Raw genomic sequence first — 72089 nt, forward strand, 5'->3', positions numbered from 1 at the left:
TATATATATATATATATATATACTATATACAGTATATTATCCTACAGAACCTTATATTTACTGAAGAACTGATTAGTGTGTCGGTGTTTAGTTTGGCTGCCTAGCTGTGCGTGCAACCAGTTTACATCATCGAAAAAGAATATGGCGGCCTCCTTAGGTTAAAATGAGTATTACATTTAGGGTTTTTTTAAGAACTAAAAATATTTGATGTGTTTCTAACGACAAATGCTAGTAGTGTAAGGCTATTACAACGCATTAAGCCATACATCTCTCTATACACCGGGTGCCCTTTAAAGATCTCTTTTAATCAATGCGCAAGCGTTATTTCTGAAACACACACAAGCACTGACAGAGAAGTTAACTTAACAGAAGCCAAGAGTCAAGAGCCCAACTAAAGCAAACACTGATCACCATAATGGTAGTTTAATCACTTGCTAATATTATTTTATTATTGAGTTCAACTAGCTTAAAATTAAAACACTTCTTTACTTAAAAATATTGATGTAATCGGTTACCTCAAAATGTTTAAGTACACTCAGCTTGTCCGGGTTTACAGTGTACCGACTTACAGAGGAAGCGATGTGATTGATATGTGAAGCAACCAACTAAAACTCATTTATTTTTAATTTTACATTAAAACGGGGTTTATCTAAAATAGATTATACCACAATAAAAATCAACACAGACAAACGAACATTGAAATAGTGAATGAAAAGTTGGAATGAGAAAATGTGTATAGACTGTGATTGGAGTGTTTGCCCATCAAGCATAGACTACACACCAAATCAGAAAATTGGGAAACCAAACAGTTATTATCTTACTGCTAATTGCCTCAAACAAAATTTTGTATATCTTTGGTAAATTCAGTGATTATTCAACCCAAAGGTGCTTGTTGGTTCAAATTTGATGAAAATACAATACTGTGCAAAACTCTTAGGCCACCTCCACCTTTGCTGTTTTCGTGAGCATCCGTATGTATTTTTTCTTCATGCAAACAGAAAATACAGGAAATGTGTGCAAAATTAAAGGGGTCATGTGACACGGCTAAAACAAATATTTTCGTTTGTTTTAAATGTAATGCAATGTGTATACAGTACATGTTTTAAGGTTCAAAAACGCTGTATTTTCCACATACCGTGCATGTTTGTATCTCCACTTTTCCCCGCCTCTCTGAAACGCGCAGATTTTTTACAAAGCTCATCGCTCTGAAAAGCGAGGTGTGCTATGATTGGCCAGTTAACCAGTGCGTAGTGATTGGTCGAATACTGCAAGTGAGTGACGGAAATGTAACGCCTCTTACCATATTTGGAACATCAGGTTCCAAAGCAATTGTACTGACAGGTACACCCACCTTACTTGCGTATACATTTGGGCGGTCTTTGTCAAATTATACCATGAACTGACGTGGATTTGTGGGGGTGTGGTTACACGAGGTGTTTCAGGCAGGTCTGGGTGAGCATCCGCTTTTAGATAGAATGCATCTTTTGTTCCGACACTTTAATTTTTGCAATTTTACGTGTCTAATACATGCATGGGCTGTCATGGTTCTGCCCTCTCTTGTCATGCTTTTTGAGTCTTGAGGCAGAATCATGACAGACCCACATGTTTTGTGTGGAGAGAAGCATATTATTGTCTGTCATGACATAATATGCATTCTCTCCGGTGTCTCGTCCCTTAGCTCCGTCCCGCTTGTTTTCCCAATAGTGTTGAGTCTCGTCACCTGCCCGTCTCTGTCCCTGTGCAATCTCCCCTCGTTAACGTTTCCCTATTTAGTGTACCTGTTTCCCTCACACCCTGTCAGTTCATTGTGTTTGTTAACGTCACTGTTACACTCGTTCGTGGCTCGTGTTTACTACTGTGTTCCTGTTTGGACTTACCTTAATTCGTATTTTGTTTTATTATTTAGAATTCCTGTTTTTGCCCCATTGTGGGTTTTGTTTTGTGTTTACCTTTAATAAAAGTTTTTTGTTAACCCCTTGTTGCCTGCGCCTGGGTTCTCTGTCCCAATCGTGACATGGGCAACTTATAACTCACCAAAGACACAGAAAAACACGTATTCGTGCCATATGACCCCTTTAAAGAAAATACTTCAGAACAAAATGGCCTCTTTAGGCAAAATTAAGTATTTAGTTTGACCTCCCTTGGTACTAAGCACAGCTTGAACTCTTTTGGGGAGACTGTCCTGAAGTCATTAGATTAGAATCATAATTGATGGTTTTATTCCATGTAGGTTTAAGAGAGCAAGATTCCTGTTATTGCTCAAGAGGAGGTCTAAATAGTGTCCACATTAGCCTAAAGAAGCTGTTTTCTTTTTTTTTAGATACATTGTATTTTCTGGTTGTACACTCTTAAAAGTTGCTATAAATGGGTCTTCAAAGAGATGCCATAGAAAAAAATGCTTGGTTCCTCAAAGGCCCATCCTCTCAAGGGTTTATTTATAAGAGCTCTTTCTTTCTTTTAACAGTCTAAAGAAATGTTTTCTATAACAAAGAACCTTTTGTAAAGCAGAAGGGTTCTTTATGGAATCATTCAGCCAAACAATGCTTCTACGGCATTGTGAAACAACGTTACTTTTTAAGAGACTGAAAAGTAATCACAAATAGGGCACAATGCACTATATTATTATAAAGGACATATTCCAGCATTGTTTTTGTTTTACCTGTATTTAGAATTTTGCACTTTTATTTAATTGTGTCTATGACATCAATGGATAATTTCCTGGCAGAAAACGCGGTGTGATGTTCTCCTTTTTCTAGGCGCATACTTCGCGGCGGCATCGCATCGAGATATATTTCAGCTTTTTAGAATGACTCAAGCACACCGCAGGTCATGTGACAAGAACCAACCAATCAGCTTCACCTTATAGAAAAACTAAAAAAGCTCAGTGATGATGGAGACACAGATGATCACAGCATTAATAAATCTAGTAGCAAGGGATTTTCAGTGCATATAATCCATAAATCCTTTGTTAATACCTCCTCGTCTTCATGGCAAGCGTGGCCCATGGTTGCTTATCAGCGGCAATTGCCAGGAGAGCACACAGGTTTTAGACGCGGAATGTAAACGGTTCCGGCCCCTAAACTGCTCATTTAGACTCCATTCTTGCTTCTCTCTTGCTTTAAATGCTGTTAACACATGTTGTTATTCCTTTCCATGCCTTGCTAAATTTGGAGTCGCACACAGTATGTACATCTGCAAATGTATATGTGTTTATGTCTGTGTGAGAGAGAAAGAGCATCTTTAACTGTAAGTTTAGTATTTGGGTTGGATGTATGAATGAAGGTTTGCACAGTTGTGTCCCACATCCACATGCTGCTAGATTTATAGAAAAAAAGGTCATTGAAGTTACATGATGCAGACTTTAAAACTGTCAACCCTGACCATCTGCTGCAAGCGACTGCATCCCCTCACACCTGTGCATTGATCTGTCTTGATCTGCCTGACATCATTTATTAAGGCAAAATACTCTGACAAAGGCTTTCATAAGAGCTTTGGATGCTGATTACAATTGGGTTTGTGAAGCATGTTGACCAATTTGGCTTTGTTTCATTATGGCTCATCCTCTGCCCTTAATTCCTTAGATGAAAAGTCTAAGATAATAAATCACTGCAAAAATGTTTTCCTTGTGCAATGCTTTTGAATGTAAAACATCTAATGAAAGGCAATCCAGTTTTTACTGTCCCCAGATGAGAGTCCTTTTCTGTTCCATCATTAGATACAGCTGAACCGAGAGCGATTTATTCCTGTGTTTGCATTTTATCAAAATACAGCCAAATTGTTATGATTTCAGATACATAATTATGAAGAATTCTGCAAATGCTAAAATAAAGATGTCTGTACCACATGCATTTATTGTTTACGATTTATGTGCAACTAAAACTAAAACAAGTGCCAAGATGACATTGGGATTTGCTAATAAACCTGAAAAAGAAGTAATTCTGTTGAACTCCAATAATGTATTCTTCAATATGATCGATTGTTTTGTAGTACAATGTGTTTTAGAATTAAAATGAATTGTTTTGTAGTACAATGTTTTAGAATTAAAATATCTTTTTATAGCATTTGCATGTTTAGATCTTTTACTTCTCCATGTTTTTGTCTTTATTTTTGTGAAAGTCTTTAGGATTCTTAAGAATGGATATAAACATGATATGGTTTGCTAAACAGCCGAGAATACAAAGCCCTTTCAATTATTTTTGTATGAGAACAGTAAATCCTGCATACTAGTTACAATGAGATTTGGACCCCCATTTCTAAGAACCGGCCCCCAATCACCCCCATTGTCTCCCCGCTGCTAGGACTTTTTGAAGACAACATATTCATAGATATATGGTGTAAAGTGAAGTAGATTTGATTGAACAAGGTGTATTTGAACTTTCCTATACAGTCTGTCACATACATACTCCATATGGCACTCTGATACAGGTGTGGACACACACTTACATGCTACACTGATATACACACTTTGATATAATCCAGACGCAAATTTGTTCAATAGTCTGCTTTAAAACTCCTTTGTTTAAACATTGGTTACATGGAGGTGGTGAGCATGTATATGGGGTTTATGACAGGATGTCATCGTGGGGACAAGTTGTTCTCTTATCTCCCCGACTGGGCACCTGTTGTATGTCTTGCTGAGTGTGTATCTTGCTCTTAAGACGTGTTTTAGAATAAATGCAGTTATTATTAACGTATTCTGACAGCGGGTATATATGTATGCTTACATGAGTTATGCTGTGCAATACTTTATAGGCTATTAGCCATTGCGTTTTTTTCATTGTGTCGCATATGTGTGAGGAATAAGTGACAACAGCCCGTTGATCTATTGAAAATTAATGCACACCAAGAGGTGGTAATGCAACCACACCACAAAACTCAGCTCTTGTGTTTAGATTGACTTTCTTACATAAACGATTTATCTTGTTGAATGGCCCAAGCTGCCTTTGCAAGTTTTAATGTCTACTTAAAGCCCCCATTCCTAATTTAAAAGTGTTGCTTTAGACCTAATAATGATGCAGTTATTGGATTTTTAATTTAATTTATTTATGCGGAATGGGACCATGTAAAATATTTCACATAAATGTTTACATTGATGCATTGTATTGGATTTAGCCTAATGCTAATTTTCATTAGCTGGGAGTTCTTTAGCATGGACGTGTACGGATGTGTACATGTGTGTGACACAAAGAAATAAAGATGAGTTGGTAACTGTAGCAAGGTTCAATAAAACAGAAGGAAGGAGGCGGGAACCGGCGAACATTCAAACACTTTAATCAAAATAAATAAACAATACAACCAGCAGTAAAAACAGGCCGGCAGCCCCTCACGGACGACTGCCGGCCACACGACATAAACAAAACTTAATGCCCGGTCCTCTCTCGCCGTATTCCCCTGCCGCTCGGCCTTTTATGCTTCCGCTCCTCCGTGAGAGATACAAGGCCAGAATGACGCCCAGCTGACACTCATTATCAATCGCGTCTCGGCCTCGCTTCCTCCTCCCACGGCTCTCGTCACGCCTCCCTCGTCACATACCCCCATCGCCCCTCACAGGCCGGGGGGTACCCAGGAGGGGACCAGTCTCAACGGCCCCAGCGCCTGGGGGTATGGACTGACGAGACGAGAGAATGGAGACGGAAGCACCAGGAACGACAGGGGAGAGAGAGGGGAGAGAGGAAAAAAAATAGTCCGGTTCCCCGACACGCGGTCGTTCGATCCTCAACCAGCCGAGAGGCTCTTCCTCGCGGTGCCATGCGGTGGTACTGGACGCTCCCTCACTCCTTCTCTGCCCCCTGGCGGCCGGCGATGGCTTCTCCGACCGAGGGAAGCCGGCAGGAAGTCCCCCGCTTCCTGCTCCTCCCCTACACGGCGGATGGCAGCAGGCTCCGGCCCATGGCAAGCGGGGCTGACCTCTCCGCTCCCTCGCGGACGGCAGCCACCCCACCTCAAACCCAGGACACGGCGCGAGGTCTTCGCACCGTCCTCTTCGGCACCGCGATCCCCCTCAGCGGCGAGGACTCTTTGACAGCATGTCCCTCCTTCCTCCTGGGTTTCGGCACCAATGTAGCAAGGTTCAATAAAATGGAAGGAAGGAGGCGGGAACCGGCGAACATTCAAACACTTTAATCAAAATAAATAAACAATACAACCAGCAGTAAAAACAGGCTGGCAGCCCCTCACAGACGACTGCCGGCCACACGAACATAAACAAAACTTAATGCCCGGTCCTCTCTCGCTGTATTCCCCTGCTGCTCGGCCTTTTATGCTTCCGCTCCTCTGTGAGAGATACGAGGCCGGAATGACGCCCAGCTGACACTCATTATCAATCGCGTCCCAGCCTCGCTTCCTCCTCCCATGGCTCTCGTCACGCCTCCCTCGTCACAGTAACATTTCTGTATTTGTAGTAATGTAGTCTGTAGCACTGTAGCTTTTTGGTTTCAAAACTACTTTTTTTATTTGTTTATTTTATATGTAAAGATTCTGTCCAAAAATAACAAAACTGAACACATCTCTGTGTCTAGTTAAAGACACTTTGTTCGGTACTCAAAATTTTGTTCAAACTTCATAACACATATTTTCTTTGAAAGTAGGTACAGTTCAAGTAATTTTCTTTTTCTCTGCTAACATTTGAATAGTACTTGTGACCTAGTCTGTGAAAACCCAGCTAAAGTTTTTTTTTTAAATAAAATAATTGTTCTTAATAAAAAACTTGATATCTTTAACTGATATCTAGTAAGGCCATGATTAAAATTGTAGTAAGATTAAAGAGATAGTTCACTTAAAATGAAAATGATTTCATTATTCTCTCACCAAATTGATCCAGACCTGTTTAAATCATTTCTTCTGCTGATTAAAATGAAAGATAGAATGTTTTCAACTGAACAGTTCTGGGGCACTATTGATTACAATAGTAGGAAGGAAAAATACTATGGTAGTCAATTGTGCCCCTGAACAATTTAGTTTCCCGCATTATTTAAACTATCTTCTTCTGTGTTAAACAAAACAAGGAAATTTTGAGTAAATAATGACAGAATTTTCATTTTTGGATGAACTGTCCCTTTATTGACTGAAACCAAATTTTGATACCCGTTCTATTATGGTTAGATATTGAAACTTAAGCATGGTTTTCACAGACAGGGTCACAATTTAATTGACCGAAACTGAAAAAATGTATTAAAACCATATTTTATTTAATGCAGGTGCATAAGGTATTAGCAAAATGTTCAAACGTACTGTATGTGTAAGCCTACATATGTTATGTTCTTATATTTAGCCATCCAACCTCCACTAAAACAGTCTGACGTTAAAGGCATTTGCTGTTAACCAAATGTGAATGTAGAGCAGACGACACTTGTTATGCATGTTATGTTGACATGCATGAATTTTTGTGCGTTTGCTCATGTGTGCGAGTGCAATTGGTTCTGTGTCTGGGCTGGGTGTGATTTTTTGCACGCTCAGGTTATGTTTTATGAAAACTCTGACCACACTCTCTTAGCTGGGCACAGGCACAGGCACAGGCTAAACATCCCAATAGGTGATGGTCAACAGAGGCCAATCATAACACAGCTGGTCCGCAGTCACAAAGCATATCGTGATTCACATGCAAGTTCACCGTGTTCACGTGCACTGTATGTATAAGTGTGTGCACTCAATATACAGTGGGGTCCATTTCTTCAAACTAAATAGGCCTACAAAGTATATTCTCATATAATGAGTTACAAGTAGAACTGAAGAAAACAATAATTTTATAGAATTTGTGGTTTTCTCAGTCAGTATGCCTCCCTTTTACATGCATTTCAACTGGCATCAAATCATGTTGTGTGTACCAATGAAAGCAAGGAAATAGTACAGAATCCTAAAAGTGTTTTCTTTATATTAACTACGTCATGCCTACTTAATATGTCACTTTGTCTTCAATCGTTTGCATCATTTGCTTGTCAGAATCCCAAATTTTCAATGTGGTTTCAGATTTTTGGACATGCATTCCTGCAGTACTTTGGCTGTACCTGTAACAAACCTTAGTGCTAAGCAGTGATATTTCTCTTCAAATGTCTGTGCTATTTTGGTAGCTAGTTTAAACATGTTAACTTTCATTACCTTGTTCAGCAAAATTCTCTTTAAACTGATGCACTGCCATGACCTAAATGAAAAAACCATAACATAAAAGACAATTTACGCAAAAGTACATAATAACACCACCTGTGGCAATGGAATTTGGCAACTATGTGAGAATGCATACTAGCATTGCATTATGAAGTGCATTCTGACACGTTTCATTGCATCTCGAAATTTCACAGAAATCGCTTGCATTCACATACTTGCATGCTCGCTTTCTGTGCTCTCAAGTGCCAGTATACAGTAGGCTACAAAAAACAAGGAAATAGTACAGAATCCTAAAAGTGTTTTCTTTATATTAACTACGTCATGGGCGTAGGCTACATTGTCTAACGCCCACATCGTATCCTCCTTCCTGTTTCCCTCATTTTTTCCATTAAACATTCTTTCTTTTTATCCCATCTGTATCTTTCTGCCCCCCATCTCCTTTCCTCTCTTTTGCTCTTTAAGATAAAAGGTTGTGAATATGTGCCTCATGCTGATTCTGAAATGGCCGAAACCTCATTTGAGTGGTTCGTGGAATTTCGTTCCAGATGTTTCCTTAAGAAACCTCTCACACACTAACCCACAGCATCCCTCATGGATCAACTCATGAAATAGATTTATTGACATGCATTGCTCCAGTTTGTTCCTAAAAAGCAGCTGCTTTCTAAGAATACAATACAACACAGTCAATACAATACAGCTGGTTTAGATACGTGATACACAAATCCTTCAAACTTTCAAACAGATGTTATAAAATCATATTATTATCTTCATTCAAGATGTTTACACAGAGAAAAGTAAGTCTGTTTTATTCTCCGCCAGGCAAAAATCAGCCCAATCACATTTAAAAGTAACATCACACTTTCCTTTAACTAGCAGCATAATTTGCAATCTCTTTCAATACAAACAATGCATAGTAACTTTACAAAGTTTTAAACATCCAATGTGTCATTTTTGGAGGGTCTATTGACATAAATGCAATATAATATACAAATATTGAAACAAATAACGATACTAGAGCACACCAAATTCACATAGCATAAACTGAGATTTTTGGTCCTACAGTACAGAGAGGTGATACACGCACGCATGCACACACACACACACACACACACACACACACACACACATGTTGGGTTTCCATGTTTTATGGGGACATTCCATAGACGCAATGGTTTTTATACTGTACAAACTGTATATCATATTCCCTACCCGTAACCCACCCCCTAAACCTAACAATCACACACAACTGTCTGCTCTTTTAGATTTTCAAAAAAGTTAATTCTGTATGATTTATAAGCTCATTTCCTCACGGGCACCAACAAATGTCCCCACAAGGACAAGGGTTTTGGATATTGCCATCTTTGTGGGGACATTTTGTCCCCATACCGTAGGGTTTACCCTTCCCACGCATACACACACACACACACACACACACACACACACACACACACACACACACAGTGTGTGACTTTAACCATAAATGGGAAACCCTGGTAAGGGCTAAAAACTCATCTAAGTCAAACACAATCATTCTGCATCCAAGAAAACAGCAACTAAAATACCAGGCTCGAATTGTGACTTGGACAAATATGTTTTATGACGTGGTAAGGAGGAAAAATAAAATAAAAGCAAACAGAAATCGGAGCGTTATAGAACAGAACGACTGGTTGTCATATATAGAGCTGAAGGAAAAGACTTTTGGGTAAAACATTACGATCCCAGGTTGCCTTCTGAATGACGACATGTAAGATGTCTTGTAGAAATCCTGGGGAGGGTATACTGGGGTTGTCCGAAAACGTCTTGGTTACGGATGTAACCTCAGTTCCCTGATGGAGGGAACGAGACGTTGTGTCGAGCCGACAGATGGGGTTCGCTCTTGAGAACCTATCAACTTCTGACTAGTTTAGAAAAGGCCAATGAAATTGGCAAATTATATTTGCATGCCGGACTCCGCCCCCGGATATCCGGGTATAAAAGGGAGATGGCGTGCTGCATTCATTCACCTTTTGGTCTGAGGAGCCTGAGCATCCCTCGACCACTGCGGCGGCCAGCGTTCTGGCAAGAAGGACACAACGTCTCGTTCCCTCCATCAGGGAAGTGAGGTTACATCCGTAACCAAGACGTTCCCTTTCTGTCAGTCTCTCGACGTTGTGTGCGAGTGATGCGACGCTGACTGGCCTGGGCGAGTCAGACGTGAGTGCTACCGCAAAATTGTAACCGTCCAGTGGAGAGGTAGGGGGTCCCAGAGCTTTTGAAGAAAAGGTGGGAAGCCCCTGCCACCAGCCGTCACGGGCGGAGGCCTTGATTCTCTAACAGCGAGAAGCCGCCCGGCACCGTAAGGGCCACTGGGTAAGCATTATTCCCCCCTGGGGGAAAAACGCTACAGTGACCACTACCTACCAAAGGGAGGAATTAGTGGAGACATCAACATGGTCTCACCATCGGGGGAGAACTCATGGGAAAACGTGCGGACTGAAGGAGTTAACCGCAAGGTGGGAGTCCACCTAGGGAGGTCATGGGTTGCTGAGGTGGGAACCATTCATGAGGATACATCAGACGGAATCGCCCACGGGGGGGGGGGGGTTACCACGGCTGGAGCACTATGTCCGGTTAGAGCTATGTGGCAGATAACTCAACTGTTACCCGGCCTAAGGGGGCAGTGCTGCTCTGCCCAGCCTGCCCCCAGGAGGTGCTTAGTGATGGATGGGATGCCTGTTCTTTACCCAGTGGGGAAAGAAAGGAGGCGTAAATTGCCGTTGATCCCCCTAGAGGAATGGGGAAAAGCTTTCGCAGGTGTACGCCCTACCGGCTGCCGGTCCTACATGTTGCCCTGCAGGACACGGGCTGACACCGGTTCCACGCGTAGGCTGTAGAACCTCGCGAAGGTGATGGGTGTAGCCCAACCCGCAGCTCTGCAGATGTCTGCCAGAGAGGCGCCCTGTGCCAGTGCCCATGAGGAGTGTGCCTCACTCCTAACGGGCAGGGGCGATCTTGAGATCGGTATGCCGTAGCGATGGCATCCACGATCCAGTGCGCCAGCCTCTGTTTGGAGACAGCCCTCCCCTTCTGCTGACCTCCAAAACAGACAAAGAGCTGCTCAGAGCTTCTGAAGCTCTGCATGCGGTCCAAGTAGAGGTGCAGTGCGCGTACTGGACACAACACGGATGGGGTTGGGTCTTCCTCCCCGGTGGGGGTGCACCTGCAGGTTCACCACCTAGTCTCTAGGGGGAGTGGTGGGAACTTTGAGCACGTAGCCGGGACAGGGTCTCAGGATAGCATGAGAATCACCGGGCCCGAGTTCTAGGCAATCTGTGGACACGGAGAGTGCTTGTAGGTCCCCTACCCTCTTGGAGGTGAGCACCATCAGGAGAGCCGTCTTTATCGTGAAGTGAGAAAGAGCGGCAGCTCCGAGGGGCTCGAAGGAGGGGGGCCTCTTGAGGCCTGCCACCTAGTTCGCAAGAGGGTACGGAGTGCGGATGAGGCGGTAGCCTTCTCGCGCCCCTTAGGAACCTAATAACCAGGTCATGCTGTTCCAGAGGCTTCCCAGCAACTGGGTCAGAATGAGCGGCCGTAGCGGCTACATACACTCCCAGTGTGGAGGGGGAGAGGTTACTCTCCAGTCTCTCTTGAGGAAGGGACAGCACGTTCCCAATCGAGCAACTCCGCGGGTCTTCTCGAGAAGAGCACCAGGAAGAGAAGAGGCGCCACTTATGGGCGTATAACCGCCTAGTCGCCGAGGCCCTAGCCTGAGTGATGTCCCAACCACCGGGGTTGGGCCACTCAGGATCTCCTCGTCCCGCCCAGACATTGAAGTTCCAGGTGTCTGCCTGGGATGCCGTAACGTGCCCCTTCCCCTGGGAAAGCAGGTCCTTCACCAAGGGGATCGGCCAGGGGGGAGTTGTTGTCAGAAGCACCAGCTCTGAGAATCAAGTCCGGTTGGGCCAGTAAGGCGCAACTTGTACCACTTGATGCTCCTCTTCCCTGACCTTGCACAGGGTCTGTGCAATGCGGCTCACTGGGGGGAAGGCATACTTCTGCTTGTCCCGCGGCCAGCTGTGCGCAAGGGCATCCGTGCCGAGGGGTGCCGAGGGGTGCCTCGGTCAGGGAGTACCAAAGCAGACAATGGGTGGAGTCCGGGGAGGCAAACAGGTTCACCTGTGCCTGGCCTAACTGCTCCCAAATGAGCCAGACTGCGCAGGGATGGAGTCGCCACTCTCTGCGAGGTGTCGACTGACGAGAGAGCGCATCGGCTGTCTGGTTCAGGAGGCCTGGGATGTGTGTGGCTCGCAGGGAGCTGATCACCTGCTGACTCCAGAAGAGGAGGCGCCGGGCGAGTCGTGTTAGCTGCCGTGAGCGAATGCCACCCTGACGATTGATATACGCCACGGCAGCTGTGCTGTCCGACTGGACCAGCACGTGCTTGTCCTGCATGAGAGGTTGTAGCCTCCTCAGTGCAAGTAGCACAGCCAACAACTCTAAGCAGTTGATATGCCAACGCAGGCGGGGGCCCGTCCACCACCCCGACACTGTGTGCCCATTGCACATGGCACCCCAACCCTGCAGGGAGGTATCCGTCATCACCACGATGTGCCTTGACCCCTGCCCTAGGGGGACCCCTGTCCGCAAGAAGGTCATGGGAGACCAGGGGGTTGGGGTGCGTCGGCAGAAAGGCGTGATGACCATACACCTGCTGCCGGTGTGCCACGCTCTCCAAGGAACCCGATTCTGTAGCCAGTGTTGAAGCGGTCGCATGTGCATCGACCCGAGGGGGACTATCCCCGCCGATGATGCCATGCATCCCAGGAGCCTCTGAAATTGTTTCAGGGGGACCGCTGACTGCCTGAAAAGCTTCAGGCAGTTCAACACTGACTGCTCTCTGTAGTCAGTCGCGCTGTCATGGAGATAGAGTCGAGTTCCATACTGAAAAAGAGGAGCACCAGGTCCCTGTGTGTACACAACAGATCTCGCGAGTGTGCCAAGATTAGCCAGTCATCGAGATAGTTCAGTACCCGCACACCTCTTTCCCTGAGGGGAAGGAGGGCGGCTTCCACGATCTTCATGAAGACACGTGGAGACAGGGACAGACCGAAGGGGAGGACCCTGTACTGATATGGACACGCAAATCTAGGATGGGGCGCAGCCCCCACCTTTCTTTGGGACAATCAAGTACGGGCTGTAGAACCCGTTGAACATCTCGGCTGGTGGGACGGGCTCGATCGCTCCCTTCGCCAGAAGGGTGGCGACCTCGGCCCGAAGCACGGGCGCCTCCTTGCCTCTGTTGAGGTAGAGAGGATGCCCCGAAACTTGGGCGGCCGTCTGGCAAACTGGATCGCGTAGCCAAGACGGATCGTCCTCCCTAGCCAACCTGACGGCCTGGGAAGCCGAAGCTAGGCTCCCAGGAACCGAGACAGGGAGACTAGGGGCTTGATCTGCTTCATCGTCCTCGCGGGGGGTGGCGATGGCCAGCAATATGGATCCCTTGCCGGGGAGGAGATCGGCTGTGCTGTTTTTCCTGACTGGCGTTTACGCAGCAGCTCAACGCACTGTCTGACTGAGGGTGCTGAGGGCTGGTGTTTATACTCAATGTTGCACTTCGCCATGGTGCAACATCGAGTTGCCGTCCACTGTCGTGCCAAGAGTGGGAGCGGCTGTAATGACCCAGAGAGAGAGGAAACTCTTTTTGTGAGTAAGAGGGGGCCAGCAGATGGTGAGACGGGGCAGGAACCGTCCCTATCCGATCCCCCAGCGATGGAATGGCTGGGGTCGGGCCCGATGGTAGCCTCGATCTCCCTGGGGTCTTCCCATGAGGGCCGCTTCTGCTTTCGCCGCGGCTGCTGATGGGGCGATGGTCTCCTCTTCGATGTCTCTTCAGGGGGGGCGCCTGAGTGGGGGGCGCCGAGCCGGAGGGCGTCGAAGAGGACCAGGGCTGCTGGGAAGCAGACGGTGCATGGGACTCGACGGCCGAGGGCGGTCGAGTCACGGCAGGGGAGGATATGCTTGATATCCACTGTCTGCTTCTTTACTGTCAAGAACTGCAGCTCGACAGTATCACCAAACAGCCCCCCCTTGCGAGATGGGTGCTTCGAGAAAGCGGACCTTCTCGGCGTTACTCATCTGTGCAAGGTTCAGCCAGAGGTGTCTCTCATGGACCACAAGTATGGACATCGCCCGACTCAGGGCCCGCATGGTCACCTTGGTCGCCCGTAGAACAAGGTCGGTGGCGGCGCGGAGTTCCTGCATAAGTGCTGGGTCGGACTTATCCTCGTGGAGCTCTCTCAACGCCTTGGCCTGGCAGGAGCCATAGTGTGGAGAGAGGAGGCAGCTTGGTCCGCTGCAATGTAAGATCTCGACACCAGAGATGCCGAGACCCCACATGCTTTGGACGGGAGTCTAGGTCGAGCCCCCCAGGTGGCCGCCTGGGGGACATCGACATATCCTCTAGCTGTCTCACCCTCGAGGGAAGAGAGGGTGACAGAACTTTGTTTGACGTGAAATGTGCCGGAAAGGGGGCGTTCCAGGTCTTACTAAGTTCCTCATGCACTTCCCGGGGAAAACACGGCACTGGGGGCGGGCGCAGCTTGGAGCCGCACTGAAACCCTAAGTGCCATTTAGCCAGCCGCGAGCGCTGGGGGAGGCAGTGCGGGCACTGCAACCCAACACTCACGGCGGCCCGGGAAAGCATGGCTGACATTTCGACGTCCGCTTCTTCCTGGGCTCGACCCCCCGAGGGAGGGAGCCTGAGGAATCGTCAGAGTCGGATGGCAGTACGTCACCCCCCGATGCTGCAAGAGACATCTCATCATCACGCATCATGTCCGAATACGTGGTTGAGGAACAAGACGGTGGGACCGTCTCCTGGGGAACGGTCAGACGAGCGAGACGAGGTGTGAACAGTCCGTGAGCCAGTGGCTGGCGCATTAACGCTCACAGTAACCCTCATATCACCCTTGCTGCTTGCCGTAGCGGATGGCAGGGCCGTAGTCCTGCCGTCACGGAACGGGGAGCAGACGAGCCACCCATGACGCAACGTCTGAATCGTCAACCACCACAACGTCTGCCCCAGCGTACTAGAAGCAGACATCGTGTCCGTCCCCCTCCTCGATGAGTGTGTTGCACCCATGAGAACAACGGGACATGCCACGCTGGAGAAAATTGCTCTTTTAGAGAAAAACACTTCTGGCACTGCCGAGACGCCCAGTGGAAGTCGCTGCAGGAAGGGACCGTCCGCTGCACCACGTCGTAAGATTCCAGCAGTAATTCGGCGTAGAGTTTGAAGTCTCAAATCGATCAGCGTGAAGGCTCCGAAGAACAAAAGGTGAATGAATGCAGCACGCCGTCTCCGGAGTCCAGCATGCAAATTTCATTCGCCAATTTCATTGGCCTTTTCTAAACTAGTCAGAAGTTGATAGGTTCTCAAGAGTGAACCCCATCTGTCGGCTCGACACAACATCGAGAGACCGACAGAAAGGGAACCAATGTTTATTCAATCGATAAACCAACCACAGGAGATTTTCAAAGTTCACCCAAAATGAAAATTTTGTCATAATTTACTCACCCTCTTGTCATTTCAAAGACGATTTCCTTCTTTTGCAGAACAGAAAATAATTTATTTTGAAAAATGTTGGTAAAAGAAAACCTTTGGTTATCTTCTGCCAACATTTTTCAAAATATCTTCCTTTGTGTTTTGCAGAATAAAGAAAGTCATACAGGTTCAAAATGACAAAAGGGTGAGTACATGATGACAGAATTTTTATTTTGGAGTGAACATTTTAATGATTTTTGAAATATTGTATTTTATAGCACAGCAAAATCATATATATACCGGTCCTTAATACCAGTCCTTATACCAGTCCTTAATTAAAAAATGTACCTTAATAAACATTAACAAATCAAAATAAAACATGGTATACTGTATGACTTTCAAGTAGGTCAATTACAATTTTTTTCTATTAATTGTATAATAATCAGTAAAAATAAATGAATGAATAAATAAATAAACAAAAAGAGATGTAAGAGATGTCATTAATTTTAATGCATATCTGGCTGCATTTACTGTAGGTCACATTTACACACTACACTTTATATTATTTTACTTATAATTTGGTACTAAAGTACAGTATTTATACATCAATAAGACTTACAGTAATTCCTTTAATACCAAGCAACCTGTGGCACACCTCCATACAAACTTGTTGAACTTGAATTCTTTCCCTAATAGAGCTGCTAAAGGCTCACAGACAAATCTCACCCCCTGAAGGATCTGGTACACCAAATTAATGGACATTACCGCTGCATAGACGTACTGTACATCATTCCTCTTGCACATTTCATAAATTTGCTGAGCTGGCTATTTCACTCGTCAGCTCAGCTTGAAGTCAAGAACACGTTGAAGATTGACATGCATCGACAGACTGCGCTGGCTAATCTACGATCCCAAACCCATCCCTTCCCTTTCTCTTTTCACATTCCTGACACGATTGGTTGGCTGTCAGCCCGTAAGTGAGAGAGTCTGTCGGGTCTGTCATCAGAAGAGTGAGTTAGGGAACTCAAGGCTTCGGTTCCTCCAAACGATCCTGTTGGGGGATAAAAGTGACTGGCGCTGGAGAGTTCTTTAAACGGTTCTAGCATAACAAACAATACTTAAACTAAGGGTGCAAATTTTAACAACTGTAGATCATAATTCAGTTATTGACTGTTAACTGAAAAGCCTTAAGCCAAACATGTGACCTCAGTGACATGATGTTCCTGTAGGCAGCATGTTTTCTAGGAGTTTGAAACATTGTCACAATGCTGGGATGTAGGTATATGTTCATAGCTGTTGAGGGTGGATGTTAGGTGTATGGTGCTTTATTGTGCTTTTGCGAAGTTAAAGGAACGGTTCACCAAAAAAAACCTCAACCATAAGTTGTTCAAAATCTGTATAAATGTCTTTCTTCTGATGAGCACAGTGAAATATATTTGGAAGAATGCTTGTAACCAAACAGTTCTGGGGCACTTTTGACTACCATTGTATATTTTCCTAGTATGGTAGTTCTTGGACACCATTGATTGTTTGGTTACAACAATTCTTCCAAATATATTTCTGTGTTCATCAGAACAAAGACATTTATACAGATTTGGAATAACTCGAGGGTGAGTAAATGACAGAATTTTTATTTTGGGTGAACCGTCCCTTTAATGTTGAACAGTTTACATGTGAATTGATCTCATGCATGCTTCATGATTTTTAATCACTTTTAAAGTTCACCCAAAAAACTAAAAAAATCTTTAATTTACTCTCCCTAATGTCATTGTAAACTAGGGATGCACCAATACCTGTATCAGCCTGATACCAAGCTCATGTACTCGCACTCGTAATGACATACCGATACCAAAGACCGATGCCTCACGTGACATACATGGAGCACTATGATTTCCGCAATGCGGAAAACGCGGACGGAATCCAGGCATTTCCTAACAAGGAATTAGGGCTAAACATTTAACGTAACAGAACATTAAACAGTAGTATTCAGATACTGTTTAAATATACTGCTTGTTTTGCGTTACCGTGTGTGAAAGAGTGGTGCGGTTGCGTGTAGTGTACTGAACGCATTGTGCTTGTGGAGCTTTAAGCGCCAGCGTTTCACTGCAGGAGGACACGAACACATGTGGGCAATTCCAGCGTTATGGATGTGACATTTTGCGTTATGGACGTGACATAAAAATGCTCAGAGAATGAATTTGTTACGATTATATTGAACCATCTGTTTATATTTTACTGAACCCTTGTTGATAGAGTCTAAACATCAAAAAATGTCAGTCTATGAAATAAACGGTAACACTTTCTATGAAGCCCATGCTTATAATGTGTTATAGCCCCATTTATAATTATTTATAGGTACTTATTACTGTTTTATAAATGTATTTATAAAGACACAACAAAACCTATACTGCATAATAAGAACATTTATAGTTACATTTATAATATTTTATTGCTTCTTATAAGTGATGCATTTGCTTTTTCAATGTGCATGCTCATAATCCATTATACACTGATTTATACGTATTAATTACGGTATGGTATGGTTCCATGAGTGTATTTATAAAGATGCAGCCTGCACTGTTATAATGTCATTATATTATAGTTACAATGACTTATTAGTAATGCAGATTTAGTTTTATGTCAAATAACTGAATTGTTTGTATTTAGGTTAATAGCTATGTTGTAAGTTACTTATTGTGAGTCATAATACAGTTACTACCCTCTATAAATGCATTATTGGTGGCTTTAAGTAAAGTGAAAGCATAGGATGCAGTTTTCCTATTGCAAATTAGGAAATCATGAAGATGTGCTCATTATCCATTTTAAATGGTTTATTTGCAAATCCTGAAATCTTATTAATACAAACAGTTGCGATTTGCATACTAGTAAAACACAGCAACATTATTTTTTAATATTACATCAAACCACAGTATATGCAACATTGCACATGGCTGACGAGGAATACATGTTAACAAGTCAAAATTTCCATTCATACAAGTGCTTGAAAAAGAAATTCCTGAGAAATAGAAATGCCAGAAATTAACAAGAACATTGAGAACAAGTCTCTAACACACTACATGTCTCAGAAAGTATTGGCCATTGGCAAAAGTTCTCCATCTATTTTCATTTTGGAAAAATTTTCTCTTTGATGTCACTGCTGATTGCGGCACGACATCTTACAATAAATGTTGAGAGTTTCTCCACGCGCTCATTCCATGGAGCGATGGTGTCAAAGGCCTCAGGAGCAGCTAATTTTAGTTCAGCAACTACTGCTGTACGGGCGATGGTAGCTCGGTCCAGTCCCAAGCTCTCAAAGGCAGCTTTCATTGAGCTCCCCTTTTTGAAAGCCTCTAGTGCCAGTTTGTACCTTGCCACAATGCCTTTGATGTTCTTCACTAAAAGAAATGGAACAGAGAAATCAAAACGCACACTGTAAATACCTTGACATTTTGAAATATTTCAGCTAATAGGCTCTATGCACGCGTGACTTCCGCATTTCACAGGAAGAACCGTAGGCAGTTTCCGTTTGGGGAAGCAGAGAGAAATTTGAAAATAGTTAGCAAATTCTAAACTGCGCAGCACAAGTGCACTTAGAACGCATAAATGGGTGCAAATGCATTTGCTATTTAAACAATGTGGTGCATGATGAGAAAATAATAACTGCGTCATAACGGCGGTGGTCATTAAACCAGCAAAAGTGGATTTGGACAAGTACACTTCCGCCATGCGCTTAGATCATTAAAATAGGGCCCTCAGTGATTTTATGTTGTCTCAAACCACAAAATACAATAGTTCTGTTTAACTGACACTGATTTTTCTGTTGCTGAAATTTTGGTCAATCCCTGAAACTTCATATTCTTTCTAACAGATATTCCATTACCTCTCACACGTGCATGGTCACTTTTGGGTACCAGTGTTTGCCTCATGTGTTTCCGCACTGTGGACTTGTTTGGCAGTTCAACAGAGGAGTCTGACAGTACAGAGGAGTCATCATCTGATTCATCAGACTTTTCAAGTTTCTGGGTTTTCTTTCTTTTATGTTGAGTATGGTTCATATCTGTTGGGTACAACAAAGATTTTTTTTGAATCCAAGAAGGCAAAAATATATTTATTACATTAACACAAATTAACTCTTAAACTCTAAAACTTAATCACCAACCTAGATATCTACTTGGACCAGGGATTTCTTCCTTCTTGTTAGAAATAAGTTCCCGGATAAATTCGTCCTTTCGAGCCAATTCAGACTGAAGATAGGCCTTGTCCTCCTTTAACAGGTTAATAGTGTCATCTTTCAAAGCACCTTTCTCCTTTTCTGCTTCTAACTGATGTCTTAAAAGGGCCATCTCATGTGTAGCCGTTGGTGCAACATTCTCTGTTTACATGGAAAGTGTGAAAATATAATTTTATCAACAGTATGTATATACAATGAAAATATATAACGACAAAAAAACACTTTTTTAATTATTTTCATTTAAAACACACAACAAATGACTACATTTAAAAGGACACTTGGCCTGCATTGTGATGTTCTGTACAATTAATTTAAAATGTGACATACTCCGTGTTGTAACTTTAAAATCAACTGTTTGTAATGTAATCACAATTCATATGATAGGAATAGCTATTAACTTATAAAAATAAGTAATTTTAGTAAGTTAAATGAGGTTATAGTATGGTAAATATAGTTTAGAGCCAGACAGGAATTTGGGAGGAGCAAGTTAATTTAATTAGCAATCACCATATGTAAGTGCTTGCTTGTTACATCTCCAGTGACAATTCTTCCTGTATTAATCTCCCATCTCATCTCTACCTTAACTTTATATTCATATAGTATACATTCACTTGCATTGTTTCTCTTTCAGTAGAACAGGGTGAAATGTTCGATATTGAGACAACTCCATTACGAACAGTAAACCAAATACACTAATAATTTACCATATTATATTGTGAATGTCAAATCAGTGCAGATATATGCACTAAAACACCACTGTATTTAATTTTTAACTGTAAAGTTACATATCACCATTATATTGTGTTTCCGTGACCAGTATATTGCTGCAGAAGTTTTATTTATTTATTTTTTAGGAATTAAAAGTCATAATGAATGCGCATAAAATATGTGTACAGATGTAAATAACTTGAAGCCTAACTTACCAGCATTTTGAGACACAGCTGCTCCCTTTTTCGTTCTTTTACTCGTCATTGCTGTGAAATGTTAATCTGGTCAGTTTACAGAATTAAGAATGGCTAACGATAATAATTAACAGCCATCATTTTTTAATAGTGGGTTACAAAATAAGAAAACGCATAGTCATCAAACTGCTACATAGATAATATGCAGTTTGAAGTTGTTATAATAATAAAGAAGTTCAAATTACTTACCTTGTAGGCTGACACGTTTTCTACAGGTTAATGGCGATAACGCACAAATTACTTTAGTTTAGGCACACCGCCGGACACCACATGGCAGGCCCCCAAATCCCGCGATCAGTTACCGGAAGTATGCTGTTAAAGTTATTTTTGCGCCAAAAATCAAAAGCGGGTTAAACATGACACATATGAGACAGGAGCTCATCAGATTGCTGAAGACAAAATGTACATTGAAAAACAAACGCAAAATTGTACTGTGGATGCAAGAAAGAGGACTCTTACGACGTCACATGCTATGCAGATGCAGTAATTTGATGCATCTGAGAAGGTTGTCTCGCCACGATGGATATCACTGGTAATATAAACCTATATTTTAATAACTATATTTAAAAACAATAATTGAATAACTATAATATCACTGGTTAACCTGTTTAACCCACTCAGCAATATATATATATATATATAATCGTAATATTCATAATTATTATCACTGCTAGCATTGGTCTATTATTAACTGAATATGTGCTTAAGTAGTTGAATATGTACTGAACACAGTTTTGAAGCCAGAGGCACCTTCAAAATAACCAAATCATTTTCTTATATCACAATAAGGATCTGCAGGAAACATCGAGACCGTGCAGCCTCTGTCCGTAAAGGCACAATATTCTATAGATCACGCAGAAGCCTTCAGAACCACCTGGAGTTCATTTACAGGTACCACATGATATTGTTCTTATAAAAATATACATAAATAGCATCACTTTATTATAAAGTTCCATATTTTTCCATAAATAAATGCAAATTTCCATATGTAGTATACTACTATATGATGATACAATTAAAAGTTGCATTAACAATAATTAATGCAATAGGAACATAAATGTATATAAAAACTGCTCAAAAATCCTAAATCACACTATATTAGATCTCAATGAACGGAATATCCAGGTTAAAACTCTTCACTTAAATACTTTGCATAATGTTGTGAGAACAATATAATGTGACAATGGTCAATGAAAGCCAAAATCATAAACACATTCAGGGCCGGAATTACAGTAGAATCACTGTAAAAAATTATAATCCTGGCTCATTCAACTTGTTTGAATTTCATCACAGTAACTCATAATATGCAATGCACAGTAATGTGCATTGCCCCACGTGGCCCATATGAACTCCCAACAATTTCTGGGCATACTCCAGATGACATGGCACATGGTGTCCCACGGAATCTCCTCCCAGACCTGGATCAGAGCATAAGTGAGCTCCTGGACAGTATGGTGCTACTTGACTGCTTCGGATACATGAGATCCCAGATGTTCTCAACTGAATTTAGGTCTGGGGAACGTGCACGTGGAGGTCTTTAAGACCCTCTGAGAGTGGTCATCCCCAGACCACCCTTGCTGTTTCCTCTCCAGTGTACCTGTTGTCACTTTTATTTGCACCAAAACAAGCGAAAATGGTTGACAATCACTTATGGTTCCTTAACAGGTTGATTGATATTCCTGATTCCCTTATTTTTTTTGAGCAGTGTACATATATATATACTGTATATATATATATACACACACACAAATACACACATATTAGGACTGATAAAAGTAATAGGTTTATTTCTGCTATTAATATGTGGACCGTTTAATGTGGCTTCAAAAATGTGCTTTGTTCCAAAAAGGTTTTCACAAGGATTGCGGATGAGACAGGTAGACCTCATGGAAGATGGTGTTGCATCAAGCAGTAAGACGTTGTCAAAAATGGCTTCAGTCATGAGACAGGTAAGATCAAATTGTTCTACCTTGTATTTTAGGGGGTTTTATATACTATACAGGTCTATGCACCAATATCAACTGAAGCCAAAAATCTTCATGATTCAAAATGGCATTGAAAGCATTAATTGATTATTATTTTATATTCAGCAGCAATAAAATAAGAAAAATAAAAATTATGAAACAAACATGTTCTGAATTACAGGTCTGCTGCCGTGCTATCAACAAACTTCGCAGCAGAGGAAAAATGCGTGTGGGTGGTCGTCATTCCTTTGTAATGCTTGATGAAAGCAAGTTTTCACATAAAAGAAAGGTAGTATCTTCCTAGTTTAAACCTAATGGATTAGATATTTCATAATCAACATTTAAAAATGTTTAACAGAAAGACTTGTATAACTGTATCATTTTACAGTATAATCGTGGAAGAATTGGACCAGCCTGGCGGAGAAGCAAGAAGTGGGTCCTGGGTATCCTGGAAATTAGCCAAACTACAAGAAGACCAGTCCTTAAGATTGTAGGAGGGCGCTCAAAAAATGACCTGATGCCCACAATAATCCGGCATGTCAGGAGAGGCACAAGCATTGTGACCGATGAATGGCGAGCCTACAGGAGATCTCTAGTAGAGGAAGGCTATGACCATCACACTGTGTGTCACAAAAGACATTTTGTACATCCCAACCACAAGAGCTCACACACAACATCTAAAGTGAGCATGGCAGACATTTAAAACATGTTTGGTCGCATCGAGGGAATCGTACCACAAAGCTGCTAAAAGAACACATTAGAGTTGTTGAATGGGAGTACTGGCTGGCAAGAAATCAGATATGACATTCTCGGACATCTCATACATTATATCAGGAAATTCAATGTGCATGAGTTTAATTAACTATCTGCTCTACCTTTTCTGTCCATAAATGAACAAATATAAAAATACTGTAGTTTCAGAGACTCTTGTTTGCAGTAGCATTAAGGCATTTATTTATCAGTTATGTATATAATGGCCAATGTTTGTATTACAGGTCATGAATGGAAATGTTGACTTGTTAACATGTATTCCTCGTCAGCCATATGCAATGTTTCATATACTGTGGTTTGATGTAATATTAAAAAATAATGTTGCTGTGTTTTACTAGTATGCAAATCGCAACTGTTTGTATTAATAGGATTTCAGGATTTGCAAATAAACCATTTAAAATGGATAATGAGCACATCTTCATGATTTCCTAATATTTGCAATAGGAAAACTGCATCCTATGCTTTCACTTTACTTAAAGCCACCAATAATGCATTTATAGAGGGTAGTAACTGTATTATGACTCACAATATGTAACTTACAACATAGCTATTAACCTAAATACAAACAATTCAGTTGTTTGACATAAAACTAAATCTGCATTACTAATAAGTCATTGTAACTATAATATAATGACATTATAACAGTGCAGGCTGCATCTTTATAAATACACTCATGGAACCATACCATACCGTAATTAATACTTATAAATCAGTGTATAATGGATTATGAGCATGCACATTGAAAAAGCAAATGCATCACTTATAAGAAGCAATAAAATATTATAAATGTAACTATAATGTTCTTATAATGCAGTATAGGTTTTGTTGTGTCTATAAATAAATTTATAAAACAGTAATAAGTACCTATAAATAATTATAAATGGGGCTATAATACATTATAAGCATGGGCTTCATAGAAAGTGTTACAAAAATAAATACTGGGTCTATTTAAAAAAGGGAAATAAACATGCGTTATGGATGTGACAAAAAAAGGACGCAGTTTTTGGGAGACGATAAACTTTGTAGGATTTCTGTAAAATAAAATGCACAATCCTGAAGCAATAATACCCAATGAATGGAGAAGGGATGCCTCTTTATAGAACATTAAATAGTTACTTTATATTCATTTTCATGTGTCCATTTATGAGGAATATGTAGCGTTATGGATGTGACAATCCTGAAAATGGCACTTACCTGACTATGAAAAATCATGCACTAAAAATAAAACAAATGCTTTACAAATTTGAAGAGAGATCTCACACGGGTATTTGAACCACCAAATGTTAAAATCTGTACTGTTACCATAGTAAAAACCGCTGGTAAAAACTTAATTTTTTCGTGGCTAGGTTGACATTTTTGCGGAATTGCCCATAAACAAACACCATTTGCGGCGATCCGTCAAAATAAAAGTCCGGTTAACTTAAACAAACTCTCTTTGCGGCGTCCTGTCAAAATAAAAGTCCGGTTGACTTGAACAAGTTATAATACACTCACATTTTACCATACCACCCCCCTTAAATTTTTTTTATAATTTGACCACAGAGTATATTGTTTACTTTAGTAAACTGAAGTAAATGTGCTAGTAAAATTTTGCTACTTATCATAAAAAATAGAACTTGATTAAAAAATAGTACTTAAATTTAAGTAGACCTAAAAACAAAAGAAAAAAAGAAAATGTACCAGTAAGATAGTGGTTTATTAACATAATTGTACATTATACAGGTATCGGTTACAGGTAAAAAAATATATATCGGTACTCGTACTCGGTCTTTAAAAAATGGTATCAGTGCATCCCTATTGTAAACCTATATGACTTTTTACTCTGCAGAACACAAAAAAAGATGTTTTGAAGAACGTCGGTAACCAAACAACATTGACCCCCATTGACTTCTATTGTATTGACAAAAAACACTTTCTCAAAATATCTTCTTTTGTGTTGCACCCAAGTCATATACTGTAGGTTTTGAATGACATGAGGGTGAATAAATGATTACAGTATATGTGTTTTGAGGTGAACTTTCCCTCTAATGGATTGTGAAAAAGTGATTTGTGCATTAGAGCGCCCTTGTGAGCAAATGTGTACCTTGGTGCACATGGCAATCAAATTAGCCATTATACCAATACCATTAACAAATAATATTACACACTAGAAAAATGCTGGGTTGTTTTAACCCATGGTTTTGGAAAATAGGAGCAAACAGTTGGGTTTATCTACTTCGGCAAAGAACCAAAAACGTGACGACATCTTTGTCCTGTGAGATCCCCGTAGTGCTTCGAAAGGGTTGGAGGGATGGGGTGTAGTGAGCTGTTGGTTGCAATTCGCAATCTCACTGCTAGATGCCGCTAAAATCTCTACATTGCTCCTTTAACCTATTCTGTGTAATCCATGGTTGCATCAAACTTTTCTAGGTTAGTAAGCCAACGTTGAAACAAGTTACCAACTCATTTTTAGATGTATTTTCAGTGCAGTTGAGGATTTTTTCACTGATACATCAACGATTAATCAATTAACCGATTACACACCTTACACAGAAACACACATTTTCAAATACTGTATCCTATCCACCACTACGGACGCCTCAGCGGGGGAAAACCACAAAAGGTTGTGAGAAGGGACACATACTGAATTTCGCTTGTGAAGGTGTGTGTGTGCATGTGGTGAATGGGGACAGTGTTGAGCTAAACCTTCATTGGGTCTCTTCCATCTGTTTTGGCTCACGCTCAAACCATGCAGTGCGAAGTCATGCTTGGATCTCACACATTCCTTCAGCTTTATACGCTCAACCGTGCGCTCACTATTTCCATCTTCAGAATTGCTCTCACGGAAAAGCTTTTCCAAAAATAGAGCGGGGCTCAGAGAGCTTATCGCGAAAACACAAAATGATTATGTTCAGTCCGCTCACAGTGACAAACCACCTGTTTGTCACGCCTGCTTTCTCTAAATCGGCCTGAGCTCCCTTGATTTCCATTCTGATCTCACTCTGTAACCTAGCAAAGACAAATCTTTTCTGCATATACCCCCCCCCAGACCCCCTACCCATTAGATTCCCTCTCCTTTTGCTGCTGTAATAGCCGAACAGCAAGTGATTATAACACCGTGGAATTTGATCTCTGTGCTGTTAAGTCACATGCTGTGACTGTAATTATTCACCCCTGAGGAGAGAGTGAGTTCCACACAACAGAAGAACAGAGCACAGAAACATTTGGGACATATTCAGCTCCAGCTTGCGAGCGCTTGGCACATTTGGTTTCCTTCCTGGTTGAGCTACAGTTGCTATCGCAATCTGGAGTGAGTTTGGGAAATTTGCCATGAAAAGATGATGTTGTCTTCACAGGCAATTGCTTTGTTAAGTTTGATCCGAAAATGTAGGCCTTCGGGGGTTTAGATTCAATGAGGCCATGTATCTGATAATGTTGTTTACATTTTTGCCTCCAAGTGAGCACAGAGGCCTCACATTGAACGGTTACTTTGCTAAGTGTGTGAGCTAAGGTGTGCATATGTTTAGAATACGCAGCCTGAGACACAGACACATGTTTAAAGGGATAGTTCACAAAAATGGCATTTATTCACTTTCATGTCATTCAAAAATGAGTAAGACAAAATAAGATATTTTGAGCAATCTCTCAGTGATTTTGTGTCCGTACAGTGGAAGTAATATATAACTTTATGATAATACAGTGAATGGTGACTACGGCTGTAAATAAGTGAAAAATGACCTATTTAATTCTTCACACAATACTATCATAAGGCTTAAGACAATTAGGACTATAGTGTGTGAGTCGACTCACACTCATACTTTTAAAGTGCTTTTCGGAACAGCCTCTAGTCCCCATCCACTTACATTATATGGAAAAGAGCAGTGTAAGCATTCTTCCCTATGTGTTCCACTGAGGATGAAATGTGGGTTTGAAATGACACAAAGGTGAATAAATGATGACAGAGTTTTCCGTTTTGGGTGAATTTTTTCCATAAATGTGACGGAAAGACTCCATGTCATAAATCATACAGTGTGTGTATGTTAAGTGTATTAATGCATCAATGTGGAGTGGCATTGCCACCAGGAATGTGCTGTTTTCACTACCAAATAGACCAATTCCTCCACCTCTCCTCCACCGCTCTCCAAAAATCGCTGATGAAACTCCATAACAAACGTGTGTCACAGCGAGGGCCCTCATAACTGACACAAAGCAGAACAGGAAGAACAATTAATGATTTACCATCCAACTCAGAGAACAGCCAGTGAAAACAGAGAGAAGAATTTAAATGAGAGACAGCGCGTTGAGGATGTGTTGAGTGTGATATTCAGATTGATTGTAGCTGAAATGAGGAGTAAAAGAACCCTTAGAAATGTAGGCCTGCAGTTTGGCTCTTTCCCCTTTGGATCGCAGCATTTTCAATAAACTTTTAGCCAGCTGCATAAATATTCACATAAATAAACACTTGCACAACCGAATAGAGCAGCAAACGGTGTCTTTTAAACACAATCAAAAGATTTTGAAAGTTGGGAGTTTAAGGATAAGACCTGAATTTTTTGAGGAACTGCTGATAAGATCATAAAATCTAAGTGAATAACTAATCCCTGTGATTGTTGTCATATGGAGCCAGAACGCTATCGGTATCTTATCAGATTTTACAATCAGGGTGCAGTTTGATTTTCGTTCAGGTCTCTCTGTCCCACATGCTGAGCGAGAGCTCTCTGTCTCTCTGCGCAGACAAACTCGGCACAGCTCCGTGCATTCCATTCCCAGAATGCTCCTGGAGACCAGAGCTGAGTGCTCACGTGCAGAGCAGCTAAATGCGAGGAATTCTCTGAGTCTAAAAAAAGGAAGAAACAGAAAGAGACGGACAATACGAACTCGAGCAGGAGACTAAAGCAAAAATATGCAGAGTCATAGGAAAACTAATCTTAGTAGCAGAGGTGGCTGTTAGTGGGGGAGTGCTGGGGGTATTTCCTTACCCCCTCTGCTTGTTTTCAGTGGGCCAGTCTCAACACTGGGGTCTGCAGGCAGGCCTGTAGGCCTTTATTTTCCCAACGCAGGAGCCACTGAGCTGTACAGCCTGTACAGATTTTGTGTTATTACAGAGCAGGGGCAGGAGGGGTGTTCTGCGCTGAAGCAGCACAATCCAACATCCAACCCACACTCTAATCATCTCTTACCACCCAGAGAGAAGAAGAGATAGACAGAAAGAAAAAGACAAGAGGGGTGGATGGAAGGATAGGATAGATGACAAGATGAACTGACCGAGCGGTGGATGGTTATATGAACTGTTGGGAATAAATGAAGATTCTGCATGGATGAATGGATTGATCTTTGTACTGCAGGTGTCATGAGACTGTGAAAGCCTGACCACCCATAGAGCATTTTCCACATTATTCTGCAGTGTTACCTCTAATATTCAGTGGTGAAGGTGGTTTAGACCACGTTTAGACCATTTCCATACTATAGACATTAGAACTTTGAATTATGTTGTACAGACTTAGCACAGGTAACTAAGATATATTTTCTACAGAAAAATGCCTATGGATGTGACATTTGCAGTCAAAACTTGAAATATGAAAAATGTATGTATAACCATTATATTGAACCATCTGTTTATATTTTTCTAAACCCTCTTGATCGAGTCCAGACATCAGAAAAGTCTGTACACCTTTTCTATTCAAGATTAGGGAAATAAACATGCTAGGGTGTGACAAAAAGGACACATATTTTTCAGAGATAATATAATTGTTTACAATTTCTGTGAATTAAAATGTGAAACCAGAAGTAATCATTTGGGTCTGTATAGAACATAATTATTATACATTTCATTTTCATGTGCCCATTTTAAGAAATATGGACCTTTAATAATGTGACAATTCTAAGTGGCACTTTATGGAAAATTATGCTTTAAAAATGTTTTAAAGAGAGACATCACACGGTTATTTTACAAAACACCAAATATTGACATCTGATGGTAAAAACCTTTAGACAATGTCTTTTTACATTTGGAATTGCCACTTCCGTTTTTAAAGAAACAATGTTTAATAATTCAATTTACCGCTAATTACGGTAGCACACTATGATCAGCCATCAGCGTTCTATATTTCGACAAGGGCAAAAAAACATAAACAAATAGGCTATTTTTCTCCCAAGAAAAACCCAAACACAGACTCCATGTTTCCACATTCCATAAATGCTTAGCCCACTTCTTCTTTGTTTATTCTTATAAAATTGCAATTTGTGTAGCTGTTGTGTATGTTGTTTTGAAACACAATCTTTTAAAATGGGTTGGTGTGCATCACTAGAGTTCAAAAAGTGAAAAGTTGAAGTAGAAAAACGGTTTGTAGGCTGTCTAATGTGTCATCCTTCCACACATCTCGCGCTTAAAACCGCTTGGTCGTCATTTTCATTCAATCAAGCAGCATTCGTTGTCCATAGTGTTTTGCACAGAGTAACTCTGACAGAGCACCCTATTATCCTAGGGGTCAATTTGACCCCATTCAATGTTTAACGTCTGTAAATACATGATTGAGATCTTTTTTTGCTTCAGAATTAATGACTTTTCCTTATTTTATGGGGACAACTCAGTAAACCCAAAATTAACATGATGTGATTTTTTCAATGTCCTATACACATTTTGTATCATCAGAGTTCTTTGGGGTCAATTTGACCCCAGGCTCTTTTACCTGTATAAAACATAAGAAATGTCAAAATTTCACACACATTTGTTTTGGGTGATATTGAGGTCACTATAGCATGCTATAATTTCATAATATTCCCTATAATTTTTTATTTTCAGTATAATATTAAAAAATCTAACCTAACATAGTATTGCAGGAACCACTGATAGTTCACATGACACGGGGGTAGGGGGAATCCGAATTCTCGTGAGAACTTTGATATTTCCCATGCCATGGGTGAGGGAAAAACAAAATTCTTGCGAGAACTTTGATATTTCCGTGCCATGGGTGAGGGAAAAACAAAATTCTTGCGAGAACTTTTATATTTCATGTACCATGGGGGAGGGGAATACATAATATTTGTGGTTTACAAGGGAGGAGCAAACATATAAAAGTTTGCACAGAAGCCTTCTAAACCATTTGTTTTTGTGCTCTGTGGACACTCTCTTTATGCTCTCAATTGAGAATGTGTCTGAGACAGATGATAATGTTGAGGAGGACCCTGATTACGAGGCATCCTCCTCATATGAGAATGAGACTCCTAGTGTTGACCCTCCTGTTGTCTCTCAACCACCTGTAGACACATTACCTTCCAAAAATGGAAAGTTATTATGGTCCCGCTCCCCACTTGAATGTCAGGGTAGACTGAGTGCTGCTAATGTCATCAAAATGGTTCCAGGGCCCACCAGATATGCTGTCAGCCATGTCCAAGATATAAAATCAGCATTTGAGCTTTTCATTACACCATCAATTGATACTTAAAATGACAAACTTAGAGAGAAGGAGGGTGTATGGGGACAACTGGAAAGACTTTGATGTGACTGACTTGCAAGTCTACATTGGGTTGCTCATTTTGGCAGGAGTGTACAAGTCAAAAGGAGAAGCAACAGCAAGCCTTTGGAATGCTGACACTGGAATGTCAATATTTCCAGCCACAATGTCTCTAAAGACATTCCATGTTTTCTCCTGTGTTATACGCTTTGATGACAAAGAAACAAGACAGGGCAGACGTGAGCATGACAAACTTGTAGCAATACGGGATGTATGGGGCAAGTGGGTCCAGCGATTACCCTTTCTTTATAATCCAGGCCCCCACATCACTGTGGATGAATGTCTGGTTCCATTTCGTGGGCGCTGTCCCTTCAGACAATACCTACCTGGGTGATGAACTGCTAAAAAGAAAGGTTACCATGTTGGGCACAGTGAGAAAAAATAAGCCAGAGCTTCCCTCTGAGCTGCTTGTGATGAAGAACAGAAAGGTTACATCTTCAATGTTTGCCTTCACTGAAAAAGCCACTGTTGTCTCCTATTGCCCCAAGAAAGGTAAAAATGTCCTGTTAATGAGCACCATGCACAAAGATGCTGCTCAGAGTGCCAGAGAAGACAGAAAACCACAAATGGTCCTGGACTACAATGAGACAAAGGGAGGGGTTGATAATTTAGGTCACAGCCACCTATAGCTGCCGACGCATGACTGCCCATTGGCCCCTTGTCATTTTCTTCAACATCATTGATGTGAGCGCCTACAATGCCTTTGTGTTATGGAGTGAAATAAACAAAGACTGGAACAGCAGAAAACTGAGTCGAAGGAGGATTTTCCTGGAGCAGCTGGGTTACGAGTTAGTGAAACCTCATATTGAGAGAAGACGGTGCCTTCCAAGAGCATCAACGGCTGCTGCAACTGTTGTGAAGGACATCCAAATGCAGACACACACTCCAGTGGTTCAAGCTGCAGGCAGAAAACGTGGCAGGTGCCAAGTCTGTCCTAACAGAAATGATTCCAAGACCAGCAACACTTGTGTGAAATGCAGAAAATTTGTCTGCAAGGATCATGCACACACTTTCTGCACATCATGTGCAAAGTGATAAAAGGCTGAAATGTACCTTCTGGTGGTCGTTCATATTGCTGTTCAAATGCTGTTCATATTCTATCTAAGCTGTTTGTATTCTGTGAAACTCATATATTCATACAAAAAAGCACGTTTGCATAAAACAATTCCAGACACAATGCTCAAATATTCTATTTATATGTGTTTTTATACGTGTTTTATATGTTCATTCTTTCTTTCTGGTTAATGAACTATTATGTGTTTCTTAATTATGTTATGATGTTAATGATGTTCTGTTTTAGAAATAATAAATTGTGACCCTGGATCACAAAACCAGTCTTAAGTAGCACGGGAACGTTTTTAGTAAAAGCCAAAAATACATTGTATGGGTCAAAATGATCGATTTTTCTTTTATGCCAAAAATCATTAGGATATTAAGTAAAGATCATGTTCCATGAAGATATTTTGTAAATTTCTTACCTTAAATATATAAAAACTTTATTTTTGTGAGTGGATGGCCTGCCACAGTGCCCCTGATTAACAACTTCAAAGGCCATTTTCTCAATATTTGGATTTTTTTGCGCTCTCAGATTCCTAAGTTTTAAATGGTTGTATCTCGCCCAGATATTGTCCTATTCTAACAACTCATATATCTATAGAAAGTTTATTTATCCATCTTTCAGATTATGTAAAAATCTCAATTTCGAAAAATTGACACGTAAGACTGGTTTTGTTGTCTAGGGTCACAATTGACCCCAAACATAATTCGTGTTATTATCCTTGATAAAAGAAAATTTTATCTTTTCCAAATGTTATAAATTACAAAATATATTCTTATAAATATTTTTAAAAATTAAACACCAAATATATATATACTTTATATATCCAATTTTAGGTCAATCAGCAAGATTTTATGATGATTAGCAATTTTGTCCATAGTTGTGTAATAGGTATTTTGGATGTACGGGGGGGGAGGAGTTGTGGGTTTATTTAAAGGTCTATTTAAGGACTCACCAAATATATAAATTACCTGACACAAACCTTTTACAAAAAAATCACATTCTGGAGGTTTAAATTGCTGGGGTCAAATTGACCCCAGTGGGTAAAAGATGTTATCAGATTTTAGGGTAACCTGAGGGTTAACTTGCATTAGGCCTTCCTGTGCAGCGTCAACAGGTGCTGCTAACCATGACACGCCTGCAGCATGACTTGTCTGACAATATCCGATTTCCCTCCAAACTGTGACACCCGAACTTTCCAAGTGCTCATAATGACCCACAAACGCTTTGGGTAAGATTGTGTTGTCAGAGATTTCATTAGATATGTGCTTTGTCCCTTAAGACCGAAGACCGGTGACTACATAATTCATACCGGGGGGAGTGACTTACTGTCCGTGCTTTTACTGCCTGTATAAAACCTGAAGTTCCCTTTAAACTCACTTACAGATGGAGAGACCCAACCGCTCGGTTTACAGTCTAGTCAAACCGACGTGACAGCACAACTCAGTCTCCACACTTAAAAGTCGAAGGCATATGTTAAAGAGCTTCAGACGTGTAACCATACATCTAGTTGAGGTGATTTGACGCCGTGCACCGTTTTCCAGACATCTTCCCCCTCGTGCGTGTGTGCGTTCAGTCCTTCGGCTCCATGACGGGACTCTGTGCGCTCTGCCTGACCGCCCTGCTCGCAGCATTCGCCCGGCTGGCTGAAAACGTCAGCCCCGTGGTCCGATGCGAGCCGTGCGACGACGGAGCGCTGGTGCTGTGTAAACCGCTGCCCCGGGACTGCGCCGAGAGCGTACGGGAGCCGGGTTGCGGATGCTGCATGACGTGCGCGCTCAGCGAGGGCCAGGCGTGCGGAGTGTACACGGGGCGCTGCGGTACCGGGTTGAGCTGTCAACAGCGACCGGGGGAAAGCAAACCGCTGCAGGCTCTGCTGGAGGGACGGGGCGTGTGCGCGAAAGCACCGGACAAAGGGCCACCTCAGGGACACGGTAAGTGCACGCAGTTTTACCTTGCTTCAATTTTACCATGCACATTCCCCATGTGAATGTGTGGTGTCTTTAAAATCTTGCCAGCACCATTTTCGCGCTCTTGAGTATATTGCCATTGCGCGCAGTTGCTCGTATCAGTGCGGGTTTACTCTGGTGTGCATAACCCGGTTAATATGTTCGCAGGTTGGGAATGCTGCTGCGCTCATCCCCGGCTTTTCTCTTTAGGGGGGCGGGGAGGTTTCTTCACTCACAGTCTGTTTAACAGAGATGCTGCATATACTCGCAGCTTCACAGTGCGCTCTTGATGTGCACTATATGCTTCTTTTTATAATGCATCCTGGACATAGTGTGAGTGTAACATTTCCATTCAGTGATCACTGGTTTACCGGCATGACACAGCGACCTCTGGTAACAGGCAGTCGTCATGAAGTCCAGCCACCGCTAGACAGCCCCACACTACCACCGTTGTTCTCTCCCACTCGAGGTTCAGCGCTACAGCGGCCTCTCTATGCCGTTTTATGCTTGTGGTGTGTGAGAGAGAGAAAAGGAGAGCCAGAGATGGAGAGAGAAACGGCTCTGTGTATCTCTGTGTATGTGTGTGTGCGCGCGCAATAAAATTTGGCCTCACCAACCCAATCGTTAAGAACGCCACATTCGTTTATATTTAGTCCATCCAGAGAAGCGCAGATCACTGTTTTCAGAATGATGCTCCGCTGCTTCTTTAGGGCTCCATTGAGAGTGTCAAAACGCAACTGGAAAACGATTGGCATAAGAAATCATCCCTGTGGTATTTGAGCATTTATTGTAAAGTTATTTCCTTAGCTAAGGAAATAAATTATAGATGTACAGAAGCTTGCACCTATAGGCCAATATAATCATCCAAGTGAATTTCTTAAGAGAATTTCTTAAGGGAAGACTGTGGACACACACATACACATATGCATACACACAGATCCACAATAAGTGGCATTCTCAGTCGTAACTGACGTCAAGGCTGCCCAAGTGAATTTGTTTTTACCCTCTCTTGTTATTTGTGACCCTGGATCACAAAGCCAGTCTTAAGTAGCACAGAAACATTTTTAGTAAAAGCCAAAAATACATTGTATGGGTCAAAATTATCTATTTTTCTTTTATGCCAAAAATCATTAGGATTTTAAGTAAAGATCATGTTCCATGAAGATATTTAGCAAATTTCCTACCATAAATATATCAAAACTTTATTTTTGTGAGTGGATGGCCTGCTACAGTGCCTCCGATTAACAACTTCGAAGGCGATTTTCTCAATATTTTGATTTTTTTGCACCCTCAGATTCCAGAGTTTTAAACTGTCGTATCTCCACATGATATTGTCCTATCCTAACAACCCATACATCAATAGAAAGCTTAATTATTCAGCTTTCAGGTGATGTAAAAATCTAAATTTTGAAAAATTGACCCATGAGACTGGTTTTGTTGTCCAGGGTCACATTTTAAAGAGCCGCAGTGGTGTGTTGAAGCTATCAACTATGACATTGTCACACACACAACGGCTATTGTTAGGAGCCAGAGTCACTTTTAAAAAGCAGTTTGGGGGCGCCAACTGTTTTACAGTACTGCTTTACCTCATGTTTCTCTCTCCGCTGCCCTTTCATTTCAGCCCATGCTGCTGTTCAATGCTGCTTTCCCATCATACCACACTTTATGGTAATTACACACTCCGGCCAACCAGAGAGCAGGGCTTCATTGCCATGGTGTGCGTGGCTCCACCCCATGGCTCTGCCACACATGAATTATGATGTTTTTGCAGGGTTTGATTGGTCTTGTAGCAGTGTGGCCCAGCGTGGTTCTGGGTGGGAACAGTGGCGAACAGAAACTAAGATGAAAGATTATGAGGTTATGAGTTATGACGTTGTTTGTGCGTGTGCAGTTTATATACTTAATTTCTCGGAAAGAGGCCGATCTGTTCCTGTGAGGAAATTCACCTGCTGCGTGCCCCTACTGGTGGAAACGCAGAATTGCGACGTCAGTTTGAGAATGGTACGCATTCAAACAGAAAAAAGTTTTGCAAGTTTTCAACCTCTCATTCACGCTCGGCCAGAACCTTAAATTGTTTGCCCATTTGGGATAGAAAAAATAAGTGAGGTTGAGTGATTTAAAAACAGGCCACTAGTTGCTGGGAAAAGCCATAAAAAGTTCTAAAAGTTTACATTGGGATTAAATATTGATGTTTTCCAAGTTCCTGATTTAGATGGTCCTCGATTCCGCTCCTCTATCTTGGATTTGTTTATGTGACTAGGATCGGGGGTCGTGCAGGCAGGGAAAGCAGGAATCTTCATGTTCCACGTGATGTGGGTCATCATGTGCCGTCGTTGCAATTACTTACCTCGTTTGAGTTGTTATGTTGCCCGAAGTCCCTGTCATTGTTGATGTTGTTGTTGTTGATGTTGTTATGTCATCGCCAATGAAGGCATGGTTTCATTCTGGTTTAGAGTGCAGCTGCCATGGTTACAGAAGGGAGTTTGGTGTGCCGCAAGCCTGCACGCACACACAGAAAATCTGTTTTCGCTTAACTTTTCCTCTCTGCTACATTCTGTCCACACAAATCTTCACTTTAAAGGCTTTCTATGTGACATACCCGTGTTTGACTTTGTCTCTGGTTCTTTGTTATGCTGGATGATTTCAGCCCTGTCCCACCTCCTGGTCTCTTGTATAGATTTTTGGTATTTTTAGTTGCATCTTTAAACAAATCCTTTAGTGCATCACTTCATACAGTCATACAGTACATTTTCAGTTGTTTTTGTATCAAAGTATGCATCTCATTTACACTGTACCATGAGAATAGTGCACCAAATGAACCAAAAATAAGTTTCACACTTTCCCTTGATCTGCCATTGGTTGAAGAAACAAAATCATTCTTCCCCTACACATTATGTCCATCCCAGTCAGGTTTAAACAAATATTTTGCATTTCTGTTTGGTTTCAATAGCGACAAAGACATGAAACACCAATAAGCTGACTAGTCGTTTAGGCAACCCAACTCCCTATGTTGTTTTACACGTACCTATTGTCTTCCCATTTTTGTCACTCGCTTTCCATCTTTAATGGCCTGTTTTGTTTCGGTTTCTCTCTAAATATCTTCTCTTCTGCTCCAGCTGTTTATTAGTCTCTCATTCCTGCGAGAGCTGTGCTTTGTTTTGTACTGCCAGAGAGTGAATATTTATTCAACAGACAAGAGCTGTAAAACCCCAAAAGGACAGCATGTTTAAACAATGCCATAATTCATCTCCCGGCCCTCTCTCCGGGCATTTCTTGAAGCTGACACATGCACTTCGCGTTGGACTCTTTGCGGTTTGGCAACTTTTGCTTGGATTTAAAAAAATTACAATGCCGTTAGTAAAACAGAGATTAGAGTGCAATTTGTGACATCATGTCTCAAGAATTATCGTCTATCGTCGACTATAAAGAAAAAAAATTGTAAGTGCAATAAAATGTTTATCAGCATACAGTAGATTTCCAGACATTCTTTGCCATTTATCGTTATAGTCAAGTGAGATTTTTGTATGCAATACAATACTGGGTATCTAGATGTTTTGATGCGTATCTATATTGAAAAGTAAACAAATGCAAATTCCATGATTATCTAAATCATCTACAAATCACGTCTTATCTACAATGTACTATCTACAAAGCATTAAAACCAAACCCAGCACCAGTCTATTTACAATAAACATACACGTTGTATAACAATAAGGAGGAATATAAGGAATATAATATTCACAGATTGCACACGCAATGCAGTAGTAACACAGCAGTGTAATTTATCAGAATCAAAAAGAAACGGTTCATTTTGAATTGGTGTGGGATGAGAAGAAATGAAAAACTGCATTTGCATTGAATAGATTTTATGAGCACCCACAGCAAAGTCTTAACTGGGCACAGAGAGGAAAGCATGTGATGTTTGTTGGTCAGAACATCCTACCGGACCATGTTTGTGAAAGCAAGCAAACGCTTCGTCCTGTAGCCGTATTTGGTTTCGGGTCAGGTGGTCTGGCCTTCGACTGTAATGATTCTAACTTAGTCACTATAAATACTCTCAACACGCTTTCACTCCCCCTCCCCATATCTCTTTCTCCCCTGCTGGCTTCTTCAAATGCGCTTTTACACTTGTAGTTGATGTGCATTCATCAAATGTCAGTTTGCTTTCAAAACAGATTTCTAGCACACAGATTTCTAGCAAGACCTATTCTGAGTGCTGGTTAGAATTTGCCAAAGGATTTATTGGTTCATGCAATGCATTTTCCACATTGCTGTGCTTTCCAAAATGCATTTGTACAAATAGTCACGATTATATATGGGGTCCTGAAACCAGCTGACTCATACACATCTTCCTTAGGTCAGATTCTGAAAATCTCTAGTTTCACACGTCAAAAGCTCTAACACACCTATTACATCCTCTTGTATCATTCAGATAACACTGATGAGGAAGGAGAGGAACATATCTCTAACGGAACCAAGGCGACAGAGGCGGTCCAGCACACCACCGGAGACACGCACGGAGGCCTAAGAACCATACTGGAGCCCAAAAGTTCTCCGCTGCACCCCAGTAAAATGGTGATCATCCAAAAAGATCAAAGCAAGAAAACCCAGAGCTATAAAGTGGAACCGGTTTCCAGTGGGGTGCATACAGATATTCACAACTTCAGCCTGGAGTCTAAGAGAGAAACTGAATATGTAAGTTATCACTGCACTGTCTCTCGTAATTTTCAATGTCGAACATTTCCTGTAATTCTGCATTTGTGGGATGCATTTGCTCAGGGCCCGTGTCGTCGGGAGATGGAGAGCGTTCTAAAGAGTTTTAAGATCTCAAATGTGCTGAACCCAAGAGGCTTCCGCATTCCAAACTGTGACCAAAAGGGATTCTACAAGAAAAAACAGGTAATGAGCTTTTACCCATACTTGTCTTTTCTTCTGCACATGCTTTTTATTTCAAGTACCGTACATTAAACCAATTACAAGGCTTAGCCCCCATACGACTAAGTGTTTTGCCGGAGGGGAAATCAGGGGTACTATTTTTAGGCCGTCCTTACCTGAGACAAAACACGCAAGCTGTGTATTATCAGGCCAAATCTTTAAACCATATCACCACCCTGCTACAAGATGATAGTAGTTGCCATGGCAACCGTGACAACAGTATTGGAAAAGCGTGTATGGTGGGGATATCCGGGTGGGAGCCTATTTGTATGTACATGCTGGTACACGAAAATATGTGCGGTTTCCTCAATTAACAATTGAGCATCAGTGAATCTGAACAAGAGAAGCTGGCAAATGCAATTCTTGGAAATTCGTGAGTCACTGTCTATTTAAAGGATGAGTCAAAGGGCCCACATCAATGACCCTAATGAGTTTCGGTGAAACTGAGGTGGCCAGATTTCTTGTTGGTTTTATACAATAGCAAATCATTCTGACTCTGGATGCTGGATAACACTGAGGCCACTTTGAAAGGGAGAGACCAAGAGGATGTTTTCGAAAGAAATGAGGGCGAGAAAGAGATTTAGAATTGATGTTAAACACATGCTAAAGCTGCAGGGTTTAGCGGGTCAACCAAGTGGACTAATACAGACACTCATATACCCGCACACATGTCGATAGCATGTGGTTGTGCTGAACATGTGGGTCCATTGAATACACTGGGGGTGTTTGGGGTGGGAGACAGGCTGTGCTCGAGGGCTCTCTGGACCTCTGGTTGGAGAGAGAGTGATGATAGGTTAAGGTTGGATATCTGAAGAAGCACTTTCAGCAAACCCTCAAGGTGAGAGATGAAGGTCCTGCAGATGGTTTACATAAAAAGGAATGCAAGAGTTTTTTAGTGGCACCTGTAACAAATAAAGAAGCGCTGCAGAACGCTTTGACACTTTGAGCTCCGGACGTTTGACGTGTGTGTAAATCCGGCTCGTGACATTCCTCGATCCTTTTTCCATGACCCCCTCCATCATTTCCTGTCCTCTGCATACTCTTCTGTATGTGATTAACTATCATGTGGTCAACTTAAAATCCATGGAGTCTCAGGGGAATCTGGGCACTTCAAAGACTTCTTTTGTCAAACATTTTGCTGGCTTATGGTTTACATATCGATTAAGAAACTGTATTTTGCATCATTATTGCATTATTTTGTTTGCAATAATATTTATTTGAAAATAGGGTTTTTTTCAGGACAGGACATTGTATCACTGGTAGCATCCGATGTAGGATAATGTGATTTTGCTATTCATATTTTCATGTGATTTAAATTGGCACTTGCATCACAGAGGGTCTTGCTTCAATTTAATTTAATATAATAATTTATCATTTGTTTTTAAATATTTACCATCTTGGAATTTCTTACCAGCCAGTGATAGTTCAGCCAAACATCATTTTTTCATCATTTACTTACCCTCACTCCATTCCAAACATGTATGACTTTTTTTCTTGTGGGGATCACAAAAGAACATATTTTTAAGAATGTTGGTAACCGTTCAACATTGGCCCCCATTGACTTCCACTATACTGAAACATTTATAAAAATATCTTTTTTTTCACTTCACAGTTCAAAGATAAGTCATACAAGTTTTAAATAAAACATGAAGGTGATTAAATAATGGAAGATTTTTTTTTGGTGTATTGCCCCTTTAATTGTGGACCCTGCACTCTGTAGTTGTTTTAACAACACCAGTAAAAGACATAACAAGCTGTATTCATAAGTGCAAATGATTGAATACATTCAAACCTTGGCACACAAAAAAACAGCTACATCCTCTCCCGTGTCAGGCTGGCACAAATAAAGCCGAGTTTGTTTGGTAAGATCAAACCCCTTTGCTTTGATCTCTGCTTGTAATAAATGAACATCTGTGAGACATTCAGGATCCACACATGAGACTGTCTCTAATGAAGATCAAGCCAATCGGATTCCGCTCCTCTTCGTTCCAACTGAAATCGCTGCGCTTCCATCGCGGCGGTTTGAACCGGAGCCCGAGCCGACCCTGAGATTGCAATCATTCGTATTTATTTCAGCATCACAAACAAACATGCACAAACCTCATGCACACATGCTCACACAAGTGAACTGTAGATGTCCTGGGTGCCTGGGGGTCCCTATGCTCCCCGGAATAAGATCTGTAATGGGAGCGTTTGTGTATGTATATGGGGGAGTGTGTCTATGAAGGCCATTCCCGTGGAGAGCAGAGTCCAATCCTTGCTAAATTTAGCCTTGATTATATGAATTGGCTCAGTGTGTTGGTGGAGGCCAGGCATGCCGGCCCCAGAGCTGCCATCCCCTCATCCCTCCACCCCCCGGCTACTCGGGGCAGACTCATCTCTCACCCATGTTACTGTACTCTGGGCTAAAGCTTTGGTCTGGTCCTTGATCTGATGGCACTCACAGAGCTAAACATTTTCATTTCTTTTCTTAATCCGCCTTTTTGCTCTTTCAATCGCAACTTGTTTGTTTACATTACATGTCAGTTATCACAAAACCCTACAGACAACTAAAACACAACACCGATCGTGGCTGCATTCAGGTTTATTTGTTTTTAAATGCTGTGCTGTCAGCCGGCTTACATCACTTCAGAGGTCCTACGAATGACAGTCCTTTTATTGGGCTGAACTTCGTTCGTGTGTTGTCCCTCTTATTTATTTAATGCATGATCAACAAAATTAAAATGACAGATAAAATCCTAAAATTCCATAACACAAAAAATGTATTATTAATAAACACACATATTTTGCACATCAGCCACTACAAGGGATACTAGTGCATCATCGTATTTGCAGATGTCCAGCCAAGCGAAAAATATGTATAAAAAGTTTATTTATACCCTAAGAGCAATGAAAACACACAGAAGGCGAATCCTTCATTTGAATTCACATACATTTGTGACCCTGGACCACAAAACCAGTCATAAGGTTCAATTTTTCGAAATTAGGATTTTTACATCACATGAAAGATGAATAAGCTTTCCATTGATGTATGGTTTATTAGAATATGACGATATTTGGACGAGATACAACTGTTTAAAAATCTGGAATCTGAGGGTGCAAAAAGTCAAAATATTGAGAAAATTGCCTTTAAAGTTGTTAATCAGAGGCGCTGTAGCAGGCCATTTCTAAGAAGAAACACTTTTGTTTTAATGCTCTCTATTGACAATGGCGTTGTGTAGAGTAGATGAACCCGAGAGCTGAAATTCTAAGCTTTACATGGATACCAAACTTGAGTGGGTATTTCCCGAAGAGCGGGCAGCAGTGAGTGAAGTTTGTAGACGTGTTCTCGGCCTGTTTTGTTGCGATTTTGCTGCATCCACTCACAAAAATAACGTTTTGATATATTTTCAGTAGAAAATTTACAAAAATCTTCATGGAACATGATCTTTACTTAATATCCCAATGATTTTTGGCATGAAAGAAAAATCGACAATTTTGACCCATACAATGAATTTTTGGCTATTGCTGCAAATATACCCATGCTACTTATGACTGGTTTTGTGGTCCAGAGTCACATTTACGCATTTACTCAAATCCACTAAATTGACCCAAAATACTAATTGTATTTTAACATTTTGTTCTCTCGCCTTCATTTTCTTATTTCCTTATATTTTATTTGAATGACAACTTTAATCAATACATAAGCTTACATGCAAATGTGCACATCAGTTCCAATATCCAGTCTTTTTGAAAGGATGCAGTAAACTGCACGGATTCACATGCATTCTCTGCATGTTGCATTTCTAGTTTCACATGTAACAGAATGACTGTACAAAATGTACAAAATGATCATGTACTCCAGGACCGAAGTCTGCACCCAACTACATGCGCCCCAACAGACACATACAAACATGCAACACTGTTCACAGTCTGGCAAAGAGTCTTATTCACATGCAGTCGTTGCATTCACATATTGTGTGAGTGTGTGTGTGTGTGTTTTATGAGTCTGTGTTTACCCTGTGGCTGCTTTTAATGCCCTTCCGCCTTCCTGCTGCCCATGAGAGCATCATTATGGGCCAGCGCTGACTGAGGCTCGCTTTGTGACACACGCACACACATATACACAGACACGGTCGCACAAGCACACACACATGCTCTCTTTCTCCCACATACACATACACAGGTCTGCTGTGTGCCTTCAGAAGCCGCCACGCTGACAGGGGTGTGCCCCACACCCTAAATATACCTCTCTGTCTCTCGCTGATACAAACACACACACACATGGATCAATCATCAATCAAGTCACTGTGTGTTGTGAGTGCACATAATATAATGTTTAACATAATTGATTGTCGGGTCCTAGGGGACACTGGTTATTACACCATAGAGTATTGTGCAATGTCTTAACTAACTTTTGCCTCTATTGCCATCTCTGATTTCCCTGCTAAAAAAAAACACCCACAGAAAAAACAAAAAAGGTTTCCATTAAAATGGCATTATGAACCATTAGCTTTGTTCATTAAATACAAAATTCCTTTTTGCAGTGTGTTTTTGGGCATTATTCCCACAGGATTTGCCAGATAACACCCCGACCAATAGAATCCATCACATACACCATTATAGTTTCCATTAAAACAAATACAATTCCCATTATAATTATTAAATCTATTACATTTTTATTGTGTTTTGGCCAGGGTTAAATTTTGAAGTTCACAGAATGTTCGTCCAATCATTGCTTTCAAACCAAATGCATGTTTTGGAGGAGGCATTGCTTTGGGGGGGGATGTTGTGCGCTCTGAAGGGAGGGCCAAATCTTACACTTAAAGCTAGCATGCTCTTTCTGCTAGCTTCTCCGAAATTATCTTTAAAGAGTACATAACTAGGGATTTTTAAGGTCCTACTTTGGTTTATGGAGTGTCCAACAACAAGTTTATGTACATAGAAGGTGTAAAAGCACTATTATTTCGTAATAATAGGCAGTTATTATTACATTACTTCTTGACTGACTCTCTAATGATGCGTTCCGTGATTCATCCGTCTAATCCCCTCCTTTCCGTTAGCCTAGTCTGACGTGATTGGTCAGATGGTGTGATTGGTCTACCGTGAATGAGGCTCACAAGCTACAGTGTTTGGGGGAGAGGTCAGTCTTAGCAAAACATAGGCGGGGACTATATGTAGTGACGTAAATCCGCGGCAGTTCGCGAATCGGACTAGGGATGACTCGTTTGCATGATTCAGAGTCGACTCCCTTTTTTCCAAGACAATAACTTCTAAAGCCTTCGGATTTACAACTTGGCAGACTGCTTACTTTCAAACACGCCAACATTACACACTGCATGAAATGTCATTTTCATGATCTCATGTTATGTACTCTTTAAATGAAAAAGAAAGCTTTACAGCTTGGTAGAGAGATTTCAGGGAAATCCATGGCTTTGATCATAAACAGTTGCACCATAAAGAATGCATCCTGTGCGCCTGTATAGTCTGAATGGAACATTCCCATAATGCAAAGCAGCTCGGCACCTCGTAGATACCTGGAGGGCTTAATTTGTGCCGGAACAAACAGAATCCGGATACAGCTTCTCCTAAATGGGATGCAGCACTTATTTTTCTGAAAGAAATTCACATGTGCTATTATTATGACACATTGACTCACTGTGTGTGAAGTTCGTCTTATTTCATGATGCCGATCTGCTGCATCCATCACCTGACCCCTAGTCCTTGTTCTGATCATTTATAAGTTAAGCTCTGGTTTCCTGTACCCTCAATACTTCTCTCAGACAGACAAAAACAATAAAAGGTCTTTTGAAGAGATGTGTTACTTATTTCAGAGCAGAAGACAACTAAAGCGAATGGATGAGTGTAACGTGTGGCAGCCCCTGTAGAGGCCAGGTTTCATTTCCAGACTGCTCTTGTTCTGCTTGAGCTATTTTAATTTGGTACTCTTTCAATAAAACTGCTTTTGATCCATCTTCCACTCTCTCACTGTCTCCCTGACTCATCCACTTCAAACTCTTACAAATTCTTTCTTTCTTTCTTTCGTTCTTTCTTTCTTTCTGACTGAGTGAATAGGTTTTTCTAATGAATGTAGCACCTGAGGATATGTGTGTGTGTATGTTTGTTTGCGTGTGCATGTGTGTGTTTGTTTTGCCTGTGTAGTATAATAAGCTCCAGATGACTTTAAGTGGACACCAGTTTCCTAAAATAGGTCTAGCAGCTCTTTAACTGTCTATGGCAAATATTTTAGTTTGGCCAAATTTACCTTCAACTGTTTTTATGAACCCAAAATCACAATTCCATCAGCAACAGCAGGACTGAGACATTTAAGCCTCTCGTAAATTTGTGTGCATTCATGTGTGTGTATTTCAGTAGGCAGCGATATTCACAAGTTGTCAAAACATGCATGTAAATAATCCCCAAATGTAAACAATGGAAGGAACTGCAAACAGTATGGTGTGTTTGTTTGTGTTTGTTTGTGCATGTTAAAGTTCTCCTAACCACAGAAGACAGTTGTTTTATGCATTCACACACATAAACACACACTCGCCGTGAATGGCCGTCACACATTCTTCCAACTTAGATGCGATGTTTGACTTGCACATGTCTACACTATAGCTCAGTGCCAAAAGAGAGAGACGGGAAAGAAGAAATGGAGTAAGTTTCAACGTCGGATAAACCTTGATATGTGAAGGGTTAAATTAAGTGCTGGTCTGAAAAAAAACTTCAATATGAAAGTGACCTATTTGTCAGTTATGGTGACCCATAACCGAAATGTGACCTCTGCATTTAACTCATCCAGTGAGCAGTGAACACACACACCCGGAGCAGTGGGCAGCTATCACTGCAGCACCCGGGGAGCAAATGGGGGTTAGGTGCCTTGCTCAAGGGCACGTCAGTCGCTACTTGCTGGCCCTGAGAATCAAACCAATGACCTTCTGGCCACATCTTCCCCCCAATATGCATAATGGACCACAATGATTTTAAAATGATTTAACTAAATCTTTATTCTTTTTAAGCAAAATGTGACTTCATCAATACACATGCAAACTGCAACAACCCACATGACCATAAATCTAATCTAAACCTGGTCGAGGTTCGATACAAAATTTTTGTTCTTATTATCCTTTTAATCTGTATTTATATGTTGTCTTGTAGTAAAAAATTCCTAAACATACGTAAAACAAGATTAAGTTGTTTTCATATTTGGCATATTTTTATATCCTGTTTACATTAAGTGAGATTTCTGCTTTAAGCATAAAGAAACAACTTGCCAATGAAGTAAGGAAAATAAGCCTAATTCAAGATTTATTCTCTGAAAACAGTCCTTAAAATCTTACTCAAGTTTGCCCATCGAGTAAATTGATCTTGTTTTGAGTATATTTAGACATTGCAAAACCAGATTAAAACACAGATTGGGAAAATGTTTTTGCAATGTTTCTTCTATACTTCCCCTTGAATCCCCTCTGACATTCTTTTACCCCAATGACTCTCTCTCTAGCTCTAGTATTGCTGCTACTCTCTCTCACCTAAGTGTGATGCAATGAGAAATGTGTGTTTATGCCACCGTCTCTTCCATTTGCAGGATGTTTCTGTTTTGCATATATGTGTTCCAAATATCATATGGTTATGCATTTCTCTTCTCGTCTCACAGTGTCAACCGTCCAAAGGCCGCAGAAGAGGTTACTGCTGGTGCGTCGACAAGTACGGACAGCCTTTACCCGGCTTTGACCGAAAGGAGAAAGGCCATGTCCACTGCTATAACCTGGAGAAGAAATGAGCGAGAGAAAGATGGATACTTCCCATGAAGAACTACATGAAAACAACGTAAATTGTTGGGAGGGAGATTTTTCAAGATGTCCCAAAGCTGAGTCCACTTGTATGCTGAGGCACGTGAACATCAATCACTTTACACTTTCACAGAATCAGAATCAGAGCTTATGCCAATGTTGCAAAGTTCTGGTGTTGAGTGTAGACTCACACAATGATAATCGTTTACGCAGTTCAGTCAGTCCGAGGGCCAGGTCGCAAGTAGTCACTCAACAACCGAAACTAATGTTACAAAACTAAATTAACAGGTGTGTTGGAAGCTTCTAGTACAGACATTTAACACAATGACAATACAATATAATACGATTTACAGTCTAAAAGATTCTAAATTGTGCATATATAAAATAAAGACTATTTTACAGAAAATGGGGGATAATAACATATAAGAGACATTGTACGGGTAGTATATAGTAGATATACATATTAACAGATTGTATGTACACTTGTGCAAATGGATAATTTAGTAAGTAGAGGTAGTGTTATATACATGTATACATAAGATGTAGATATAATAAGGCACAGTAGTGCACACTATAGGAGTAGTGGAAGTGGAATATTGCTCTTAAGGAGCAGTTATCTGTTTAGGAGGGAGATTGCCTGGGGGAAGAAGCTGCTTCTGTGTCTGGAAGTCCTGGTGTTTGGTGCTCTAAAGCGCCGGCCAGAGGGCAGCAGATCAAAGAGTTTGTGTGCTGGGTGTGTGGAGTCAATGATGATTTTTCTTGCCCTGTTTTTCACTCTGGAATCGTACAGGTCCTGAAGTGTGGGCAGAGGAGCACCAATAATTTTCTCAGCACTACGAACTGTCCGTTGTAGTCTTCGTAGGTCTGATTTGGTGGCCGAGCCATACCAAACAGTAATTGAAGTGCACAGAACAGATTCGATGACCACTGAGTAGAACTGGGTCAGTAGCTCCTGTGGTAGGTTGAACTTCCTCAATTGACGGAGGAAGTATAACCTCTGCTGGGCCTTCTTTACAATGGAGTCTATGTGGGACTCCCACTTCAGGTCCTGAGAGATGGTGGAGCCCAGGAACCTGAATGACTCCACAGTATCCACAGTGCTGTCCAGGATGGTGAGGGGAGGAAGTGATGGAGGGTTCCTTCTGAAATCCACTATCATCTCCACTGTCTTGAATGCATTCAGCTCTAGGTTGTTTTGACTACACCAGGCAGCCAGCTGAGCAACCTCCTTTCTGTAGGCAGATTCATCACCGTCTTGAATAAGGCCAATGACTGTGGTGTCATCTGCAAACTTCAGGAGTTTGACAGAAGGGTCTGTAGAGGTGCATTCGTTTGTGTAGAGTGAATATAGCAGTGGAGAAAGAACACATCCTTGAGGAGCTCCGGTGCTGATGGTACATGTGCTGGATTTAAATTTTCCCAACCTCACTAGCTGCTGCCTGTTCGACAGGAAGTTAATAATCCACTGACAGGTAGAGGTTGGCACAGAGAGCTGGGTAAGCTTGGGCAGGAGGAGGTCTGGGATTATGGTGTTGAAGGCCGAGCTGAAGTCTACAAACAGGATCCTGACGTAAGTCCCTGGTCTGTCTAGGTGTTGTAGGATGTAATGCAGTCCCATGTTTACTGCATCGTCCACAGACCTGTTTGCTCGGTAAGCAAACTGGAGGGGTCAAGAAGTGGTCTGGTGATGTCCTTCAGGTGGGCCAGTACAAGTCTCTCAAATGACTTCATGACCACAGATGTTAAAGCAACAGGCCTGTAGTCATTAAGTCCAGATATTTTGGGTTTCTTCTGTACAGGGATGATGGTGGAGCGTTTGAAGCATGAAGGGACTTCACACTGCTCCAAAGATCTGTTAAAAATATTAGTGAAGATGGGCGACAGCTGCTCCTGCACAGACTTTCAGGCAGGAGGGTGAGACATTGTCTGGGCCTGGTGCTTTTCTGATCTTTTGTTTGCGGAAAAGCTGGCAAACATCCTCTTCGCAGATCTTAAGTGCAGGTTGAATGTCAAGAGGAGGTGTTAATGGTATAGCAGAGATAGGGTCAGGGCGGGTGTGAAGGGTGAGACTCTGCATTTCAAAACGACAATAGAAGTCGTTCAGGTCGTCAGCCAGTCGTTGATTACCCATAGACTGAGGTGATGATGGCTTGTAGTTGGTAATGTCTTTCAGCTTAGCTGCTCTTATCTCCTTTGTCAGTGTTGTCCCAAAGCTGAGTCCACTTGTATGCTGAGGCACGTGAACATCAATCACTTTACACTTCAGGGGGAGTGATGCAAATAAGAGAAGTCGAGAAGAATTTTTTCAAGAAGAGATTTTGTGTTACCCCACGAACATTGAAAATACAAGCACATTTTAACTTATAACAGCGTGAGTGTGAGAGACGTTTGTGTACTGCTGTGTGTATTTGAGCTAGTCGTCTCTCTCTCTCTTCTGCCACAGTGTGTATTTATCTCTGCGTTTCTGCCATAACTATCAGCAGATCTCTCTCTTCCTCCCACTTCCTGTTTCTGTCCTTCTGGTGTAGGGTCGTTTAAACTGGGCATGCTCAGTGGCACTTGCCAACGGCTCCATCTTAAGCACAAGCACTTCATGCACTTTGGCCCCTCGTCGAATACAAACTCCAGCCTGTTATTACGGCCTCGCCACACAACCAAACATCCAGCCCTTCAATTAAACGAATAGGACAAAACCTCAATCAAATCAATTCGTCAACCTTATTGAGAACTGAATTTGTAAACGATTCTATACCATGACATATTTAAAATATGAATACCCCTATTTTGGTCAATGCTAAAAGCTCTTTCTGTTTTATTATCTTGGATACGCCATTAGGCTGGGCATAGGACAGGCTGGGCATAGGACAGCCTCGATAGGGCCCCTGAAATGTATCACATGGGCATTAACCAGACTTAGGAAACACCGTGAAGCACTTTGAATACAAGATTGATGCTCCTAATGCTACATTTGGCCATCATTGTCCTTGACAATTCCAGGCTAAAAGCATGTATCTCTGTCTTGGTTATGGGTTTGAATGTAACCGTAATGCTACAAGGCCCTATATTACCAGTGTAGTCCTAAGCTAGAAATAACCATTTCCAGGCAGTTTTTGAAATCGAAGCCTTAACGGAAACCAATCAGAAATGTGTTGGGTAATGATGCGGGTTGTTGCAGCCTCTGTCTACTTGCATATTGTTTAATATTTCACCCTGAAGCTAAAAGCTAATATAATTCAAGATGGCCGCCCTCACAGACAACCCATTTCAAATACAAGGCTTGGGTTGTAAATCGGACCTCCTGAGAAGAGACTTGAAAGCTGAAAGCTGCCAGATAAGTAGCTTAAACATTAGCGTACTAGCTTGTGCTAAAGGCTAAGCCCCACGATTCCCTTCCTAAACAACTAAACAAAACAGACAAAAAGAGACTAAGCAAAAGTGGTGTGGTGCTAAACGTTTTCTGACTTGATTCTGGGGAAGTATGCTTAGCTATTTACCCCTTCCATAACTTGTAATTGTGTCTTGAAATTTTTTTACATGAAAAATACTTTGTTTCAGGCCAGCTTAATGTCTAAAGAGGCATGTAAAGAGGGAACTTTATGCTAAAAAGAGGTTATTTATCCAAGAAAGAAATATAAGCTGATCCAAACTTTGTCAATGTCATTGAGAACATTTCAGTGACCCGCTGATTGCACAGTAGTGAATACATGAAACTCATCATATTTTTGGGAATATAATCACTAAAGTCGTTTTTTGTTTTAGATTTGTAGTTTATCTACAGTGTGGAGTTTGTTAGTTTAGCAAAGATGCTATCCACATACGAATCGTTTTGTGTAAACTCTAGTTGAAATCTTCAGGTTTTGTAGACGTTTTTATGGTATGATTAAGCTAAATCTAAGCTTAACTTTAGCTTACTCTAAACTAAACGAAGCTAAAGTCAAGTGAACGCAAAGATTGAATAAATCTGAGGCCAAGCTTATGTTGAAAAGAACAACGAGATCAATGTTCAAAACTAGTTGATCTTGCGAAAAGCTTGCCACCCTCATTCTGTGCAATGTTAGGGTCACTTCTTGCCCGCAAGTCACTTGTAAAGATCCCTCCGTTCACGGGTAATTGCTTTTTTGTTTGTTTGTTTTTATTTCTTTTGAAATAATTTTGATTCTTTAAAAAGCTTATGTTACTAAACTAGACGTTATACAGCTATGACTTTCTTCAAGAAAGGATATGTTTTTGTTCAAATATAATTTGTATTTATGCCTTTTTTTAAATAAAAAAATGTAAACACTATTTTTATTTACACAATGACAGACTGTCATTTCGAAGCTTCTTTCTAGCGTGCGAATGCAAGTGAATGTGTATGCTGTGTGGATGTACAAATCACTCTGCCATGTTTACACAGAGATATAATTGGGATTCTAAAGCAAAACACTGAACAGCTAGAGAAAACAAAAAAACAATTCTTATAGACCCCTTTTGCGCCGACGTCACGGCATTAGCTGGAGGCAAAACAAAGGGAAAACTGGAGGCGGCCAATACAAACTAGCACAGATTCGGCTATATATGGAGTTTAAAACATCATCTTGTTGTGTTGTTTAGTGCCACAAACGACAGAATACAGTCTCCAATTTGATATTTTAACACATACCTGCTGCCATTGCCAAACAAAAACACTGACAACAGCTGTAGTTAAACACAATAAAACGAGTGAACTGAACAGAAACGATCATCCAAAATGCTCACATTTTAAGATAAAAAACTACTGTCTTTTGTTGGTGTAGATTATGATTTGGGTATGTGTCTAAAAATATTTCACGTATGCCCAAATCAGAAACTGGGGAACAAGGTTATTTTTCACGTAGTGTTAACTTTTGAACGCATAGGGTAGGCTACGCTAACTTTTACAACTAGCAGTTAACTCTCGGCCAGAAACTAAACATAAAGGAAACTGTCTGTCATCTCTTATTTAGTTGTCACAATTGCATTAGTATAAAAGGAGAGGGAACAGTGAGAAGGATCATGTTATGTGTCAGGTTTGAGTTCAAGTAAATGCATTTGTAAACATTTGCCACTGTTAGTACACCCAGGCATCTATAGATGTATACGCTCTCAGTTTATCTTTACTATAGGCTACACGCCAGAGGTGAGTACCTGAAAACCATACTTAAGTAAAAGTACAGATACCTTGCAGCGAAAATTACTCCATTACAAGTTACAAGTCACCAATTCCAAACCGACTTGAGTAAAAGTCTTCGAGTATCTGATTTGAACAGTACTGAATACTGAATACTGAATGTAGGCTCAAAGAAGCACTAGTCCTCAACACTTAAGAGACATGTCAGTGAAAAACAAGAAACAGTCGATTCGTGAGGAGAGCAATCGCATTTATTTTCTTAAATCATAATAAGACTGAACACCTCATAATTGCATCAAATCATGGCCGACACCATAAGTTACTGTACGTCTATTACAAACACCCAAGTCTCATTTAAGCTCAAGTGCTCATAAGTAAACCAAACTCCTTCAAAAAGGTCTCTTCAATATGACGGATAAATAAAATAATGTTAATTAAAATTAAAAAGTCAAAGCCTTTTTGCACTGGACATGCTGATTTTGGCCTCGTCGCCAGCTGCAGTCATGTCCTCATTTCACATATAAACTGCCAGCGATTGACAACTACCTGATACTGCACTCGTATTCACATGAAGAAGCCATGTTGACAAGTTTTAGTAAGTTAGGGCAAAATCCACAAGATTATAGTACCTTCAATGCCCTGTAAATGGCAATATTAATTCTGTGTAATGTGTAATTGCATTAGTCATTACAATGTAGTGGAGTAAAGAGTACATATACTTGTTCAAAAATGTAGTCAAGTAGAGAGTAAAAGTTGCTAATATCTTTAATACTCAGTACAACTAGAAAGTAGCCAAAAAGATACTTAAGTTCAGTAACTAATTCCATTTACTCCAATACTTTACACCACTGACTACACGCTTGGTTTCTCTTTCCGGTAGGTGTAGATGTCACTCAGACCACTTAACTGGAGGTAATCCTGTCAGTTTGTCCCTGGATCGATTTTTTTCTAGTCATTGTCAAAAAGCAAGCAAACAAAGCCTAGCATTAGTAATGAGGCCAGGGGGATCTTTCTGCCTCCATCTAAGCTCCGCCCACAAAAACGTGTCACAATGTTTACTAACAGTTAAGGCGTCTGTAATGCATGTACTTGAGAATGCTTCAATATTCTGATTAAACTAAGACCTGGGAAATTTATAAAGTTAATACATATTCAAATCTAACAGCGTGTGGTTGATAATCACAGAAAATGTATAAAAAATAACAATTTGGCACATATACATGTAAAATCCCCAAAATAGCCCATATTGTCCCATAGACTTACATTGTCAGTGAATATCAGTCAACATGTTTCTAAAAACTGTGGGATGATATTGTATCTGGTAACTGATGTTGTTAATAGAGCTGGAGCAACAGTCACCCTAAAATGAAAATTCTGTCCTTCATGAGTATTGTGTTGTTTGATTCCCAAAGAACACAAACACACACACGCACACGCACGCACACACATAGATGCACCTTTGGGTAAAAGAGTCTCCCAAATACATATAAAACATGTAGTGGTCCGAACTATGAAAGAGAATTTTGATTTTGGATAAAAAAATCATTTTTCTAATAATTCTTTAATGGACCTTAAGCAAGTATTGAATGTTATAATGGAAATTACACATACAGGTTCAGTATTTGAATACGTGGGGGCATTTAACCTACAGTACAGTATATATAAGGTGTGCATATGTCTTAGGTTCAGATTAAATTCGTATTTTATTAGTATTTTAGGAAGCTTATTTATTCATTTAGACTCTAAGGTGGTTCCTGTTGTCAACAAGGAGTTTCTTCTCTTCAAAAGAATGGTGCTTTCACAGAAAGCGTATATGTTAGCTAAAGCAATTTTACCATTAGTATTACAGAAAGCCAGGGGCATTGGAGATTTAGAATCTCATCTTTGTTACAGGGTCAACATCTTTGAAGCACTTCATTTCACACTCTACCTCGAGCCCCACACAGGTCATTACTCCTCAAATCTACACACAGAGACCCCATTCACATTAGCATAGTTATTCACTTGTCCGAGCCATGTTAGCAATTCTCAAAAAAGAAGCTGCGATGCCACAATTCACGACACAAAATCTTTCACATGGATTAGTCAACAGGACTTCTTTTTGAGTGACATTAACATGACATTAATTACAGCTGCCCTAGAATCCAAATGCAAATGATGTCATTTATTCAAGTGTTTTACATGTCACTTATGAAGGAAGTTGTAATGCAGCATTCCTTGCATATCGTGAGAATGGCTATCAGGTCATGTTGATCTCAAAAACATCTGGTTATTCCCAACGAAGCCCATAAAACTAAACACCTTGAGGTTTAAAATGTGAAAAATAGGATAAAGGTGTAAAAGGTGGTGCCACGGAGGCTGGTCATTCGGGGGAAAGGGGAGGGCATACTACCGCCCACCCAGCACAAACAGAGCATAGGTCGAAGGCACTGAGGAGAGTGGAGCCCGGCTCCCCAAAATACCGAGCTAAAGTTAGTCTGCCCATTTGCGATTACCACGATAAGGACACATGTGCACACACACACACACACACACACACACACACACACACACATTTCTGCCTGTAGGCAGTTTTAAATATAGACAAGACAGAACATAATCAAGCTTTGGCAAGTGTTGGGAGGGAGAGAGAGAGAGAGAGAGAGAGAGAGAGAGAGAGAGAGAGAGAGAGAAGAAAATTTTGGTGTTTGTGGTTTGTTTTAACAGCGTTTACATGTATGGGTGTTTTGATTTGTTCTGACATTACACAGACAATTTCACAGACCGAGTGATTCAGTCTCGCTTTATAGTTACCACAACACCTCATGTGAGTTTCAATCACTGACACTGTTGTGCTGGTAAAGATTTATTAAATACTTCTTTTTTACCCACAATAAATTGCAATTACAAATATACACATGAGCAATTGCTTTCGAGTGAAGCAATCGAATTGGACAAAATAACAAATGGACCACAATATGTAGGCAGCACAAAACGGAATTAAGACATAAAAAGTAATTTACAAACACAAAAAAACCCACTTGATTTGTAAAGAAGTCTGAGATAACACGTTATCAATGTAAAAGGCAGAGGTAGGAAATGACCCGTTTCAAAGCTGAAGACCAATACTTTGCATGTAAAAAATAAGTAGCACTCCCCATTTCACGACCGTCTAATCTCAATCATTAAAACAAATAAAAAAAGTACAACTAGTAACAAAATGAGTACACTACAATATAAACATATACAGTATAAAAATATGGCAATGTATGGACAGTGACAAAAGGTTTGGTCATGCAGTGCTTTCTGTATTTCATTCCCTTCTTACACAGCAAGCCTGAAGGAAATTAAGACACGGTCATCTATATTCAGTAAATATACACACATTCCCACCATACAAAAATATGTATAAGGCATAAAGAATAAATATTCTCATCCAGATATTGAAATTAATACATTCAGTTAAATAAATAAGTATGGGTACTTCATGTAAAATACATATTCATTTTCTTTACAGAAAAATAGATTTGTCTTTTTTAGGACAGTTTAGGGAGTTTACCAATTCTAAAACAGTGTACCTGAATTAAATAACACCACAACAATAAATAAATACTACGATATTTGTAAAAAATATAACGACAAAATTCAGTGGCATAATAGAGTGAGTGTGTGACAGAGAAAGAGAGAGAGAGAGGATCAGTGGTTTAGTTCTTTAGATCCACCAGTGTGTGTGCCTATGTGAGAGATCAGTGGTTGAGTTCCTCGGGACACTCTGCATCTGCTGGCAGGTCACTTGATCCGGGAATCTTCTTCCCATTCCAGGATGACACGCACCAACATTTCCCCCTCTGACCATCCAGAGACGATTCACACTGCAGGGTGAACAAGACACAGCACAGACAGACAGACAGACAGACAGACAGACAGACAGACAGACAGACAGAGAGAGAGAGGGAGGGTTAGTTCATTCTTCGGAAACACATACAAGCATACACATCTTAGTTCTCTTTATACAAAGTTCTCGGGTGAGTGTGGTTCTAACACTCAAGCAACACACATGTATCATCATGTTGATAGATATCACACATTAAGCTGTGTGTATCAACACAAATAATCAAGTAAAATACTGGCTGGTTTCTGTCACGCATGCTTGGGTAGAAAATGGTACTGTTCTTACCTGTTTGGCTTTGTATAGACCATGTTTGTCGCAATTTGGAAGGTAGAATCTGGTCAGTTTCTGGTGGGATTTAGTAATCTTCTCAAGAGCTGTTTGTAGTTCCATATGACAAGGACCCTGGAGTTATAAAATGTGGTCATTTAGATTTTGCTCAGAAATGTATGATTCTAGCTTTCAATCATTATATCATTACATAGTTATATATAGTTCGGACTATAAATGACTCAGAACTCAGAAATTTTGAAATGAAACTTGGCCAATGTAAAAAAATCTTCGGAAACCTTCTGCTGCCCTCTTGTGATCACACATGGCACTGCAGTGCAGTTTTATGTCTATCTAAAACTTTTGCGCATTTCTTTCTAATTATGTTTTAAGATCATTCTAGCGCTAAATCTCACCTGCTCGACGAGTTTCTTTCGTACGGCGTTGACTTTGGCTTTCATGCTCTCTTTAGCAGTGATGACCCGCGGGTCGAAGGGCTTGCCATGTCCGGGCACAAAGAACGCAGAGCTGCCTTCATTTGTGGCCGTTGCCCCATTGTGAGACTCGGGGTGGTCTAAAAAAAGAAAGGAAGACATTAAGCACTGTTAATCCGGAGTTCACACATCTGTTTAGTCGTAGAAATAATTTAACTCGCATCTTAAAGCATTAAAATAACCCAGCAGTTCTGTTAATGATGAAATCTCATCAAAGATTGAATCAGCGCAATGAAACGATCTGCTCAACACCTGCAGTTGTATAGATGCTCAGGTAAAGTACGATCTTGTAACTGGAAGACTACGGTACCTTGGGCTTGCTCGCTTTGGTTCTGATCGGGCTCGGGGTTCTCCGTGCACACCGCCTGTCCGCGGGTGAGCGCGTGTAGGGGTCGGGGCTCTCCAGGTTTCGGCAGACAGCGCAGCCCCGAGCCGCAAGGTGCAGTGTAGATGCCGCACGAGTCACCTTTCTTCAACGCGCAGGCGAAGCAGCAACTGCAGCCCGGCTCTTTAAGAACCTCCTCACAGCCAGCATCCACCGCGGGACACTCAGTCAGCCGCTCCGGGGAGCACGGGGCGCAGCGGATGGGTTCCTGCCCCACCACTGGAGAAGCCCGGAGTCCCGGCGCAGAAAGGAGTGCGCTGAATGCTGCCACCCATACAAACTTCAGAAGCGGTACGCTCATCCCAAAGCAAAGGTCAGAATAAATAGATAAATAAATAAATATCGGTTGAAGTGAATCGAAGTGCTCCTTTGGGTTGAAACCTTTCTCTTTGCGCGCTCTCTCTCTCTCGACTACCTCGCTTTGGCTCGCCTCGCGGTATTTATACGCGCACTGGATCCCCCGACACGGTCATGTTTGACGCATTGGCAATATCAATGATTTCTTAAATGACCCCCTGGCGCTCTGATTGGCTGATGTAGATGTAGTCCGAGGTGTTTTCCTTGAATGAGGCGCGTAAAGTGCGTCAATATTTGTTTTGGAACATGATGTGCATAATAGTGATGATTTTGCCACATTTGAATTAATATGCAACCATTTCAGCTTCACTCACAGGACAGTGCCCGAGTGTCACCGAGAAAATAAAAAGAAAGTAAATTTATTTATAGTTCTCTCCTTTGCTATATCGAAGAACATCCCATTTACGTTCATTTTGTACGTTTATTGAATCTAAACTAAACCGTTAAACGAGGCAATTAAAAAGATCTAATTTAGGACTTTGCAAACTGAGGGAACAAGTCCCTCAATCATAAAGTTCTCCTCTTTATAAACTATTATCAGTGACTGATTTATGACGCCGAATGATCGCGCCCTGGTGCTTTGGTCTGGCATTAATTTGACACTTTTATTTGCGCGCCCTCGCCCTGTGGTGCGTGACCTCACGCAGGTCAGGGCAGAAGCCCGATTGGGACATCGAGATCACTGCTATTGTTTTTGCCCCTTTCCAAGGATAACAGCAGCGCTCTGTGAGCGAGCGGGAGAAATGCACGTGCTTACCTACACGTCTCCCCCTCTCCTCTACCGACGCACTCCGCCAGGCCTTTTGTCGTGGTTTCCGCGTGGAGTTTATGAATGGGGTACAGGATGTGACACTCAGCTGGGTAAGGGCGCTTTAATAACGTGTCAACCACTGGGCACTTAAATGACTCTGCGGGGAGCATTTTTGAGCTCACATGCTCGACGCAATTGTCTTACGGTGTTGCATCAGTTTTTTTTTCGTTTGCGCGTGGAGGGTTCCAATGCGCGTCACCTGATGGAGTTGTCTGTTCACGCGCGCGTGTCTGTTGACGGAGATAAAACCGGGCATTCGGCACAATACACTGCGTAACAGTACAGGAATCCCCAACATCTGTGACAAAGCTAGACTGGCAGAATGTTAGTCGTTAAAAATGATAAATATTGCAAAACTACGAAGCAGAATTTGACAGTAGCTAACATAAACTTAATGTTGTCATGATTTTCGTTAACCATAATAAATATATACAATTTCCTTCAAGAAGTGTGAAAAGCTTTTGGAATTCTTTCTTCTGTTATTTTTAATGATGCTCAACGTGTGTTTTAAAAAAAGCACGTACATACCCAGATAGTAAAATGGATGTTCACTCTAAAAAAAGGCGCTTAAAAGGTTCTTCACAGCAGTGCCAGAAACCAGTCAAAGGTTCTTTAGAGCCAACTCTATCTTACCTTTTTTTTATCATTTGAAGGACCTTTTTTCGCCACAAAGAACCGTTTGTGAGACAGAAAGGTTTGGATGTTAAAGGTTCTTTATGGAACCAAAATGGTTCTTCTATGGAATTGTGAAGCACCTTTATTTTGAAGAGTGTTGAATCAATATTGAAATTTGAATCAATATTGAAAATAAACAATTCAACATTAATTTAACATTTTTGGCAAAAACTATTGTTATCACATTTTTTTTATTTATTTAATATGTTGCAACATTGAAGACGTTCTGAAAGTGAACGTTTATTTTTAATGGACTATTGTAAAGATTGCTAGAGGTCTGTTTCATTTTAGGCTTGTAAAACAGCTGCCAGTGTTTTCATTCTGCTAACAATACACATTTCTCAGTACACTGGTGTATTTCCAAGAAAGCCAAAATATACAAATTATTACAAAGCACACATGGTTACTTTTTCTTAATGCCTCTAACAGATAATCTGGTCAAATATTTGTAAAACTGTTGATGATTTGTTGTCCTTTCTTTACCCTACACACAAACTATGTAATTGATAAAATATTTATGTATTAAGATTATATGTTTGCTTATATACAGTAAATATGCATCAGTGCATGACCAATACGTGTCTACTCAAAAGTAGGTGGTATTAGAGTACTTTATTGTGCACCAAAATCTATTTACATCTTCTATGTCTGTGCTTTTATTCTAGTCAAATAGGACATTAATCTGCAATATATAAATGAGTGAAACTTGTCACGATCAGCAGGGGAAGAACCCAATTGCAGGCAGCCGGGGATTAAGGGGTTAACACAAAATACTTTATTTTAACAAACACAAAACAAGGACCCGCGATGGGGTAAAAACAGCAACAAGAAAACAATAAACAAGCACAGAACGAAGACTGACTAAACACTAGACTGAATAAACACTTGACAAACTAAACTAAACACTACTAAGAAGATGACACAGCAACAACAGGAACAGGCAATAACGGCTAACGCTGGACGAGAGCAAGACAACTGAATACAGCACATAGCACACATAATGACCGAACAAAGGACAATGAAACATGAGGGTATTATATAGGGAGACAGACAAAGGATAATTAGCAAGGGGCAGGTGTGGGTAATAAAACACTCAGGGAAAGTTAACGAGGAAACGAGATGGCGGGAACAGAGACACGGACAGGAGAGAGAGAGAGTATGGAAGGCCGAAAGGTCAACAATCTCTCTCTCCACATAAAACCTAAGGCTTTGCCATGACTCTGCTACAAGACCAAGAATAGACATGACATGATGAAGCAGAGTCATGACAGAAACTGGTCAAATATTTAGCTTCATAAAACATCTAAGTAAATGCAATCATACCGCTGTCCTCAAATAACCATCAACATGGACTGCTCCTGTTCAACCCAAATGACCTTTTTTTACAGAAAGTAGCTTTGTGGGAGTGTTTGTGCCTACAGCTAACATATCCGAATATCCTGGAAATAGCTTTCTCACAATCTATTACAAGCTTAACAAGGTAAATCTCTTGTTAAGTGGAGAATTTTAGCCATTATGTCTCTGGAATCTGAAGAGGCTGGTGTGATAGTACAGTCAATTATAACATCGAAGAGACCAAAAAAACCAAGCATCAGGCAGGCCTGAAAAAAAGAGAGAGAGACAAAAACAACTTACACATCAACATTACTGACATCAACAGAATAGAAAAATTGAATGTATGTCATTTGAAAATAGCAAAATGCAAACCCACACAGAGGACCATGAACATAAATATACCAGAATTCTCATTAAATGTCACGAACGTCAGCATCTTTGCATAAGAAAAACTTTGACTTTGGCACAGAAAAGCTTTTAACATGATATTTAGATGCACCTTGAGATCTGACCTGACCTTTAACTTTAAATTTATTGTAATTGCTTAAATTGCAGAATATGTGTTGCATTGTGTATGACAATAAAAAGACAAACGCAGTTTCATATTCTTAATAAACTGCACCTCCATCTGTTTTATTTAGAAAATCCATTGTTCACTCTCCTAGAGAGGTTAAATAAGGTATAGCGAATGAACACCCTCTACATTTTTCCCATTCCTGCTGTGGATGGCATGATTTCAGAGTCAGAATGTTCTTTAGGGTCAGGCATGGTTAAGATTGAGATTTTAATGTGATTAGTGCATCTTAAATCCCTTCGGTTGGCACACGCACACACACGCACCCACCCACACACACACACACACACACACACATGTTGGGTTTCCATGTTTTATGGGGACATTCTTTAGACGCAATGGTTTTTATACTGTACAAACTGTATATCATATTCCTGACCCCTAACCCACCCCCTAACCCTAAAAGTCACACACCACTGTCTGCTCTTTTAGATTTTCAAAAAAGTTAATTCTGTATGATTTATAAGCTTGTTTCCTCATGGGGACAAAAAAATGTCCCCACAAGGACAAGGATTTTGGATATTGCCATCTTTGTGGGGACATTTTGTCCCCATACCATAGGGTTTACCCTTCCCACACATACACACACGCACACACACGCACACACACGCACGCACGCACACACACACACACACACACACACACACACGCACACAGTCCTAACTGTTGGTAGTCCTAACTGTTTTAAGGACTTTCCATCCACTTTTCTATTGTTTAAATAGTAAATATTTTACGTTCCTTAAAGGGATAGTTCACCCAAAAACCTGTATGTGCACTGGAAGCTTACAATACAAATACAAATTCCTTGTGTGTCCAAGCACACTTGGCGATAAAGCTCTTTCTGATTCTGATTCTGAAAATGAAAATTCTGTCATGAATTAGACACCCTCAAGTAGTTCCAAACCTGTATACATTTCTTTGTTCTGATGAACACAAAGAAAAATATTTAGAAGAATGTTAGCAACTGAGATTCCTCGGGTAGTCAAAAATGGTAGTCAAAGGTGCCCCACAACTGTTTGTTTTCCTGAATTCCTCAAAATATCTTCTTTTGTGTTTAACAGAAACAATATATACAATCATTGTTTCTACTAGTCAATAATGCCCCAGAAATCTCAGTTGCTAACATTCATCCAAATAATATCTTTGTTTGTGTTCAACAGAACAAAGAAATTGATACAGGTTTGGAACAACTTGAGGGTGAGCAACTCACAGTATCATTATTACAAGAGTTGGAAAAATAACACATACGCAAACTCACTAGAGCATACCAGCGCTAACACACACTCATAGCGAAAAATGTATACACAACCTTTCACCCACATTGTCCGCAAACAGTTGAATGAAATAGTTGCTGGTTATGAATACATGACTTTGTATCAGAAATATCATACATTATTGTGGGTGTGACCACGCATGTTTGTTGTTAAAAGAAGCCGCTGCTCCCGGTGCCAGAACTCCTGTCACAGCGTGCGTTTCCATCAATTCTCATGCAAGCCTTTATTCCTGAAATGTACACACATATATGATGAATCTTACTTCGCTGGAGCCCAAGACCGTTCTGTATCCTCAGTGCTTACTGTTATCACACCACACCACTGAAATATGTTGTGGTTAGATAACAGGAGTTTGAGCTCGATAATGGTCTGGATGTTGGATGTTTGTGACTCGTTGTGTACAAAGCATAAAGTGTCAAAATAATTTTACGTATGTGTGTGTGTGGGAAAACCTTTTTGCATGCGCTCCCATGCACAGGCTTCCATTGTGTATGGCTTCCTCTGGCTCCAGCCAGCATGGAAATGGCCGAACGAGAGGTGTTTATCTGGCCAACATTAGGCATATCTGACACTTATTTATATACATACACTTTACACACACATACATATGTGCACACAGACACTCGCACTTGTGGGTTTCCATCTCCGTCACGCTGGCCATTTTCAAATTTCTTGGATTCTACAATTGTGATTGATATTTCTATCCTCAGCAGCACAGAATTTTGTTATTCAGATTTACAGTTTATTCTCCAGCTCTTCACAACCATGCAGATGACAAATGGAACAGATGGATGATTCAAAGTAACCGTACATCTGAGCTGTTGCAGTGGAAGCACACGTGCTGTTAACATGGTGGAGTTGTGGCTTATATTGTGTCCTGACGCCCCATTGTGTTTCTGCACTGATTTCTGGTAGCTGAAATCATTATCATATTAAAAAATATTTAATCAATAAACTGTCCAACAATTAAAAACAAGTTTTTGTGTAATTTTTGGTAGCTTTCAAGGAATGCATAATTCAGGTGTGTCCGCTTAATCCATTCCCCTCCCTCTTGAGACCAAAAACACTAGAACAGAAAGAATAACTATAAAAAATGTTGACTACAGTATAAAGAATGTCATTTTACAGATTTACGATTAGGGATCAGCATTAAACATTCCATATTGATGACCAGCCTCTAACTGAACACCACGTACGTCTTAGTCAACTCACGTAGCTAATACTTAAAATGAATTACTTTACTTTTTGAATCCTTCTATTTTCGGTGTCAGTGGAATGGATTGATGATCTGCCAAAAGCCCATTACACTGCAACCTTTTGTGCAGAACTCTTCATATTCTATCGCTGCTATTTTGGTACCTTTCATGTTGCCAAATTGAGCTTGTTAATCCGTGCAACTGAGTTTCATTGTGTGAGTCTGATTGATGATGCAGATTGTGAATACTAACAAGGGTGCACCAAGGAAAGCCTTCATTATGCATCTGAGGACAAACTGGAATGTTTCCTGAATAGGGTACAAAACAGGGCATGATCCTTTATAAAAGTAAATAAACCTCAGATGAACCTTCATTTTATCCTTTTATTTTATTATATTAATCATTGAACTGTTTTATTTTTTGTTCAATAATAATGGTTATGTTTTTGTTACTCAGACATTGTATCTGGGTCAATCAATACAGCCATTACATGTTATGTATAAATTAATGTAAAAATACTTTGCATATGTTTAACTTTTAATTTTTCACAATAGTTACTATCCAAATTACAGACGCCATAGGCTGGTTAATGTTTGTCATTTAGCTCTGATAAATCACATTTATGAAAAAGGGGCTATCTGGGGGGGGTTTGTTGTAAAAATGTACTAAAAAAGAATATCTGATCTATGATATGGGTGGAAAAGGTGTTTATTGTGAATAAATATAAACAATTGCCCCTGACCCAAATTCCACACAGGGTTAAATTCAAATACATAAAATGAAAAAAAGCATATTAATATGCATATTAACATATATATCGTATACTACTTAGGCTATTCAAAAATGTCCCGTGCTGTTCCATGTGGTAAAAACATAAAAACAAAACAAAAGTTGTGGTGTTTTTGGACCAATTGAAGACTTTGCCACAGGATTGTGTTGTACAGTATACAATATTCCTACACTTGTTGTACTGTATACAACAGAAAGTATTGTGGTAATTCATGATCAGCTACATTCAGATGTTGTGTCATAATTGTTGTTGTACTGCAGCAGTTACACAGGAATACTGCAGGTAACAATGGGGAAACAAGGCTATAGGTTTAGCTTTAGAAATATATAGTCAACGCAACATTTTTTTGTAAAAATTGAATGAGCTTCTCATCCTTTAAAAAAGTAGTGCACCATATTTTATTATTGGATTAGTGAGGTGTCATAAATGTATCACTTGTGGCAACAGTTTTCAACATGTGCTTTTTAGAATTGAGAAAACTTGAATTGTACCAACTGAACATTGGTCAATATAACATTTTTGAGTTGGAGAGGACTGACTGATCATTCTTTACAGTGTAAGGTTCAAACTCATATGACATGTAATGTAATGCAAAAGCCTCATTCTACACTGACTCACACATTATACTACTCTTGGGCTATTTATGGTTTATTTGTTCAAACCGACAAAAAACCAGTCTTGGCCAACTTCAGTCCACTGTTATCGGATATGCTGTCCACACTGTGTACAGTAATGTATTCTGTGTATGTTTATCATGACTGCTCAGTTGGGTAACTCTTAAGTGGAAATTGATCATTAGCTCTGAACTGATCTGAGACCTGTCCGCCCAATCAAGAGCTGCGTATTTGTGATCTCAACAGCCTGCACTCGTGCATGCTGATGACCTGTTAGCGCCGGTGTTTATCTTGGTATGTTAGCCATAAATGTCATGAGTCATTTCCTCCCTACAGGTAATAAACACTCCCACGTCTTACTCATCAGCATGTGCACGGTGCACACACATATACACACACATCCAATCTTCCTTTCGCTGGAATCGTTTACGGTTTCCAGTAAAATGGGACACGCGGTTAAAATCAGGGGGAAAAGACAAGTTCTGGCAGGGCGTTTGATGGGAATTTAAAAGGGAGAAAGGGAGAGAGAGAGCATCCTTATTCTGTAAGTCATTGTGAAGGTTGATGCGCTGGAGGGCAGAGATTAACGTTAGCGGTTGGAGAGATGAGGAAAGGAATGGGTTTGGTTAAGTGCTGGGAAAGCAAGCCCAGGCCTGCACTTGATTTTTTTGAACTGACGCTGCTATTATGAGGTACAAGACCGGTAAAGAAAGAAGATTTTCCATAAGCAACGTTCCTTGTTCCTAATAGGTTCAGTATTCTAGGCATGGCCGAGTGTTCCATTGCGTATACTGTACTTCTGCGTGTAATACTGGAACAGGTATTTCAGGAAATTCAGGAAGAGATGAGGAAACAAAAAATCTCCCCAAATGGACAAATTCTGCCTTCATATATACACACCCTGGTGTCATTCCAGAGTTTCTTGATTGACTTTGTTTATTCAGAAATGTCAATGTCTCTCATTTACGATGCTCCAATACTGAGGCCATACATTAACTTTGTGTGATAAAAAGGGAAACGCATTTATCAAAAATCTTTCCCTCTGCTGGAGCTTTGACGCAAGCGTTCACGTCAATGAAGCTGAAATCAGATACGATTAATTGGTTACGCCACAATTTGTTCCTCACAAAAGCATCTTCATATGGCTTCAGAAAATTAGGAATATAACGCACAACTTTTATAAACTACTTTCATGGTGGTTCTTTTGTAATTTTTGGTTCAAGACAAGTGTTTGACATTCACTGGCTGGGTTAAAAACAACCCAATTGGCAACCCAGCGCTGGGTAAATATTGGACAGAACACATGCTGGGTTAAAGTAACCCAGCACACTGGGTTACACATTTTAACCCAGCATGCTGGGTTATTGAAAAAACCCCAAATGTAGTCATTTTAACTATTCATGTGTTTAATTCTGGGTTATTCTTGCTGGGTTATTCTTAATTTCTCCTGTGCTTCATTGTCAATCAAGACAATTGACATTTATTTAAAAAAAAAAATATACTGTATATTTGACTGTAAAAATAATTGTTAATAAAAATTTAAACTTTTACAGTCAGTAGCAACAATATTTATAGATTTGCTTAAATAAAAGAAAAATGTTAAATTATAATAAATAAAAATGTTTCATATCAAACATTAACAAGCATTATAAATAACATGTTAATAAATAACATTATAAATAACTAATAAACATTTTCCACAATATGTAGCAACAAATGACAATTAATAAAAATAACTAAATAAATAAAAATATGGCTAATATCAAACACTAGCAGTATAGATAACACGAATGAATAAAATTCTGCACAATTACATGTTGCAACAGACCTATGTCACATATCAATTAGAACAATTATCAGTGAATTAATAAAATCATTCATGAATCAGTCAAATTTGAATTCTGAATCAGTAAAAACTTTAATGTGTAAATGTATACTTTCACTGTATTTAAATTAAACGAATACAGATATTAACAAAAACATCAAGGAAAAAATAAAAGTTAAGTTATTCCTCAGCAAGCAAAGAGCAGCGAAGAAATCGAATAGCAGATGATTCATTCCCCTTCATTTGAAAAACAACAGTCTGGAGAAATTCCCAGGTAGAAGCGCATTGCCTGGGAAAGTTAACATCAAAACACATAAGTTCTTTAGGGTCAGGCATGGTTAAGATTGAGATTTTAATGTGATTAGTGCATCTTAAATCCCTTCGGTTGGCACACGCACACACACGCACCCACCCACACACACACACACACACACACACATGTTGGGTTTCCATGTTTTATGGGGACATTCTTTAGACGCAATGGTTTTTATACTGTACAAACTGTATATCATATTCCTGACCCCTAACCCACCCCCTAACCCTAAAAGTCACACACCACTGTCTGCTCTTTTAGATTTTCAAAAAAGTTAATTCTGTATGATTTATAAGCTTGTTTCCTCATGGGGACAAAAAAATGTCCCCACAAGGACAAGGATTTTGGATATTGCCATCTTTGTGGGGACATTTTGTCCCCATACCATAGGGTTTACCCTTCCCACACATACACACACGCACACACACGCACACACACGCACGCACGCACACACACACACACACACACACACACACACGCACACAGTCCTAACTGTTGGTAGTCCTAACTGTTTTAAGGACTTTCCATCCACTTTTCTATTGTTTAAATAGTAAATATTTTACGTTCCTTAAAGGGATAGTTCACCCAAAAACCTGTATGTGCACTGGAAGCTTACAATACAAATACAAATTCCTTGTGTGTCCAAGCACACTTGGCGATAAAGCTCTTTCTGATTCTGATTCTGAAAATGAAAATTCTGTCATGAATTAGACACCCTCAAGTAGTTCCAAACCTGTATACATTTCTTTGTTCTGATGAACACAAAGAAAAATATTTAGAAGAATGTTAGCAACTGAGATTCCTCGGGTAGTCAAAAATGGTAGTCAAAGGTGCCCCACAACTGTTTGTTTTCCTGAATTCCTCAAAATATCTTCTTTTGTGTTTAACAGAAACAATATATACAATCATTGTTTCTACTAGTCAATAATGCCCCAGAAATCTCAGTTGCTAACATTCATCCAAATAATATCTTTGTTTGTGTTCAACAGAACAAAGAAATTGATACAGGTTTGGAACAACTTGAGGGTGAGCAACTCACAGTATCATTATTACAAGAGTTGGAAAAATAACACATACGCAAACTCACTAGAGCATACCAGCGCTAACACACACTCATAGCGAAAAATGTATACACAACCTTTCACCCACATTGTCCGCAAACAGTTGAATGAAATAGTTGCTGGTTATGAATACATGACTTTGTATCAGAAATATCATACATTATTGTGGGTGTGACCACGCATGTTTGTTGTTAAAAGAAGCCGCTGCTCCCGGTGCCAGAACTCCTGTCACAGCGTGCGTTTCCATCAATTCTCATGCAAGCCTTTATTCCTGAAATGTACACACATATATGATGAATCTTACTTCGCTGGAGCCCAAGACCGTTCTGTATCCTCAGTGCTTACTGTTATCACACCACACCACTGAAATATGTTGTGGTTAGATAACAGGAGTTTGAGCTCGATAATGGTCTGGATGTTGGATGTTTGTGACTCGTTGTGTACAAAGCATAAAGTGTCAAAATAATTTTACGTATGTGTGTGTGTGGGAAAACCTTTTTGCATGCGCTCCCATGCACAGGCTTCCATTGTGTATGGCTTCCTCTGGCTCCAGCCAGCATGGAAATGGCCGAACGAGAGGTGTTTATCTGGCCAACATTAGGCATATCTGACACTTATTTATATACATACACTTTACACACACATACATATGTGCACACAGACACTCGCACTTGTGGGTTTCCATCTCCGTCACGCTGGCCATTTTCAAATTTCTTGGATTCTACAATTGTGATTGATATTTCTATCCTCAGCAGCACAGAATTTTGTTATTCAGATTTACAGTTTATTCTCCAGCTCTTCACAACCATGCAGATGACAAATGGAACAGATGGATGATTCAAAGTAACCGTACATCTGAGCTGTTGCAGTGGAAGCACACGTGCTGTTAACATGGTGGAGTTGTGGCTTATATTGTGTCCTGACGCCCCATTGTGTTTCTGCACTGATTTCTGGTAGCTGAAATCATTATCATATTAAAAAATATTTAATCAATAAACTGTCCAACAATTAAAAACAAGTTTTTGTGTAATTTTTGGTATCTTTCAAGGAATGCATAATTCAGGTGTGTCCGCTTAATCCATTCCCCTCCCTCTTGAGACCAAAAACACTAGAACAGAAAGAATAACTATAAAAAATGTTGACTACAGTATAAAGAATGTCATTTTACAGATTTACGATTAGGGATCAGCATTAAACATTCCATATTGATGACCAGCCTCTAACTGAACACCACGTACGTCTTAGTCAACTCACGTAGCTAATACTTAAAATGAATTACTTTACTTTTTGAATCCTTCTATTTTCGGTGTCAGTGGAATGGATTGATGATCTGCCAAAAGCCCATTACACTGCAACCTTTTGTGCAGAACTCTTCATATTCTATCGCTGCTATTTTGGTACCTTTCATGTTGCCAAATTGAGCTTGTTAATCCGTGCAACTGAGTTTCATTGTGTGAGTCTGATTGATGATGCAGATTGTGAATACTAACAAGGGTGCACCAAGGAAAGCCTTCATTATGCATCTGAGGACAAACTGGAATGTTTCCTGAATAGGGTACAAAACAGGGCATGATCCTTTATAAAAGTAAATAAACCTCAGATGAACCTTCATTTTATCCTTTTATTTTATTATATTAATCATTGAACTGTTTTATTTTTTGTTCAATAATAATGGTTATGTTTTTGTTACTCAGACATTGTATCTGGGTCAATCAATACAGCCATTACATGTTATGTATAAATTAATGTAAAAATACTTTGCATATGTTTAACTTTTAATTTTTCACAATAGTTACTATCCAAATTACAGACGCCATAGGCTGGTTAATGTTTGTCATTTAGCTCTGATAAATCACATTTATGAAAAAGGGGCTATCTGGGGGGGGTTTGTTGTAAAAATGTACTAAAAAAGAATATCTGATCTATGATATGGGTGGAAAAGGTGTTTATTGTGAATAAATATAAACAATTGCCCCTGACCCAAATTCCACACAGGGTTAAATTCAAATACATAAAATGAAAAAAAGCATATTAATATGCATATTAACATATATATCGTATACTACTTAGGCTATTCAAAAATGTCCCGTGCTGTTCCATGTGGTAAAAACATAAAAACAAAACAAAAGTTGTGGTGTTTTTGGACCAATTGAAGACTTTGCCACAGGATTGTGTTGTACAGTATACAATATTCCTACACTTGTTGTACTGTATACAACAGAAAGTATTGTGGTAATTCATGATCAGCTACATTCAGATGTTGTGTCATAATTGTTGTTGTACTAAAACAAAATCAGGGCAGACAAGCAAGAATAACAAAGAGCCTGGGGTGTGACAACAAACACAACAAACATGGGAGGGGGGTGGGGACAGACAAGGGTTCATATGGGGCAGTCCAAAGGGGTTGGGACGGGAAGGGACAGTCTCTGGGGGAATAGTCCTAGTCCCCGGCTGCGCTCGAGGGCGCGAAGTCCTGGGGGACTTCGGGGGGTAGTCATATGGGGAACCGCCGACTGGAATGTCGGCGGGACAAGGCTGGGCGCCGACTGGAAGACAGGCCGCACAAGGCTGGGGACCGGCTTGACGCCGGCTGGAAGGCCGGCTGGACAGGGCTTGATGCCAGCGGCTGCACCGGCTGGGACGCCGGCTGCTGCACCGGCTGGGATGCCGGCTGGATCACCGGACTGGACGCCGGCTGGATCACCGGACTGGACACCAGCTGCACTGGCTGGGACGCCGGCTGCATCACCGGACTGGACGCCGGCTGCAACGCCGGCTGGATCACCAGATGCACCAGACTGGAAACCGGCTGCACCGGTGTGGATGCTCCTCCTCGACGCTTCTCCCTCTTCCTCTCATTCATCGGGCCCATGGCCGAGTTAGCCGGGTCCGTGGAGGACAGAGGGAGTACTGGGTCGGAGGAGTTCGTAGACGTCGTCCCCGGGTCACTCCTCCCCCACTCACCACAGGCGCCGCCAGGAGAACCGGGGACCATGGAGCTCAAGCCGGAGGGTACTGAGTCCCCCGGGCAGCGGCAGCCAGGAAGAGGCCCTCTGGAGCGGTCGACCGTGGGGCGAGAGCTCCGAGTGGAACCTCACCCCCGGGACCGTCCCGGTTGGCCACGAACCTGACCATGTCCGCAAACCCAAAGGGGAGCCAGCAGCCTCTTCTCCGACGGGGCGAGGCGCTGAGTGAGGCAGCAGTTGAAGATCGCCTTCAACTCCGCCTCGCCAAACTCAGACGACCTAGCCACCGTTGAGAATGCCCCTGCGAACTCCCGGTTCCCGTAACTCCCCTGACGGAACCCCAGCAGCAAGTGGGCTTGGGCGGCCAGCGAGGACGACGCCATGCCGTCCTTTGGAGCTGCCTGCTGGGTTCTGGTTGGTTCGGTCATTCTGTCACGATCAGCAGGGGAAGAACCCAATTGCAGGCAGCCGGGGATTAAGGGGTTAACACAAAAGACTTTATTTTAACAAACACAAAACAAGGAATCACGAGGGGGGTAAAAACAGCAACAAGAAAATAATAAACAAGCACAGAACGAAGACTGACTAAACACTAGACTGAATAAACACTTGACAAACTAAACTAAACTAAACACTTACTAAGACGATGACACAGCAACAACAGGAAAAGACAATAACGGCTAACGCTGGACGAGAACAAGACAACTGAATACAACACATAGCACACACAATGACCGAACACAGGACAATGAAACATGAGGGTATTATATAGGGAGACAGACAAAGGATAATTAGCAAGGGGCAGGTGTGGGTAATAAAACACTCAGGGAAAGTTAACGAGGAAACGAGATGGCGGGAACAGAGACACGGACCGGAGAGAGAGAGAGTATGGAAGGCCGAAAGGTCAACAATCTCTCTCTCCACATAAAACCTAAGGCTTTGCCATGACTCTGCTACAAGACCAAGAATAGACATGACATGATGAAGCAGAGTCATGACAGAAACTGGTCAAATATTTAGCTTCATAAAACATCTAAGTAAATGCAATCATACCGCTGTCCTCAAATAACCATCAACATGGACTGCTCCTGTTCAACCCAAATGACCTTTTTTTACAGAAAGTAGCTTTGTGGGAGTGTTTGTGCCTACAGCTAACATATCCGAATATCCTGGAAATAGCTTTCTCACAATCTATTACAAGCTTAACAAGGTAAATCTCTTGTTAAGTGGAGAATTTTAGCCATTATGTCTCTGGAATCTGAAGAGGCTGGTGTGATAGTACAGTCAATTATAACATCGAAGAGACCAAAAAAACCAAGCATCAGGCAGGCCTGAAAAAAAGAGAGAGAGACAAAAACAACTTACACATCAACATTACTGACATCAACAGAATAGAAAAA

At 40.8% G+C, this 72089-nt stretch overlaps 3 protein-coding genes across 3 annotated transcripts; 2 read left to right on the forward strand and 1 right to left on the reverse strand.

The window, feature by feature from the left end:
- Positions 1-21171: 21171 nt before the first annotated feature.
- Positions 21172-23482, forward strand: LOC130566092 (uncharacterized). Its single transcript, XM_057353314.1, has 5 exons — positions 21172-21347; positions 21605-21706; positions 22665-22764; positions 22961-23068; positions 23168-23482. Exons 1-5 carry the CDS (start codon positions 21172-21174, stop codon positions 23480-23482), a joined length of 801 nt encoding a protein of 266 aa, XP_057209297.1.
- Positions 23483-33468: 9986 nt separating this feature from the next.
- Positions 33469-46874, forward strand: igfbp3 (insulin-like growth factor binding protein 3). Its single transcript, XM_057353687.1, has 4 exons — positions 33469-34034; positions 38482-38744; positions 38829-38948; positions 46618-46874. The coding sequence occupies exons 1-4, from the start codon at positions 33689-33691 to the stop codon at positions 46741-46743; spliced, it is 855 nt and encodes a 284-aa protein (XP_057209670.1). The 5' UTR covers positions 33469-33688; the 3' UTR covers positions 46744-46874.
- A 7836-nt stretch (positions 46875-54710) lies between these two features.
- On the reverse strand, positions 54711-57349 carry igfbp1a (insulin-like growth factor binding protein 1a). The gene is made up of 4 exons (XM_057353795.1): positions 56824-57349; positions 56436-56593; positions 56038-56154; positions 54711-55732 (listed from the first exon to the last, which is right to left on the reverse strand). The coding sequence occupies exons 1-4, from the start codon at positions 57197-57199 to the stop codon at positions 55607-55609; spliced, it is 777 nt and encodes a 258-aa protein (XP_057209778.1). The 5' UTR covers positions 57200-57349; the 3' UTR covers positions 54711-55606.
- Between the last annotated feature and the right edge of the window lie 14740 nt (positions 57350-72089).

This window comes from Triplophysa rosa, linkage group LG15 (genome assembly GCF_024868665.1).
Source record: "Triplophysa rosa linkage group LG15, Trosa_1v2, whole genome shotgun sequence".
NCBI classification, from domain to species: Eukaryota; Metazoa; Chordata; class Actinopteri; order Cypriniformes; family Nemacheilidae; genus Triplophysa; species Triplophysa rosa.

Bases quoted from the DNA above. Each gene is read 5' to 3' on its own strand.
- igfbp3 (XM_057353687.1), top strand. From the start codon at position 33,689: ATGACGGGACTCTGTGCGCTCTGCCTGACCGCCCTGCTCGCAGCATTC. The intron at 38,745-38,828 runs GTAAGTTATCAC...GCATTTGCTCAG, and splicing joins CTAAGAGAGAAACTGAATAT to GGCCCGTGTCGTCGGGAGAT. The intron at 38,949-46,617 runs GTAATGAGCTTT...CTCGTCTCACAG, and splicing joins GATTCTACAAGAAAAAACAG to TGTCAACCGTCCAAAGGCCG.
- igfbp1a (XM_057353795.1), bottom strand. From the start codon at position 57,199: ATGAGCGTACCGCTTCTGAAGTTTGTATGGGTGGCAGCATTCAGCGCA. The intron at 56,594-56,823 runs GTACCGTAGTCT...TTCTTTTTTTAG, and splicing joins CCAAAGCGAGCAAGCCCAAG to ACCACCCCGAGTCTCACAAT. The intron at 56,155-56,435 runs GTGAGATTTAGC...TTATAACTCCAG, and splicing joins GAAAGAAACTCGTCGAGCAG to GGTCCTTGTCATATGGAACT.
- LOC130566092 (XM_057353314.1), top strand. From the start codon at position 21,172: ATGACACATATGAGACAGGAGCTCATCAGATTGCTGAAGACAAAATGT. The intron at 21,348-21,604 runs GTAATATAAACC...TATCACAATAAG, and splicing joins CGCCACGATGGATATCACTG to GATCTGCAGGAAACATCGAG. The intron at 23,069-23,167 runs GTAGTATCTTCC...ATCATTTTACAG, and splicing joins AGTTTTCACATAAAAGAAAG to TATAATCGTGGAAGAATTGG.